The sequence below is a fragment of the Peromyscus californicus genome, unplaced genomic scaffold, assembly GCF_007827085.1.
Source record: "Peromyscus californicus insignis strain IS unplaced genomic scaffold, ASM782708v3 Scaffold_8__1_contigs__length_139910024, whole genome shotgun sequence".
Taxonomy (NCBI): domain Eukaryota; kingdom Metazoa; phylum Chordata; class Mammalia; order Rodentia; family Cricetidae; genus Peromyscus; species Peromyscus californicus.
Genome location: NW_026294606.1, coordinates 75,902,009 through 75,974,097, shown reverse-complemented (window position 1 = coordinate 75,974,097; position 72,089 = coordinate 75,902,009). Strand labels below are relative to the sequence as shown.

Here is a 72,089-nt window from a genome sequence, read left to right as displayed (position 1 = left end):
ATCTACAAAGCGTCAAAATGCACATTAATTCCTATGGGCCAGACAAAGGAGCATATCTTCAAATGGTGCATCTCAAAACGACTCATCCTGTGGGCAGAGACTGAGGAGGGCTGTGGGGTTATAGCAAATAAACTTTCATCCTTAAATAAGACAAGAAGTTGTGATGCATTTTTTTCAAAGTCAGTAATATTCTCTATCCTAATTGATTGCCTAACCAAAGAGTAGGTTCAGCTCTGAATCCCTCCAAACACCCATTCACAGTGGCATTTATCTACATTTCTAGCCTCATTTCAAAGATGAATATATAGTTTGTCATTAGTCAGGCTTGTTTAATTAAATGGGAGACAGGCCTACTAAAGATTAGCTAATTTAAAGGAGTTTGCTGTTTGGCTACAACAGGCTTATTGGGCAATTTCTGAGTATTGTCCATTGGCCGGAAGCCAGCCTCTGAGGAAGCAGCAATGAGAAGACTTAGGTCTGCTCTCCCCTGTGTGTGCTGCTCCTCATCCTTCGGTCATCAAGCTTATCCTCTTTTTATTTCCAGCTCCTGCTTTCTCGAACCTCCAGCTCCTGCTTCCTCGCACCCCTTGCTTGCCTTTACCAGGGCATAGGACCCTTTCATGGAAGTCATTAGAAGATGGTTTTGTCTTCTGGGGCTACTGCAGACTGTCACAACAGTTTGGTATCCCAGTTCCCAATTCAGAAGTCAGTCTGACACTGAAGTGATACAGGTTGCTGTTCAGCTAACGGAGAGCCCACCCTAAAATGTTCCTTGTGTAGCTTGTTCAGCTAGGGTAAGGGACTCAGCTGATGTGAAACATGGCCGCCACTCCTCCGTAAGGCTGTCGGCTAGAAACTCCAAGCAAGAAGGGGGCATAGTAGTAAGTAAGAGCAGGTTGTCTGCATACAAAATTAACCACCCTGTAAAGAAAGAAAAATATCACTCAGTGAACTCTGCTCACTCCACATAATGTTATATACCGGGTGGTTTTTTTTGTTTGTTTGTTTGGTTGGTTGGTTGGTTGGTTTTGGTTTTGGTTTTTTTCTGTGTAGCCCTGGCTGTCCTGGAACTCACTCTGGAGACCAGGCTGCCCTCAAACTCACCAAGATCTGCCTGCTTCTGCCTTCCAAGTGCTGGGATTAAATGCATGCGCCACCACAGCCTGGCTTTGTGTATACAAGTTTATCATTTAAGTGTTTGCCATCATTTAAAATAAATAATGTAACCAAGTGATGATGCAGAACTTTCCAGAGTCCAGGGCCACTTTGTAAGCTATCTGTACTCACAGCAATCTCCAAGGCCCTGTCTTTTTAGTTGGCTAGAGTAACAAAAAGTGCTTGTTGTCTGCTTCCTAAGAAAGATGAGTATTTGGAGTGAATAATCTTCCTGGCTTTTCCCACAGGTGCAGAGTGGGTTTATGAGATACTGAGAGGATGAAGCGCCTGTGCGTCGGTGAGCAGATGAGCTGCCTGCCAGCCTACGTGTAGCAGAGGAGCAAAAATGCACCAGCTTTCCAGTCACTTGTCCCTTCAGGGTTCCATCCTCTGTGTCCCACCCTGTACCACTTAGCCAGATCTCATAAATGCTCAGGAGCATAAAAGACTTCTGTGAAGAAGTCCACACAGTTACCCAACTTCCTTCTCCATCGGGCTCCTTGGGGAGATAATAAAGCCCTTGGTGATAAGCAAACATTCTATCCGACTGGGACTCAGCTCATTGGTAGAGCACTTGCCTCATACAAACAAAGGCCCAAGTTCAATGCTTAGCAGCGCCCTGCCCCCACTCACACATATTTCCACCATCCTTTCTGTTCCTGTTGATGCTTTCACACTCTAATCCTCCACATTTTATCTTGGATGACTTACTGTTGGAGGCTGAATTTTGAACAGAATAGATGTAACTTCTTAAATGAAGAAATAAGTCGAAAGTAGGAAACTGAAGATATGAAGCGGTACATGCTTCACGACTAGGTGTGGTGTGAGGGAGGGCACAAAACAAAAGTCCTTCTCTAGGCCTCAGATTCCTCTCCCTTTAAATGAGGAGGCTAGCGGTGGTAACAGCCCCGCCCCCACCCTGCGATTCCCAATAGTGCGGATTCAGATACTAGTGTATGCTCATGTTATCTGCAAAACCCTATCGAAAGCAAAAGATGTTTTCCTAGAAACAGAGTCTTTGCTCAAAGTGATGTCTAATCATCTGAGGGAATTTATGATGGCTTGGGGACTTCCCAGCTGGCTCTAGGATTTTCTCCTCCCTTGAGCTGAAGATTTGAAGTGTGAACAATGCCACTGCCAATCGGGCCTCCAGCTGGGACAGGGTGATGGTATCTCTAGAGGGCATGAGTCTTGCCAAGGAAGATTTGCTCCCACAGCTGGTAGTGGTCCAAGAATCAGGCAAGACAAATTGGTCAGCTAACTTACCATTGTGCAAGAAGCTTAGCTCTTCACAGGCAGCTGTAATTCATGCCTCTAAACTGGGAAACTCATGAAGGATCTCCCACCTGTGGCAGGAGGCCCTTGGAACACCCACTTCCCATTCTATGACTTTTTTTTTTTTTTTTTTAGAAGCCTCATGTTGCTTATTCACTGTCGGAACATTACACAATAAAGTCACAATTAATTAAGGGCATACTTGCAGGAACATGTCTTGTATTTTTTCTTTCTGAAAAAAAGACGTGGTCTCATGTAGCCCAGGCTGGCTTGAACTCAACATGTAGCCAAAGATGACCTTGAACTTCTCTCCATTCTGCCTCCACTGCTGAGTGGTATTACAAGCTTGTGTTGTTTTACATGGTGTTGGAGATCAAAGCCTCCAGCATGCTAGGCAAGTACTCTACCATTTAAACTCCATGCCCAGCCTCCAGTCATTAAAACTACTGAAGAGAGTCATGCCCTCAAATTGCTTGTAACCCACCTGCCTCATGTTAAGGGACTGCCCAATTTTATTATATTTTAAAATTCTTAGCTATTATTATTATTTGGTGCCATGGGATGATCAAACCCAGGGCATCTCACAGGCTAGGAAGCCTTCTACCATTGAGCTATACTGCCAGCCCCAGACAGCCTAATTTTAAAGCAGGTTTGAATAAAGGGGTGGGAATGAGCTCCTGATATTCTTTTTTTCTTAACCTTCAATCACGAAGGTTAACTATCCAGTTTTTCCTGGAACTAGCCCTGCTAAGTACAAACTACACTAGAGGAAAGGTCTGTGGTTTGGGATATTATCAGAGGTCATGGGTAAAAGTAACCACCAAAGCATTTTCAGATCCCCAATCTTTCCATCACGCAGTTAGAGTCCAGCCTCAGCCAGGACACAGGGAAGGAGATAAAGGTTTGGAGGAGTTAAGAGGGTGAGGAGCACACGTCCAGAGAACTGACTCCAGGTGTCTCTGAGTGTCTCTCTGTCTCTCTCTGTATGAGTGTCTCTGTGTCTGTGCGTGTCTCTCTCTCTCTCTCTTAACTGGTTTCTGTATTGGAATGCAAGAAAGGAACGTGTAGATATTAATTATAAAATAAATGTTTACATGGTGTCCCTCTAAATTTTCATTGAAAATGCAAAAAGTAGCAGCCGCGGCACGTTTAACCCAGTCACCACCCAGTTTACAGACCAACGGACCCCACCATGTCCAAGAAGACGATGGACGGAGGGGCCAGCGAGCAGGGAGACAGATGCTCAGCCTCCAGCAGTGAGCGAGGAAGTGAAGGACTGAGACGTGGCGAGCTCCCTGGGGGAATGCGCACGCTGGAGAGCACCAATTATCATAATTGAAGGTAATGGTGCCGAGGCGCCAAGGAGCGCCGCTCTGTTTTACTTCACTCAGCCCGACCCAGACGCTGGGCTCGGCTCCTCCCCGGCCGAGCACTCGCCTCGGGGGCTTTTCGGGGCTCGGTCTGCCTCGGCTACAACGCCCAGACCCAGTAGCCCTCAAGTTCAGGTGCACACCTCCAGGGCGCTGGCCAGTCCTCCCGCCCGCCCAGCGGCCACCGCCTGCTTCTGTTCCCACTAAAGGAGCAAGCGATCCGGAAAAAACTAGGACAGATGCTTTGGTCAGGACAGATGTTTCCCAACTCATTCAAGAATTTAAGCCATCTCTGTCCAGAACCTATAATAAACAAACAAACAGACAAGGAAACAAGCATTTTGGTCCCAAACGGTACCGATCTCCAGCCCTTCCCCTCCCTAGTCTGAGAAGACTGACATTTTTGACTGGCAGACTGTGGTTCAGCTTTACCCACGCCGGGTTCCCTCATCACCTTAGCTCAGAGATTTACAGTGGGGGAGCCAAACACAGGGTCTCACACAGTCTAGGCTAGCCCCGTACTACACCTCCAACCCTAAGGGATTTGCAAAGAAGGTTTCAAAAACAACTCAGAAGCGCGGGGTGTGAGTATGGTTGGACAGGGAGGGCTCTATTGAACCTTAATTTTTCTCCAAGATGGAATACCTAATATTCTAATTTCAAGGAGTCTGAAGAGACAGAGCAGACATTTTCCTGACATTCTGGGTTCGGAGACAAGCAGCGTGAGCAGTATTTGTTCTTGCTCTTTTTTCTTTTCTTTTCTTTAATTCCAGTTGTTTTTTATTTGCTTGAATGATTGATTGATTGATGACTGACTGATTGACTGATTGATTGGTTGACTGACTGATTTCTAATTACACATCGCTGTAGAAAACTTGGAAAATTCAAACAAATAAATCTGAGAACTCTTCTGTGAGGCTACAGTGGGGCACCAGCTCTTAGACCCGGTCCCGGGGGCCCATCAATCACAGTAAGGAAGTGATGTGATGGTGGGGTGGAGCAGTGTTAGCCTGGGACTCAGCCACAGACACACCTGCGACCCTAGTCAACCATCACCCACCTTCTCTAGACTTCCGCCTGCCTTTGAGGGGAGTGTGTGTGTGTGTGGGTGTTTTGCCTGCATGTGTATGTACACCATATGCATGCCTGGTGCCCACAAAGGCCAGAAAAGGGTGTTGGATACCCTAGAACTGGAGATACAGAGGGCTGTGATTTGAGATCTAGGAGCAGAGAGCTAGTCCCTTGGAAGAACAGTCAATGCTCTTAACTGGCTCGGAGTCATGTCTCCAGTCAGCTCTCTGCTTGTCATCCGTAAAATAGAGTTAACAGATGATGAAAGAGAGAGAGAGAGAGAGACAGAGAGACAGAGAGACAGAGAGAGACAGAGAGAGACAGAGAGAGACAGAGAGAGAGACAGAGAGAGAGACAGAGAGAGATTTTAGATATGATTTTAGAGAGCATTTGCTGCTTTTGCAGAGAATCTGAGTTCGGTTCCATTATCACTGCCTGTAACTCCTGGGGATTGACACCCACTTCTGACCTCTGCAGGCATCACAAGCACATACCTAGAGACATTCAAACATGCACATGAGTAAATACCAAAAATTAAAAAATAAAAAAAAAAGCCTTTCCAGGTCCTGTGAAAGGCAGTCTCAATAAATGAAATGAGAAACCAAAACAAGTGGCACTTACTTCTCTGTCAAATCCAATAAAGCAGAATGACCCGGGGGTTTGCTTGTTTGCTTACTTGCTTTTAAGTTTCAAGAAGGTCTTTTAAAAACAGCCATTGGCTTCCTTGCATCTTTCAGGAACTTCATCCTTTAAAAACAGACCCGAGTAATAATGCAGCAGCTTGGTGTGACTGCCCATTCAAAGTTCAGCCTGAGCTAGGGAGGTGGGCCGGGGGCTGAAGAGGGGGCAGTGGTTAAACCATTTGCCTTGTAAGCAGTGAGAGGGAGCCCTGGAGTATGGATCCCCAGAACATGTGTAAATGCCCGTGATGTGGTGGCCCACCTGTGATTCCAGCACCCAGAGGGGATCCCTGAAGCAAGCTGACTAATTAGACTAGCTGTGTTCAAGAGCTCTGGGTTCACCTGAGAGACTCTGCCTCAATGAACAAAGTAGAGAGGACTCCAGGCAAGATACCTGATGTCAGCCTCAGGCCAACACATGAACTAGCTTGCACATGTGTAAACAGAAAACATGTGAATGCACACAAACACATACACTATACATACTTATCCATTAAAAAAAGACCTCTAGTCCAAAATTATGACTATTGTGCTGGAAACGGCACAGAAAGAACTATTTAGAATGTAAATTTGGCACTGAGTTTGGCCCTTTAAAAGGTCTTTGGTGGGCAGGAAGAATGCCTCAGGGATAAAAACACCTGCCACCAAGGCTGATGACCTGAGCTCTGTGCCCTGGACCCACACAGTAGAAGAAGAGAATGCACTTTTGAAAACTTGTTCTGAGTTCCACACAACTGTGGTATGCACCCACCCACCCATGCACACCTAAGAAGTCAATAAAAATGTAATACAAAAATGTTTAGAAGATCTTTGAGGAAACAGAGTAATCAAATCGGTAAAGGCATTTAGTACTGCATCCAAACAACACACAAGAAGGAAAGGCCTTCAGGAAAAGAAAGAAGTTATTTATATACTGTAAGGGACACAAGCCAGCGGGTACCAGGTAAGAGGAGTTAGGACTAAAGTAAATACTTCCTAAAGTATAGCTCAATGTACATTCTACACTTCAATGAAAATGTCACTGTGTAATGCAATGTCATGTACAATGAATATGCACAATGGGGACAAAAGAGCAGAAAGAACTTCCCAGAAATTAGTGCTGTCTAAGCAGACAGGTGGCTAGGAATCCCAAGTGACCAACAAGTCCAGCAAGGGACACACAGAGTAACTGTAATTTTCCAAGTCCCTTTCAACACCATGGCACAGTGATTGCAACCACAGCATCTAGGAATCATTTCTTTTAATACAGATGACAGTGTTGTGTCGGTTTCTAGAATTACGAACAGTGCTGGGCAGTGAATTCATTGAAGGTGGAGGAACCAAATGTCACTCTCCCGAGCTACTCAAGATCAGACATGGCAGCTGTGTTGGAGAACAGAGTAGTTTTCCACTCAGAAAGGACTGTGCAACCCATGTGGTTGGGGCTGTTAAGGGACACCCCATTTTGTCTAACCCACAAAGAAAGCATGCAAGGGCCTTTCCCAGACTGTGACCCCACCCTTCCTAAAGTATAGCTCATTGGTGGGTAATTACAGGCAGTGCTACAGAGAGCCAAGGTGTCCCTGAAGACAGCTGAGATCCAGGATCTTAAGTAAACTTGGAGACACTGGAAATTGATACAGATTCTCCCAAACCTATATTACCTGGGGCGTGTGCATGCTTGTGCACATCCCCCAGTCAGGGGTCTAAAAGATGCTTCTTCACATCCATTCTTTTCCGAGTTCACTACGGGAATAAAGACAAATTCCTCTTGGCAGGTTCTACCTCCCTGGCTCATGAGTCATTTCACAGCCTAGAATTTCAGTCAAAAACAGCAGAACAAGGAAGACAATCCAATGGGTCTCTTTTATTTTGTTCTAGTGCTGGGGATGGAACCCAGGGCCCTGGGCTTGTGGACACGGGTTTTACTACTGAGTTCCGCCCCCAGGTCGCTTGCTCGCCAGCACAGTGTAGCTCATTCTCTGACTTCTTGGTAACACCCCATCCTTGGAGAAGCACTGTTGAGAGGCCCCTGGAACTAGACCCTTCCGAGGCAGAAACAGAATAACTGTAACAAACACAGTCCAGCGGCTTTTCTCTCCTGAAAACACTGTCTGCCACTGCCCCCCTCCACCCCCCTGAAAGTCCTGAAAGCCACTCAGCCTCGGGACAAAACCGGCAGCTCTGGTAACAGGGGTTTTGTGTCAAGTCATCTGATCCTCTTCTGTTACATCTTTGAATTCTTCCCAGTCCATAATTCAAACTGGGTGTGTGAGCCTGCGGTTCCAGCTCTTGGGAGACAGACAGAAGCAGGAGGACCACGAGTTTTAAGACCAGACTGGACTTACATAGAGAGACCCTGTCACAAGAAAACCAAAGTGGGGGGTGGGGGTCATCTTTCAATTTATTTAAAATAAAATGTTTATCCTCTGAAGACTAATCATACCCTAAGTTCTCTACAAGGTTGGGGAACTACCGCCTGCTAACAACCAATCAAGATCTGGGTATGCTGTGGGACACCTGTGGCCCCAGGTTACTCTAGAAGCTGGGGCAGGAGGATTGCTTGAGCCCGAGTTGAAGGTTGACCGGGGCTACAGCACACCCCCCTTGAGCCCTGCTGTGGTAACTGTTCTTTCTTAAGTCAACACAGGAGCATTGGTATCTGTTACCACTTCTGTTTCCAAAGAATGAAATGATCTCAGGGCAGGCATCCTCCCAGCCAGATGTCCTATTGTGGGTCTCTATCACCCTCTTGTGGTGACAGGGAAGCAGTGCCCAGCTGGAAAACCAGAGCCACTGCTGTTGATCAAAGCTGTGTCTCAACAGCTTTCCTTCAATGACTTCAGTGAAAGAAGAGACCCCGCTAGCAGCTTTTAGAGTTTCAGAAAATAGCAATCGAGATTTCGTGTACGTATTAGGTGGAGAAAGCATTCCTTCTTCATATGCTACAAATGACAATAGTGACCACTGTAAATCAAACCCCTTTTCAAATGTCTGATGGTGAGAATACAATAGCGGACCCAGGAACAGACTACAGAGCCCTAGTCACCTACTTTTCAACAATAGTGTCAAACTATACTTTGGAAATAAGAAAGCCTCTTCAACAAATGGTGCTGGGGTAAGTGGACGTCCACATGTAGAAGAATGAAACCAGATCCCTGCTACTTTGTGCAAAAATCAATTCACAGTGGATCAAAGACCTAAACCTAAGGCTTGGAACTTCCAGAGGAAAACAGTTTAAGATACAGGCATGGGCAGAGAAGTCCTAAAAGCACAGAAGATAAGCCTGAGGAGTGGCCTATGGGATTACATAGGATTAAAATTAGCTGCACAGCGAAGGAGACAATACACAGAGTAAAGCGGCAGTCAGCTACGCATTAGACAGGGCGAATATTGAGAGGCTACACAAAGAAATACAAAACTTAAGCACCAAATAAGAATTTTCTGATCAGTCAACGGACGAATGAACTGCACAGAAAGTTCTCAAAAGAGGAAATACAAAGAAATAAACGCTTGAAAAGATGTCCAACATCCTGAGCCCTCAGAGCAAAAGCAAATTACAGGTAGCTTTGATAGATTCTTGCCCCAGTCAGAATGGTTATCGTCAAGAAAACAGATAACCACTGTGCTGGTAAGGATGGGGGGTAAGGGGACCCACATGTATGGCTGGTAGGAATGTAACTGTTATAGACACAGAAACCAGTATGCGGGTTCTTTTTGGTTTGGTTTTTTTGTTTGTTTTGTTTGGTTTGGTTTTTTTCAATTTTTTGAGACGGGGTTTCTCTGTGTAGTCCTATAACTAGCTCTGTAGACCAGGTCTCAAACTCAGAGATCCTCCCACCTCTGCCTCTCAAGTGTTGAGATTAAACATGTGCACCCCCGCTGCCTGGCTTCAGGATGGAGGTTCTTAAGAAAATAAAAAAGAACTACAATATGACTGAGCTATACCACTCTTGGCAATTTACCCAAAGGACTCCAAGTCACCATATCACAGAGAGGCTTGCACATCCATGGTCGTTGCTGCTCTATTCACAATAGCTAGGGGAAAAAAGCAGCCTAGACATCCATCAACACACGAATGCATAAAGAAAATGTAGTGCACACATACAATGGAGTTTTATTCTACCATAAGGAAAAATGAAATCATGACATTTTCAAGAAAATACGAGAAACCAAGTGGAAATTATGTTAAGTGATATAAGCCAAACATTTCATGGTTTGTCTCACATGTGGAACCTACATATCTAAATTTACATATATGTAAATGTACTTTAAGGGGGTTATGTTGTGAAAGGGCACCATGAAAGGAGAGGAAGAGAGCTTAATGGATGCAGGGGGAGCACAAAAGGATACTAGAAAGCACGTGACTGAAGGCAGAAAAAAGGACTATTTGTGGGGATGAAGGGGAAGGCATGAATTGTAACAAAGGATAACACACATTATGAAACCCAACACTTAGTATGCAACTCCACATTTTTTTAATCTCTGGGAGTATTCATACAGCCTACCAGAATGGGGTGCCTCATATTCTGGGTGACTCTGGCTTGTTCCTTGTTTTCTAATAGTCTTAAATTTTAAAAAAGATTTGTTTAATTTTGCTTATGTGTATGTGCGTATGCCTGGGTGAGTTTTTTGTCCACTGTCTGTGTGTAGGTACCTGCAGAAGAGGACATCAGATCCCCTGGAATCTGAGTTACAGGTGGTTGTGAGCCACTATATGTACTGGGAACTGAACCCAACTCCTCTGCAAGAGTATCGAGTATTCGTAACTGTTGAGTCATCTCTCCAACGCTTTTTTTTCTTTTTTTTCTTCTAATGTTCATAATGGGCATAAGCTAACTGAACCATGGTCTGAAAGTGTGGACTGTTTCTGTAAACGGTCCTGACCAACCTTAACTTTCAAAAGCACACAAGCAAGAGACCCCCACGTACACTGGACAAAGGTCCCCTCCTTTCTGTGCGGTGCCAGAGGATGGGTGATGGAATCTTTTCCTGCAGCTAAGCTGGTCATGCTGCATGGGCCTGAAACCCTGACTCAGACTCACAGGAAAATCCAGCCTCCAAATTTACATCCAGTAGTTGCCAGCCTGGAGTGGTCAAATCCATCAACAAGTCCATCTGGGTACCAAGAGCTTTGGAAGGCCACATCCGGCACTATTTGAATGATGGAAACCATCACGTCTACCTCTGGCTTCACACTGAGGAAACCAGGAGTAGACCGGGTGACCTCCACGAGTTGACGTCAGCTGTCATGAAAACCTGGGCTCTCAGGACACCAGCTTCCATTTCAAGGCCTGGAAAGCTTCAAAGGGCCACAAGACTCACTGGGAAATGCGTTTCTTTCTCCACGAACAATATATGGAATATGTTGGAAGACGGAAGGAGAAGCAAGGGGAGGGGCAAAGAGGAGAGAGAAGGGGGGAGAGAAGGGTAAGGGGGAGGAGGAGACAGAGGCAAGGAGGGAAAGAGAGAAAGGAGACTGTGCTCGGGCTGTTCAATCACTGTCACTCTCAAATTTCTTGTCATTCCTGTGAGTCAGAAGTAAGGATTTCTGAGAATGAGACTTGGGGTATTTCTTAGCTCTCAGCTTTCAGTTGGAGGACCTGCCTGCCAGGGTAGTTGTCAATTTTCCCAGTGTCTGATTTAATGAGCAGGCTCCTGTTCAGACAGTGGCTTTCTCCTGTGGAAAAATGCTGTCCGGGAAACCCCTGACTTGACCTCTCCACTAGATTTTGTTCATAAACAGGAACAAGTAGAAATCAAGCTTCCACTCAACCCTGAGTCTCCCACCAATCAGAAAAGAGGCTTCCATGGAAGGAAAGCTCCATGGTGTCCACATTGGCTTTTTTTATTTTTTTAAGATCAATTTTTATTTTTTATTTTTATTTATTTTTTTTCTTTTGTGTGTGTGTGTGTGTGTGTGTGTGTGTGTGTGTGTGTGTGTGTGTGTGTGTGTTTGTGGGTGTGCCTGAGGAGGCCAGAAGAGCTTGAATTACATGCAGTTTTAAGTCCTTGGTTTTTTTTTTTAAAGATTTATTTATTTATTATGTATACAGCATGTATGACCACAGGTCAGAAGAGGGCGCCAGATCTCATTACAGATGGCTGTGAGCCACCATGTGGTTGCTGGGAATTGAACTCGGGACCTCTGGAAGAGCAGTCAGTGCTCTTAACCTCTGAGCCATCTCTCCAGCCCCCTCAATTTTTATTTTTAATGATGTGTATGGGATGTGGTATGTGCACATGAATGCAGATGCCTGTAGAAGCCAGAAGAAGGTGTCTGGAGTTACAGGCAGTTGTGAGGCACCCAATATGGGTGCTGGAAATTGAACACAATTTCTCTCCAAGAACAGTGCATGTTCCTGCTGAACCATGTCTCCAGGCCCCATATCTGGTTCTTTTTCATGGACCACAAATGAGAAACTCCAGTCAATAGAACTTGAAGACAATTTCAACATCCAGACTGAAAGCAAAGAGGTCGACCACGACATCCTGCGGCCCTTTCCACTAGGCTAAATATGGATCCATCCTATCCCAACTTCTCCACCTGACCTTGCTCTGAAGGCCAGGAAGGCGGTGGGCTCAGCAGAAGAGCCTGGACTGAGAGGTGCCTTGACAGTAGCTCTGACTCTGGGCTTGTCCAGATCTTTCTCAGCCTTCCAGGCTGTAGAATCCTCAGCTATAAGGTGAACTCAGCAGAGAAGCAAACTCTCACACGGCGGCAGTTCCAGAAAGCTGAGCTTCTTCTCTACCACTTGATCATACTGGAGAGGATGAGAGGCTAACTGTAAAGTAAGGCCTTTGTTTCCTCGCAAGAAGTCCAAGACCTAGTTGAGAGGCTCTCCTACTTCACCTGCAGAGATTATTCAAGCAGTTGATGACAGCCTTCTTCCCTAGAGTTTCTGATTTGGCAGGTTTGAAAGACAATCCTCAAATTTGGATTTTGAGTAAGTTCCCAGGGGCTGCTACTGAGTGGAGACCATCCTTTGAAAGCCTTAGGCATAGACCTATATAGAGGCACCAAGTTCCCCAAAAGGGAGTTGTCAACGAGCTAAACAAGCTGTTACAGACATCTGACAGATCCCTCCTGACAGATCCCTCAGCCAAAGGACTCTCGAAGTCCTCTGCCAGATCTCCATGGCTGAGACAAAAATACCTAAGAAACAATTTAAAGGAGGAAGAGTTCACTTGGTCTCATGGTGTCAGAGTCTCCGGCCCATGGTCCTCAATCCAGTTGCACTTGGGCCTGGGGCAAGGCTATATTTTATGGTGAAGCTTATGGTAGATCACAGCTGTTCACCTCCCAGCAGCCAGGAAGCAGAGACAGGAGGCCCTAGGTAGTAACATCCACTTGAGAGCATGCCTCACTAACCTAATTTCCTCCTATGAGTCCCCATCTTCTGAACGTTCTTCCACCTCCTAACAGTGACAGAGGCTGAAGACCAAGTCTCAGTAGGTGACCTTTGGGGGTCATCTAGACTCAAAGTGTAACAGCCCTAGATTAGTTGACAGGAGTTTTAGCAAGCTGAATGAGAGCCACCTGGGGTAGTTAACTGACATTTCTCCTGGTATCTTCCTGGTTTGGACTTTACACTCAGCCTGCCTCTGTAGGGGTTATGCCTCTTCAGTAATTGCATTGGTTTGGATAATGATTACTGGCTCCTGAGTTATAGTCTAATGCTTTTCTGCCTGAAAACCTCCTGGTCCCACACTTACCCAAAGCACCTCTTTTTCTTTTCCTTCTTTCTTTTTTTGTATTTAGTTAGTTAGTCTGTGTGCATGCACGCACACATGCACATATGCTCACACACTTATGGAAATGCCATAGCACTTGTGTGGAGGTCAGAGGACAACTTGTAGGAACTGGCTCTCTCTTTCCACCATGTGGTATTTAGGGACCTAACTCAGGTCATCAGGCTTGATGGCAAACACCTTACCAGCTAAGTATCTCACTGGCCCCCAAACTATTTCTTCTTGGGTACCGTATGGAGGTGATGGACTAGGGTGGTGAATGGCACAAGCTTTACAGCACCACTTACTAGTCTGTGATTCTTGAAGCGATATTCTTTATTTTTTCCTTAATAGAAATGAATTGAATGGTGGAGGGCCAGGAACCACTTCACAGGCTATTTAGAGAGAAAAATTGGCATCACATGAAAGGTTTGAGCACACTACCCATCACACAGTAAACTTCTCAATGTGTGGCAGTAATCTTGGTCACATTTTGTGAGAAAACTATGGCATTTGAGGCTCTTGGGTAGCTATGTATTTTCCAGGTTGTGTGGTTTGAGACACGTGTGTTTTCTCATCTGTTGTCTTAGTTAGGGTTTCTATTGCTGTGAAGAGACACCATGACCACAGCAACTCTTATAACTCTTAATTGGGTGGCTGCCTTACAGTTGAGAGGTTCAGTCCTTTATCATCGTGATGGGTAGCATGGCAGTGTGCGGGCAGATGTGGTGCCAGGGAAGTAGCTGAGAGTCCTACATCTTTGCAGGCAACAGGAAATGATCTGAAGCACTGGGCAGTATCCTGAGCATAGGAAACCTCAAAGCCTGCCCTCACAGTGACACACTTCCTCTAACAAGGCCATACCCACTCCAACAAAGCCACACTTCCTAATAGTGCCCCTTCCTATGAGCTTATGGGGGCCAATCACATTCAAACCACTACATCTGTCAAATGAGATAATGCTGACAAGCCCTGACTCCCAGGCCTGTTATGAGGCTTAAATGAACTATCTCCCCAAAACCATTCCATAAGCTTGTAAGGTTAGTTAGTGTAAGGGACTAATGGTATTGGAGGCAGGGTCAGGAAAATGGAGGAAAGGAAGAACAGCTGGGAAGATGCTGTCTTAGGAAGGATTACTATTGCTGTGAGGAGACACCATGGCCAAGGCAACTTTTCTAAAAGAAAGCATTTAACTGGGGGCTTGCTTAGAGTTCCATAGAGTCAGTCCATTTTCATCATGGTGGGAGCAGACAGTCACGGCACTGGAGTAGTGCTGTACATCCTGATACACAGTCAGCAGGCAGAGAGGGACAGAGACAGAGACAGAGACTGGGCCTGGCATGGGCTTTTGAAACTTCGAAGCCCACTCACAGTGACACATCTCCTCCAACAAGGCCACACCTCCTCATCCTTTCCAAACAGTTCATCAGTTGGGGACTAAGTATGCAAATATATATGAGCTTCTGGGGGCCAGTTTCATTCAAACCACCACAATGCTGATGATTCCTTTTGCTCCTAACTATGCTTAATGGCCTCCATAACGGTTTTCAAAAAGTCTACCTCCCCAAACATAGCTGTATCACTGGCTCTTGGTCTATGTCATAGGCAACATGTTAATGTCACTCACCTCTTTATGGTGAAACACTCCTGACTCTCAGCTCAAGTTCTTGAGGTTGCTAGAGAAAACATTGGCCTAAAGAGCTCCTATTCCAGCCTAGGGATAGCCCATCTTGGCGCATCAGCAGTGGAGAGATGAGGCTGGGGTAGCAATCACATACAGCATCCTTCTATTCTGCCAGGAAGAGGCATACTAAGACAGGGGGGCTTTCTGGAGAAATAGACAGACATTTTCTGTCCTACTGAGAATTGACCTTTGACCACAGAAGAAAATGAATAAACACAAAAGAGTGAGGTTATCATTAGGGTCATTTGCTTTTAAAACAACAAAAGTCACAATGTGTGTGTTGGAGTCAGAAATACTCTCTGTTCCTCCCTCTTGCTCCTCATTAATAATATGAGCTCAGGAAATGTCAACTTGAATGTTAGCATTTGTCGCACAGGGAAAATATTCTTTTGTTGATTGAATGTTCCAGTTTATACTTCCTGAAGCCCCTGAGTTAAATGATGTAATGAATTAAAAACCAGCACACACAAAAAAGTACATTCTTAGTTTCTACTAGCACAAGGTTGACTGGATTTACCTAAAATACTTAAAGCTGTATTAATCGCCTGTAGACTAAGTGAATTCTCTCCTTTCTCGGTGCCCACATATCCAATTAGGAGGCCTCTTGGTCTTCCAGTGGCATGTGAATTCTAAGTTCCAAGAGTAACCAGTCATATCTAGGTTCTTCCAAATCATGAGGCAGATTAAACAGAGGACTAAAGATCTCAGTTTTCTGTATTATTATCTACATCTATATATGCCTATATATAATATATCTATGTCTCTATATGCCTATACATTATTGTTCTATATATTACCTCAGTATGTCTATATTATATGTAACAATAAATTCTGATATTGCAATTTCTACCAGGAGTGTGGAGATAATAACTTACTATGTAGCCAGGTGGTGGTGGCACACACCTTTAATCCCAGCACTTGGGAGGCAAAGGCAGGTGGATCTTGGAGTTTGAGACCAGCCTGGTCTACAGAAGGAATTCCAGGACAGCCAGAGCTAAGCAGAGAAATTCTGTCTTTAAAAACCAGAAAATCTTCCAGTGCTCCTAAAGACTTAAAAGCAGGAAGAGGATGAAGAAGTGGGCACGCGACTTGGCCAGAAAGGAAAGACGGGGTTTGGCAAATAAAACAGGAGAAACCAGGATATGCTGGGAAGTAGAGCCTCGTAGGTGACAGCAGGGAAAAGTGTCAAGGTGTGTCAAACAGCACACAACAGACATCAACAGGACAGGTGCCATACACCAGGAAGTGGACCATAAGCCAACGTGAACTGGTGAATAAGAGTACCTCCTAGAACATACCTTCTAGTGGAGGGAGGCAGACAAAAATGAAGTAGAGGTTCCAGATGGTGACAAGTGGCGAACTGGATAGAACTGGGACAGGATAAGCGTCCTGAACAAATGAAAATAGAGCACTCCTGGATCGATGGGATGGCCCAGGGGATGAAAGTACTTCTCCCAAGCTTGACAACCTGAATTTGACCCCTGAGTCCCACATGGTGGAAGGAGGGAACAGGTTATCCTCTGAACTCCACATGCATGACCTGGCAAGCACAGGTACACACATGCGTGCGCGCGCGCGCACACACACACACACACACACACGCACACACGCACGCACACACGCACACACACGTACACACACGAAGTATAATTAAAGAAAATAGACTGCTCTTTAAAATAGTGACCAGGAGATGTCTCTCTAATAAACTGCTTTGGGAGGCTAGCAGGCAGTGAGAGACTAGGTTCAGATGGTCACAAGAAACGTGTCCTGGAAGAGTGTACAGCAGGTCCCAGTGCTCTGAGGTAGAGCTATGTCTGAAGGTCAGAACATTCTCAGCTGGAAAACACCATTCCACAGAGGTAAAACTCATTCCTGAAGAATAAAAAAGAACGCTTCGTCTTCTGACACGTGTGGCAGAGATACAGATGCAGAATACAGAAACACATCTGTGTTGTTAAACTCTCCTGCCCTGGGAAATGATAAAATAAAATTGGAAACCACAAGAGTGACAGCGAGGAGACCACTAGCTGAATACAGCAAGCAGAGGGAGGACAGGAGACAAGGACGGAAAGCCATGGGTAAGTGTCGCTCATTAGAATAAGCATGTGAGTCCGGTGGCGGTGGTGCACACCTTTAAACCCAGCACTCAGGAGGCAGAGCCAGGCGGATCTGGTCTACAGGAGACTAGCCTGAACTACAGAGCGAGATCCAGGACGGGAACCAAAACTACACGGAGAAACTCTGTCCTGGGGGTAGGGGGAATAAGCACATAGCTTTTCTTTGGAATTCAGTTGGGATGGCTGCTAGGTTTTTATCAGAGGAAGGATGTGAGTTGGCTTTTAGAAGAATCTCTATGTCCACTGTACTGAGTACAAAGAACAGTGAGAGCAGCAGGAGGGTATTGCTACTGTCTGCGCGGGAGACGAAGGTTGAGGATGGTTATGGTGGAAGTGGTAAGAAGTGATGAGTTCTCTATTTACAGTCAGCCCTCTGTAGTGGGTAGCTGTTCCAGCTTTGACCTGGAAGTATTACCCCCAGTGAGGCTTCTAGTAACTGTCACACCTACCTATGACCTGCCCCGGAGGCAGGGCAGAGAGGAGAGCACTTAAGACCCGAGATCCCCATATGCGGGTCTCTTGGTTCCTGGTGATCCTAGATGCTGGATGGTCGACCAAGCGGAGTTCTCCAGAGAACCAAGCTGGACTGCACCTCATCACCCGGATCCTGTAACTAACCCCTTTGCTAGCTATAAGTTACCCACCCCCAAAATAAACCTCCTTTTTAACTACATGGAGTCACCTTAATAAATCCTCCAATAGTTCTGTGTCTGAGTCCTGCATCCATCAACTACACTAAGTGCAGAGCAAAAAACTATTTTAAAAGTTTGCACTTGTAGTGAATGTGTATAGGCTTTTTTTTTCCCTCTCTCCTCCCTCATACAGACTCTCCCCACCCCCCTGGGGCTCTTTTTAAGAGTTACTAATTTTTTTATTTTATGTTTATATGTGTATGTGTACAATGTGTGTGCAGTGCCCTTGGAGGTCAGGAGAGAGCTTCTTATAGGCAGTAAGCTGCCATGAGTTCTGGGAACCAAACCTAGGTTCTCTTCAAGATCAATAAGCACTCTAACTACTGAGCAATCTTTCCAGCACTGTGTACAGACATTTTAAATTGTCATGATGTAGCAACTATATACACAGCATTTCTGTTGTTTAAGCATATAATCAATCTAGAGATGATTTGTGTATACAGGATGGTATGCAAAGGTTGTACATAAATACTTCATCATCGTGTAGAAGATACTTCAGCATCTGCAGATTTTGGATCCACAGGCGTTCTGGATCCAATCCCCCATGAATACCAAGTGGCATTGAAAATGTTACAAGATATGTGTTGTGTGGAAGAGTTGAGCATGATTCAAGTTCTGTCCAGAAAAGTATAAAGATGGAGGTTCCACTGTCTTAGAGGGAGACCAGCAATAAATAAGTAAATAAATAACGTAAGTAGGTTCTAAGTGGTAACAAGTGTTGTGGAGACTAATAGAAATGGGATTGGAGGGTCTGGCTACATGGCTCCGTGGGTAAAGGCACTTGTCACCAAGCCCAGTGACCTAAGTTCCATATCCATAAGCCACATGGCAGCAAGAGAGAACCAACTCCCACAAGTTGCCCTCTGACCCCCATAGCACATGCTTCCATCCCAAAGAAATACATGTAGAATTTCAGAAATGGAAAGGAGGAGAAGGGACCAGAATACATGAAAGGGGAGAATGTCAAAAGCTTGTATTTGGTACAAATGTGGGATGCCCATTTGACAGCCAAATGCAGATGCTGAGTGGGAAGCTGATTATAGGAGGCTGGAGTTCTAGGGAGAGCGCTGGGCTGAAGATGTGAAAGTTGGCTATCAGACATAGCAATAACGTTAAGGGTCTGTGAACAGGAAAAGGGCAGACTGGAAAAAAACAAAACAAAAGCTAGGGAGCCAGGCGGCGGTGGCGCACGCCTTTAATCCCAGCACTCAGAGGCAGAGACGGGCAGATCTGTGTGAGTTCAAGTCCAGCCTGGGCTACAGTGTGAGTTCCAGGAAAGGCAAAACAGAAAAAAAAAAAGAAAAGAAAAAAAACCCTAGAGCTGTAGATGGTTAAGGTCTGAGATGGCACTTCTGGATAGGCATGCCCACAGCAGCAGCAAAGAAGAAATAGCCCAACTTGTGCTGCTTCTGCTTCACTGCATTAGCTGTCCCCAACCTTTGCAGATAGTGCAAGGTTCACAAGACACTAATTTCCAAGGGGTGCTATGATTCCTTCCCCTCTCCCCTGGACTTGCACCAATGCCTAAGCAGAGAAGAGCTCCAGGCCCCTCACCACTACTAAACAGTCAGTATTAGAGAGACTCATTCAAGTAACAGACAGCACCACCTGACGGGGCCACTACCTATAACTAGGGTAACTGCACCCGGTGGACCCACACACACTCCACCACGAGCGGCCTGAGGAGCAGGAGAGATGTTTGGTAGGACACAGGGCACCAGGAAGAGCGCCTCCTCTGCTCCAACCTATCGTGAGAATTCGTTCCGCCAATAGCTTTGGAGTACAAGCCTTGGGGCGTGGCTTCTTGTCTGGGTACATGACCGCTTAAGAGAGAGAAGAGGGTCTGTGCTCTCTTTTGGAGTGAGGAGATCGGGTCAGGCGCAGGAAAGCGGTTTGCCGTTGGTCCCCATAGGCCTTGAGAACGGAGGCTGGATCAGCAGCGGGTTCGCAGCACGTCTACCTTGCTTTGTATTGGCGAGTCTGTTTGCCCATGGCATCCCTTAATAAATTGATACACATTTATACCTCTGTGGGCTCTCGCCTCACGCCAATCCCAAGTCAATCAGAAATGACTCCGAGGAAGCTGACATTTGCCTGTTTGGGACTCTGCCTCTCTACCTGGAAGAGCCTCTGGGCTCTCTGTGTAGGCTGAGTCTATCTAGGCTGGCATTTTGTCATGCACACTGGGCCATGGGTTCAAGTCTCCCTCCCCCAGCACCTGCCACAAAGGTCTGGACTATGCCTGTGATTTTGTTGATTGTTTTCCTCTGGTTGTTTGAAATATTCTTCTGTTGACTCTTCCTCTGATTGGCCCTTGTGGTTTGGCAGTTAACAAGTCATGTTTGATTCTTTGGTTTCTCAGTGTGCCTACTCTTCTAGCAAAACGTATACTTTTATGAGCTGTCATGGCATGAACCATCTTGCTTCCACTTCTGGATATGGCACTCCTTTAAACAAATCTTGTAAGGCTGGCCAAGCTATCATGAATTCTCTTAGCTTATTTTGAAAGTCAGGGATTAGCATTCTAAAGGATGGTCTGGCTGAGTATAGTAATATGGACCTTAGGCCACCCAAAGAGGGACCCACCTGTCCCCATACAAGTACATCCCTTCTCCCTTCCAAGTCATGTGTGCTGGTTGCTCACCATTTACATATCCATCCACAGGTGTGCCTCAGATGGTTTGCTGCAGGCTCCCAGTCATATTGGAAAACTACAGCACGTAGCTTTTGAGGTTCTTTAGAGAAGGGATCCCGAATGTGGCACCAGGGACGGTGTACCTGTCACTGTTAGAGATTACAAACTAAAAGAGTGTGAGAGCCATCGGAATTCCGTTCAGATCACTCTTCACCCTCGGTCTCACAGTCTGGGGTACCAGGCATATTTCACATTGTTTTTCCAGTTCCACCAATCCCGCTACGTATGACGTCAACTTTCTCACCACGAGGCAGGAGTACATATCCTTTCTTGATGCCTTTCTCCAATGGGAACCTCCTGAGGAGGCCATGGTGCAGAGTTGTGAGCACGTGGGAGGATGAGCAGACCAGACACTGAGGAGAAGAGAGCAGAAAAACCCCGGAGCAGCTCAAATACTCCATTCTTCTCCCTTTCTCAGCCCTCAATAGGTCCACTTTTTTTTTTTTTTTTTTTTTTTTGATGAAAACCAAAATGAGCTGAAAAAAATAAGTTGCCCAATTTGCACAGCTAGGAGGCTGCAGAGTCAGGATACAAAGTCAAAGCCTGACTTTATAAGCTCATGTGTGTGGTTTTCACTGGTTGCATTGTTACCGCTACGTGAACCTACTGTATAGTTGATTCTCACAGCAAGCATTTAAAGTTTACTGGAAAAAAAGTATGCATTGCAAATTTGGGGTTTTGGCAAGCAATAAGTGGTCCTTTACAAATTGGTCAACTACCAAGGGATTTTTAATGTTTCTAAAGAATTTAGGCCGCGCGGCAGTGGTTCACACCTTTAATCCCAGCACTCGGGAGGCAGAGGCAGACAGATCTCTGTGAGTTCGAGGCCAACCTGGTCTACAGAGTGAGTTCCAGGATAGACTCCAAAGTTCCACAGAGAAACCGTCTTGAAAAATAAAAAAGAAAGAAAGAGAAAGAGAAAGAGAAAGAAAGAAGAGACAGAACACCAAATACCACGGGAAGGGGACACGGGACATTTGTAGGAAAATCCAGAGAGTTTTCTAGACTGAAAATGGCACTTTTAATCACTGCACCAGCTAGAGGCTGTAGCTCAGTGTACAGCACTTTGCCTAGCATGTGTGGAGCTCTGCAGTGGACCCTAGCACCACACAAAAGCTAAACAACTATCAGAACATATCAGTAACGGTACTGGGACAATGGATTGGAAAAATTAAGGAAGTGAGTCACTTCACATGCCTAAGTCTCTTTAAATACAGGGAAAGTCAGGGAGTCTGGTCACTTTGGAGGAACTTTCCAAACACACTTACAGCCTTGGTGGTTGTGTCTGCTTGCTGTCTCTCTCTGTGACAGGCACGCTGTTGGCACTGTCGACCTGCATTTCTGGCCCGCCAGCATACGGCTCTGTTTTTCACAGGCAGAAGGAGAAGCCAGTGTGCTCTGTTTCTCCTTCCTGGTGGCTCTCTAGAGACTGCTTCTGCAGGACTGTGTCCTGCTGCTAAGGCCCCAGTGGAGGTTCTGTCCTCCTCAGAGGGAGAGAGCCCCACTCTGTGAGAGCCAGGCTTCGCTCTCAGGACCGCTGGGAAAGGTGTGTACCTATGGTGCTTTCCTTTAAAGCAGAGAACTGCTCTTAAAGAAGGCTGGCACGATGGCTCAGCGCTTAAGAGCACTGGCTGCTCTGCTCTTCTAGAGGTCCTGAGTTAACTTCCTAGCACCCACATGGTGATTGACAACCATCTGTAATTGAACCCTAAAATGAACAAGAGGCAAGACAGTCTGTACACAAGAGCACTGAGATTGATAGCTTTGAGAGACCAAAGCATATCCATGCTTCTGTTTGCTGAGAAATATTAAGTCATTTTTTTCAGGGTCAACTTTTGCCAGCTACTAAGTGGAAATGAATCATTCGATACATTGCAATAATCTCTGTTGTACCATGGGCTGGATGCATGAATTATCCAGGCTCTGTAGCATCCATTCTTTCAGCTTGATTTTGCATTGATTACCATGACAACATTGACAAAAATACTATTATTCTAGTTCATATCTGTAGTAAAATTGCCTGTTAGAATTACTCCACTTGCTGCCACCAGAGGGAAACAAAGATCTCTAGCCTGGCAGGCGTGGGTGAAGTGGTAATCGGATTAGGGAGTTGGGTGGGGGTAGTTTAGTTTCCAAATCCAGCTGCTCTGTGAGCCCCAGCCTTTGCTGATCCTCCCTCTCCCGGACACTCTTCTGGGCTGCTGGATGCTTCACACACAATTCTGACTGGAGTTCCAGGCTTGGACCTAACTCAGAGTGGCAGAAACATGGCTTGCCAGCCCTTCAGATTGAGGAGTACTATCAGTAAACCGGTTTGCACAACAGCCAAAAGCTATGATGCTTTAGACCCAAAGGTCACTTTTTCTAACTTTTGTTGTTTTCTGAACAGGGACTGGAAACCAGGCCTTGTTCCACTACTGATCTATGCCCTCAAAGTACTCCTGGAAGAAAAAAATAAATTTGCTTCATTAATTGAGATATAGGAGTGTGTGTGTGTGTGTGTGTGTGTGTGTGTGTGTGTGTGTGTGTATGTATACTAGATTTATTTTTAACTATGTGTGTGTCTAGGTCTATGCAGGGGAGGTTGCAGATTCCCTCAGAATCCAGAAGAGGACATTAGATTTCCTGGCGCTGGAGTTCCAGGCAGTTGTGAAACACCCAGCATGGGTTGTCTGCAAGAGCAATATGCACTCTTAACTTCTCAGCCCTCTCTCCAGCTCTGACTGGTTTTTTTGAAGCAAGGTCTCACACTGTTGCCCAGCCTAGCCTCAAACTCATGGCAATCAATGTGAAAAGAGAAATTTTAGACACTCTTGTAAAGGAGATGGTTGGAAGGAATTGGTTCTAGATTTTTCTGACCTTTGTGTTCCGAGGCACAGAGGCCTCCATTCTAGAGAACAGGTTCCCAGCTGCCTGGACAATGGGAGGCTGGGATGCCTTCAGTCTTCATCCTTCTACAAAAAGGGGGGCAGCATCTGTTGACTGTCACATATTAATTCCTCTGAATTCTGGAAACTCTTTTAAGTGGGCTTAGAGAGGAAAGACTCATATGGGAGTCCAAACTGATTGGTGTATTTTAGCTATACACGCTAGAAAATCCTGTATCGGGCTGATTGTAGCATCAACAACTTGGAAATTGAGATAGGAGCTTTAAAAGTCTGCAGCCAGCTTGTGCTATGTGAGTAGTAGACCAGCCTGGGCCATTTACCGACCCAGAGAGAGATGGGAGAAAGGGAGAGGGTGGAGTAGAGGAAGGGGCACTCGGAAACAAGCTTTTCTGGAATTGGAACCTATGCTAGGCCATAAGTCATAAGCCATGAACCACCTCCCAGCCCAAAGCTGTCTTGGCACAGCCTCTGCCATTGAGTTGTGGATTCTAGTCTTAGAGGCAGTCACGAGTGCTTACTGAGGAAGCTCGAGACAACGGGTTTGTCTCTAACAGCAGGTACTTCCCAGGAGTTTGGTGCTTGCTACAAAAAGTGATTGAGAAGCCGCTGTCAAAAAGGAACACAGTCTACAGACATCAGGCAGCAGGAATCACACATGCGCTCTGTAGCTCCAGAGAACCCAAGTGACCAAATGGTCTTGAGCATGAAGCACCGGGGAAGCAAGGCGCCAAGGAGGTCTGGGGACAATTGGTAGGGTCAAGAACAGAAAGCTATCAGTGTACCTGGAATCCAACTCTAGCAAGGGCTGCAGTCAACTCAGGACCCAGTGTCAGAGGTCAGAGTAAAGTCAGGTCCAGTAAGGAAATTGCTCAGCTAGGAGTCCAGGCATCAGGGACACCAGAAGCTTCCCAAAAAACACAATTGGAGGTAATGGAATGTGGAGAGCAGATGCCCGGGGAGAAGGCACGGCCCTCTTTGCCCATCTCCTTCACATCATGGGCTGTGCACTAGGTTCCAGACTCAGAAGGTAGCTGGACAGCTTGACAGGAACTAGGGGAGTAGAGCCCAGCCTCCAGGACCAACAACTTCAGTGAACTAAAGCAACAGAAATTAAAGAATGGAAAGTTGGCTCAGCAGTTAAGAGCACTTGTTGCTCTTGTAGAGAACCTGGGTTCTATTCCCAGCATCCACATGACAGCTCACAACCAACAGAAACTCCAATCCCAGAAGGACTGACACCCTCTTTTAGCCTCCGTGGACACTAGGCATGGAGGTGGTACATATACACACATGTAAGCATAACACTAGTGCATAAATAAATCTAAAAAACAGAAATTAGCCTAGCATGGTAGTATATACATTAGTGCCAGCACTCAGGAGACATGAGGCAGTTGGATCTGAGTTTGAGACCAGTCTGATCTACATAGTGAGTTCCAAGACAGTCAGGGATACACAGTGAAACTTTGTCTCAAACAAAACAAACAAATTGTCTCACCATTCTGGAGCACAGAAGTCTGACTCAAGTTGCGAGGTGGTCCATGCTATTGTTGAAGGTTCCAGAAGACCTGGTCTTACTTCTTTTTAGCTCTGGTAGTTGTTGGAAAGCCCAGTTATGCAGCCTGTGCCTTCATGTCTCCAGAATGTGTCTTCAGATGTTCTTCAGTGTGTGTCCTCTGTCCTCACATTAGGGCAGGCCTTAATCTAGTATATCCTCAATTCTATCTATAAAACCTGCTTGTCTAATGAGGTCACAGCTGAAGGTTCTAAGTGGACATTAATTTTGGGCTGACACACTTATCACAAGAACAAATTATAATCAATGCATTAAACTTAGATGTTTATTTTTACATGTCACCTTGAGTGGACCAAGGGACACTAAGATGCCTAGCTAAGCATTCTTTCTTAGAATCTGAGGGTGTTCTGGATGGCTTAGCATTTTAATCAGCTAGCTGAACAGCTGCTTCACCCACCCCAACCCCACGCCCCACAGTGAGAGTTATATAGCAATTTCCTAAATGAAACAATCACCTTCAGGGAAGCTGTTTAAGGCAGAATGATCTAAGAAGAGGTAAAACATTCCATCCTGTAAAAACTCATTTTAGACACTAGATGTTCTGAAGCAGCGTTTCTGGATCTGTGGGTCATGACCTCTTTGGAAGGTTGCATATCAGATATCCTGCATATCAGATATTTACATTATAGTTCATAACAATAGCAAAATCACAGTTATGAAGTAGCAAGGAAATATATTTCTGGTTGGGGGTCACCACAACATGAGGAACTGTGTTAAAAGGTCACAGTGTTAGGAAGGTTGAGAACCACTGCTCTAGAGGAAGGTAAAACATTCCACCCTTCAGCGAAGTGTGCTAAGTTGAAGAAGTAAACAACTCAGCAGCTTTAGTAAGTTCCTAAAACCAACTAGATTCACAAGAGGAATCTCACCATCCCCCAAGGACACATAAGCCTCAAGGACTGTTGAGTCTCCAGTGAACTGAGGCAAGCTATGGAAGAGGCTCAGCCCAGAACCCCCCAGAAAAAGCGAGACCAGCAGAGCTGCCAGCAGGTTGTGCAACGCAGGTCTCCAGCTTTTGTAATGCACCTGGGGTGGGCTATAGTGATGGAGCAGTCGCTTCTGTAAGTAACTCCTTAAAACTCAGTGGTTCACCCAGTTGGACTTTGGAGGCATCCTTACTTTGGTCTGTTGCTGGTACCCTATCTGGGCTAAGCAGGCATTCACATCTCCCCCAAAACAGTGTAACATAATAGCATAGTTCAATCTTTTGAAAACCAAAGAAGACAAGAATTCTCTTGGGGTTGGAGAGATGGCTCAGCAGTTAAGAGCACTTGTTGCTCTTGCAGAGGACCTGGGTTAGATTCCAGCACCCATATGGTGGCTCACAACTGCCCGCAACTCCCGTTCCAGGGGCCAGATGCTCTCCTGATTTCTGTGAGCACCAACCACACACATGGTGCACACACATACATGCAGGCAAAACACTCACGTAAAATAATAAATCTAAAATATAATTCTCTTTGGCTGGAGCTCAGTAGTACACCCATTACCCCAATCCTATGTGTCATTTTGACTTGTCTCTTCCCCACTCACCCAACCCAATACACTAATACATGGGAAAGTCACCTACTTTGTCCCTCTGGAGATAATCTCCGTCTCTACCACTAGTGTCCAGGCCTACTTATTTTCACACTACCTAGTCACTCTAATATAGGTAATTCATTAACTTCCTGGAAGGAAGCCAGCCATAATTTATACTGAACATTCTATAAAGACTGATCAACTGATTACAACTTCAATGACAGTGATTGATTGAAATGTTGTGGGCCCAAGGACAAATATCTTATAACTTAATAAACATTTATTGTCCATCTCTGTGTGACTTAACATCATGTGACTCCCCTTGTGCTCTTACATGCACACAGTGTACAGAAACTCAAAGATATGTGTGCTTGTGCCCCTCCCCCTTAAAAAAAATCTACTTGGGGGCTAGAGAGATGGCTCAGAGGTTAAGAAGACTGGCTGCTCTTCCAGAGGTCCTGAGTTCAATTCCCAGCACCCACAATGGTGGCCCACAACCATCTGTAATGAGATCTGGTGCCCTCTTCTGGTGTGCAGGCAAACATGTAGGCAGAACACTGTATACATAATGAATAAGTCTAAAAAACAAAATTAAAAAAAAGTCTATTACCTAACAATTGGTTAAAAAAAAAAAAAATCAGTTTGGTCTTTGTAAGATCCAGGCCAACCTAGTGTATACAGTAAGTACCAGGCTGTCCAGGGCTACATCGTGAAGCCCTATCTCCAAACTATTGACATCACTAGAGCTATAACAAGAATCAGTTTTTTAGTTGAAATGTAATCAATCCATTGCCCTAATTATATACAGTGTACAGAACTCAGCCACACTGGCCTGTTGATCTTGAGTTTCAATGGTTCATCACGGGGTTTTCTTGTTACTTGTGCAGAACATGCCCTTACCCTCCATCTCGATCCTACCAACCTCCTTTCCGAAATCCTCGTGGTCCCTGGGGCTCTCAATCAATCTACCTCTAGAGATTTATAACTGTTACCAGACTAACAGCTCCAAATGAGCAAAGACCATGCCTGTTGCTTACTGATCCAGTATGGTAGACCAGCGTTAAGCAGTGTCTGCCAGATGATCAAAGGCATGACTCGAGACTGTGGGTAGGAGAAAATCGAGAACCCAGGCACTGTATATGAAAAAAAAGCATTCTGTCAGCATGGCTGGGCTCTAACATTTTTAGGTACTCTCTACCTCATCAAGGCTTACATATTGCTTTGGTCTCTGTTTCTTCAGTCAGTTTTAACTTAGCCACAACCTAAGTTCATAAGTTTTTAGCACTTAGTAATTTTCAAGTTCATTTTACTCTGATGGTGCTCAACCAGTAAGTAATCTTCCTTCGAACAAAAAAATCCAGAGCCAAATAATTACATTTGCTATTAAATAGTTCAAAACTTTAAGCTGATAGCTTAAGGATATATACATTATAAAACAAACTTTACAGGTTTTGTTTGTTTGGTTTTTTGAGACAGGGTTTCTCTGTGTAGTTTTGTGCCTTTCCCGGATCTCGCTCTGTAGACCAGGCTGGCCTCGAACTCACAAAGATCCGCCTGCCTCTGCCTCCCGAGTGCTGGGATTAAAGGCGTGCACCACCACAAACTTTACAGTTTTACATTAACAAAATATTAAACTCACAAGCAACTTTTACTGAACCACTGATACATATTTAACATCTTAAGTATAAAAGATCACACGATTTAACTAGAAAACATGTGAAAAGTCAGAAATGTTTCTATACATATGAAATGGAGCTATATTTTTTCTGTTAAGACAGAACTAGAGTAGTTTAAGGCTGACCTTAAACTCAGAGATCTGCCTGCCTCTGCCTTCCAAGTGCAGGACCGCAGGCTTCCACCACCACACCCAGGTGAACTTATTTTATGGACAAGTCCACAGAGACTGCAAGTAGGTCTATGGCTTTAAATGATACTTGATTCAGGTTCAGCTTCTAGTTAGTCTGTTTAATTTCCAGTTCTAGGTAAGCAAGAAACAGCCTACCTGGAGAGATGGCTTAGTGGCTAAGAGCACTGACTGCTCTTCCAGAGGTCCTGAGTTCAATTCCCAGCAACCACATGGTGTCTCACAACCACCCATAATGAAATCTGGTGCCCTCTTCTGGCCTGCAAGGACACATGTAGGCAGAACACTGTATACATAATAAATAAATCTAAAAAAAAAGAAACAGCCTACCTACAAAGGCTGTCTGAAAGTTAAACCAGATAACACGTGGGAACACTTGCTAGTTTATATTCAAAGGTTAGAAGGGCAGACAGAAGTGTCAGAGCATTCTAGTATGTATTGGTTATAAAATAACAGGATTAAACAAAACACTAATAATTTACCAAAGCAAATCATCATACTGCATTAAGTCAGAGAATAACTCACAGTGATCAAAATGTTATTTCAAAGGGAAAGAACAGAATACGGATAAGCTATTTGTAAACTCCTGTAAAAGACATTATATTAATGATTTAAAGTCTTTGTAGTGCATTGATACATGCGAGAGAGACAAGAGAGACAGAGAGAGACAGAGAGACAGAGAGAGAGAGACAGATAGAAAGAGACAACCGTGGGAGTTGGTTCTCTCCCTACAAAACATGGAACTTGGGAACCCAACTTAGCTGCTGAGTCACCTTAGAGTCAGAATTGACTTCTTAAAAATGTTTGAGAATTTGCTTACTTTTTTTTTGGCAATAAAACATAAAATGCACCCTTCCCGCCCCCCTTACCTTCTTGTAGTTGATCCACTTTGCCCCCAAGCACCCGTGGGCAGTGAGACTGATGGGTGACCTCTCTGAGCCACTAAGGCCACACTGGAGTTCTTGCCTGGGGCTCAAGGGAGGAAGGGTGCTGAACAGAACTCAAGGATTCCATTTTCACTTGCTCAGTGGAACCTCAATAGAACTTACCTGAACTTTCTTCCTTTGCTTGTCAGTAAATAAGGAGAAAATATTACAAATACTTGAATTCATCACAAGTATTCTGTCTACTTTTCAATGTAACATTTCTTGACAATTAGTTATCAGGTTCCGACTTAATTTAATATTTATAAATTTGGAAAACTTATCAACAAGTTATCAAAACAAGGGCCTTGTTTTTTGGCCATGAATGTACAACGATATATGCTTTGCCATTATCCTCATGAGGAAGGCAAAATAAAGACAGCAGAAGTCATTAGAAGTCCAGTAGATTTTTTTGAACTTTTTAAGATACAAGAAAAGGTGCAATCAAATCAACTAATCATTAAATAAATTTAAATATGAACCACATGAGAATGTAAATTAAGTAGTTTATTTGTTCAGCATATTATCATTGTGGGTTTAAGGCCTTATCTGTTAGAGATATAAATTGAGTATAAACATGAAAGTATTTGTACTATGTATGTTTTAACTACTCTGGTTTAAAAAAGCAATGTGATATAGGGATGGCAGATGGATAATATGGTAGACCAGAGTATTTTCATGTCCCTGTTGTCTACGATTAACAAATTAATGAGATTTCATGTCCCCATACCAGGTGTCTGGTGTCACGAGCCAGTGCTGAGGGACACTGCTGTCAACTTACAATGGGGAGTCGTCTGCACTGGGGAGGGGGTGGTGACAGGCAGGGAGAGCTAGAAGGAATGCATTGTGACTAGAGTCTCCTACAACTCTTGGAGATCAGCAACAGCCATTATGTCAGAGTTGATGCATCATAAAAAGTGAATCAGGGTGAGCAGTTCCTGCTCTGCCAGGTTCGAAGTCACTACACAGTAGCCACCACTCCGTTTCTTGGTACAACACATCACCAAAACTACTGACAGAATTACATCCTCAATACGCAAAAACTGCTGATGCCATTTAGCTCAAATTCACAAAAGAGCATTTTTTACACCAGATGCAACTTTACGTATTCAAAAACAATAACCTAGAAGTCTTAGCTGAAGGTTAAACAGGAGCCCAAGTGAACTGCATCACCAAGATGAAATGCTGTTGGCTGCTTTCAGACATTTACAAATGTCTTGTTTTCTGTCTAACCTGATATTCCATCCACATAGAAAAAGGCATTCGGTTTCTTTATTTTTTTTATTTGACAAGCAGCAACATCATGTTTGTCATTTGAATGTAGATACAATTATTAGGTTATCTGTCATATTACAATATTTAAGTTTTTATTTTATGTCCTTTAAGATACATTTAAAAAAAAAAAAAACACATCAACTGCAAACGTGAAGGGGAGAAAGCATGGTACCCAACCAAATCCCACATTTCAGCAATACTTCACTCATTCTTTTAATAAAGTTTTAAGAAATGTCATAATGACATGAGCTTGAAATATCTCTAGGCATTTTCTGTGACGCTCATGACGTGGCACTGGTGATGTTGTAAACAGCAGAAAAACAGGGGCTGCCAAATGACCAAAGTATGGAGGCACAGGCCTGCTTTTTCCCACAGGAGCACACCAAATGGTGATGGCAATGACCTCACACCCACACCAGGAGAGGGTGTCACGCGACGTAACTGTATTCATCTGCAGATGCTTGGCTGCGCTCAATATACTGCTTGTCTATCAGAACTTCTATGCACTTCTTAATCATGCTGATACTGGGATTGAACCTGGCTCTTGACTGGCTTATTACCTGTGAGAGAGACAGGGAGTCAAATTATCTCTAGTTAGTAAGCATCAGCATCCACTTCCAGCCCATTAGCTGTAGGGAACTTCACTCTGGAGATTTCAACAGACCTCCCTAAAGGAAAAGGGTGCTTAAATGTTGAACCGAAAAAAGGTTCTGTAACAGACAGACCTGATGTAGCAAATAACACATCATATGCAATACTCACTGACCACAGAACAAGGCAGTGCACAGGGAGACCACTAACCAGAGCTATCAGTGTTTACATGAGGAGAAAAGTAAGTTTGTATGCAAACTAAAGGAAAAACCCAATGCTTGCATTATTGAGGAATTAAAGTGCAGAATATAAGATGCACCAAAATAGTAAAACTTATGCATAAGCAAAATTACCAACGTTGTCATCTACCTACATATTTAACATGCTGCCCAGTCTATTTAATGCTAACTCTACTTTAATTCTGGTATATATTCTTCTACCACAAACCTTTCTTTCAGCAAGTTAGGATCTCTGCACTGCAGAGCAGACTTAGGGTGTTTTGTCCCACACAAATATCTCTGTATAAAGGGAATGAACAAACATTCGAACACTTACTGAAGTGTTCCCTTTTTCCAGATGGACAGGCGATTTCGCAGTTTCGCACAAAATGTGGCAAGTCTAGGATCTCTAAGTTCAAAACAGAGCAATGCTGGCTCCATCACTGAAACGGTGAGAACTCTTTAGAACCGACCTTTCTTTATGCCATTTGGTCAGTACGAGTTGTCTCCACCTTAACAAGGCACACTACAAAACCCCGCGGACCCCCTACCTCTTGAATGAGGGCGTTGTGCCGAAGCACTTTGCGCGCTTTCATGATGCGGACGATAGCAGCTTGGAGATACATTTTCCGGTCCTCGTCTACAGCGCTTCTAGTCTGTTCCAGTTCCTGTTTTTGTGGAAAACGAGGGTGACCCACAAACAGGACACTGTCACAGAGTGTTTTAATTTCTCTAGTGGATTTTTTAAACTCTAGTTACTAGTTAGCACCAGGAGCTAGAGACAGCTCAGCAGTCAAGAGCATTTGCTGCTTTCACAGAAGACCCAGGCTTTCACACAGCATTCACACAAGTCCCTCTCTTCTGAACTCCTCTTGCCTCAGGCATGAATGAGGTGGACATACACTCAGACATACAAAATAAAAAAAGTCTTAAAAAACAAATTATACACTCAGAGAGCTGGGGAATTCGGGCAGTTGGTAAAGTGCTTGTTATACACACTACAGATCATGGAAGAGCTGATTCTATCTTCAGCACCCATGTAAGAAACCAGGTATGGTGGTGTGTGTGTGTGTGTGTGTGTGTGTGTGTGTGTGTGTGTGTGTGCTGCCACTGTAAGTCAGTCAGCCTAGGTATGGTGGTGTGTGTGTGTGTGTGTGTGTGTGTGTGTGTGTGTGTGTGTGTGTGTGTGTGTGTGTGTGTGCTGCCACTGTAAGTCAGTCAGCCTAGACTACTTGGCCATTATAGACCAGTGAGGAAAATGCTCTCTCAGATTAAGAAAGGAAGTCTTGACTCAATACCTATATTCATTCATTCATTCATTCACTCATTCATATACTCTCTCTCCCTTACCCACCCACCACCCTCACCTCATACAGTTAATGTTTGCTAAGAAAGAAGCATTTTGCTCAGTAGTGTAGACACTGATAAGTTGCCCAAGTTCCTTTAAGGAATCCTTATTAAACTTATGGAGTCAATACAAATAAAAACAAAGAGGGCCGATTGGGAAGAGGGTATCTGCAGAGTGATAGGGGATGAGAGAGAAATACATTGTATACACAAATGAAAATATCACAACAAAACCTACCACTATTTATAACTGACATGTGCTAATTAATGAGTAGATAACTCAACTGGAGCTCTCTGAATAAGCTGCCTATTTTTCAAACACTAACATACTTGCAGGCATTTAATTCTAAGGCCAACAAATGCAAGAATAAACCAGAAAAGCTTTATCATAGTATTGACTTTAGAGTGCAAAGGTTTGCTTCGTCTTGGTATACAATGGACTCATTCAATTCCCTGCTGAACTATTTCTAAGAGAACTGACATTCAAACAAGCACTTACTTGTGGTGTGTCCTTCTGCATTGACGTAGTAATTTTAAATTTTGTTCTCTTACTGCTGAAGCTCATATTTAATGAAAATGAAGATTCTGCATCAATATCTTCCTGTATTTAAAACAAAAACTTGTTTCTAATTTCACATTTACCAGAATTTTAATCAGTTTCTATTTAAGCAGTAGCTATTTCCAGGCCCAGCCATTACATATCCTATCTACCTCTGTATACTAAAAAGGCTGCAGTAACCACACTGTTGGCAATTGAGCCAACTCCAGAGGACGCTGTCCTCCCAAGGCTCAGATGCATCCAGCTGACCCCCCAATAGGACTTTGTTCATTTGTGGAAAAGCCAGTGGCCTCTTCTCATGATAAAGTTGCTAAGCTAATTACAGAGTCACATGGATGACACCACAACCTTAAAACTGCCAATATCCCATAAAAGAACTTTCATCTGCTAGAGCTTGACGTCCCCTGGGAACGTTACCTTTTCTGAATCATGGTTAATCATTTTTACATCAAGTAATGATTTAATTGTTTTGGTCAGCTCCTTTTCATTCATCTGAGTGCTGTCTTGAAGTTCTTTGTAGCTGACAGTTTCACTGTTGTTAAAGGCAAGAAGAACTGCCATTTGGTAGGTCGTAACCATAGCTACATATGGTTTTCCCAAATAGTTCATTTTAACTTCACCTACAATTAAAACAAAAATTGACGGCATACTGATCATCCAAACTGTTTTCATTTCAAAGCTGTCATATTAATATTTTGGATTGTTTTTCCCTAAAAAAGTAAACCAAAGACATCTTAAAGCTACCGTAGTGAAGGCATTCCAAAGTTCTTGTTTGTAAGACATGGGGCTGCCATGTGGGAGTACTGAGTATGTAGTATACAGTAAAAGCTGACCTATTACAATGTTGTCAGCACTGAAGCATAAACAGCAACAGGAAAGCTAAGGCAGAACAGAGGGGAGACAGACACAACAGAGTGGAAGATGGAAAGGGAGAGAGAGGGAGAGAGAGGGAGAGAAACACAGAGAGAGAGAGAGAGAGAGAGAGAGAGAGAGAGAGAGAGAGAGAGAGAGAGGAGAGACCACCAGGAACTACCACTAACTGCTTGCGTGTTCTCTAAGTCTGATGGCCCGAGTTCAACCCTGGTATCTACACTGTGGAAGAAGAGAATCGAGTCCCAAAGTTTTCCTCTGATGTCCCCATGCCAGATGTGGCATGCCTGGGTGTACTTCACCAACACAGATACAGACCAAGATGGCCTCAAACTCACAGAGATTCAGTGAATTCTGCCTTCCCAGTTATGGAATTAAAAGTGTCAGCATCCACCACGGGCAATTTTTCAAAAGTTAAAAAAACAAAACAAAAAAACCAAAAAACCCAGACAGGTGGTGGTGGCGCACACCTTTAACCCCAGCACTCGGGAGGCAGAGGCAGGTAGATTGCCAAGTTTGAGGCCAGCCTGGTCTACAGAGTGAGTTCCAGGACAGCCAGGGTTACACAGGAAAACCCTGTCTCAAAAATAAATAAAATAAAATAAAAGGACCTGAGTTGGAATCCCTAGAACCCACAGAAAGCTAGGCCCAGGGCACACATCTGTACTGTCAATGACAAGCACGGGCGAGCTTGCTGGGTAGCTATAACTGAACTAGTGAGCTACAGGTCCAGTAAGAGGTAATGTCTCAAAAAATAAGGGGGAGGAAGTCAGTCAATGTTGACCCTGATCTCCATACGTACCCAGAAGGTGAGCACATTCATGTGTATACCCATGCATAACTTAAACACAAATTAATCAATTAAAATAATTTGAGAATAAGGGACTACCAGTGATCAGCCCTAAATGGACAAGGTTCAAGGGCTCTGTAGCAAAAGGGATAGGAAGAACTGGAGGTTGGGAAAGAGTGCTTCTGGATGTGACATGTACCTCTGACCTCGCAGCAGCTACCTGTTACAGACTTTCAAGGCTGGTCTGATCAGCATCCCCAGTGGATTATGGTAAATAAATGAAGCAGGTCACACACATGCACACTCAGACAAAAAAGGAGAGCTTGTTGGGAATCAGGGTTCAGTGGGAGGGTATAGATAACAGAGAATATGAACAAAGTACATTATGATTTTTGTATTTTATTTTTCATATACATAGGTATGAAATTAAAGATAAAAATGTAGAGATCAAACATATTTCACAAGGAGGAAAAAAATCAGAATAGGTGATTTAGTCAATAAACTTACACAAACAGTGCAGTACTATTAATGTGAACCATACTCTGAGATGTAAACCAGTCAAACAAAAGACAGATTACACTGGTACTGAGATGCAATCTTTGAGGTAACAGGGGGTTCCTAATAAAGGTCACGGCAGTAAGGTATATTTCCTTGTACCTTTTTTTTCTTTTTGTTTGTAGTTTAATTTTATGTGTTTAATTTTATGCATGTTTTGCCTGCATGTATGTTTGCACAACACTCGTGCCTGGCCCCTGTGGAGGCCTGAAGAGGGTGTCAGATCCCCTGGAAGTGGAGTTACAACCGGCTGTGAACTGGCCTGTGGGTGCTGGGTCCCTCCTCATATCATATCTATGAGATAATACCACACCTTTGCTCCTTGTACAGAGGGAAAGCTGACTCACGGCTCTTCCCAAAGCCTAAGAAAAAGAATATGTGACTTTGCTTTGGCTGAACATCTCTAGGGAACCAAGAAGAAAGGCCATCTTAGATAGGTACTTCTATTCTGACACTTCACGACAGCACTGTAAGTAAGTCAATGCACAGAGATAGGGAAACTTAGAATATCTAACCCATCAGCAGTCTGCTTTTCTAAACAAAGTCTCTAATATCTATAAAATGATGGGCTACAAAAATGGACTGTCATAAAACTCAAAGTGTTTTAAAAGGAACATTATCAACAGCATTATAGACACAGTTGAATAAGGAAAATGGATTAAAAACTAGAATTAGGGTACAGAAATTACTGTTCTAAATTAACACAATCAGGTAAATATCATTAAACAAATAGTAATTAAATGTGCTTTACCTGTACAGAGATAATGTAACCACGTCAGTTTCCTTCCACTGAAATGCTGGCTATAAAATAATTCAAACTGTTGAAAGAGAGAGATGGATGTCAAGCTATTTAAGTCCTGTAAATTATTACCATACTGAAAAGGTAAAAGCATCTTAGTCCATCTAATGATATACCTTGTCCAGGGTACCTGCTCAAGATCATGAATAATCCAACTACTACATAGGGGTGCTAGTACTAATCTAAGGTCAATCTGCTGAGTCAGCAGTGACTTGCTGCTCCAGATTCCTGCACATAAAGCATTCTACCCATGCAGAGCGCTAAGAGCTATTTTAGTTTCCCAGGGACGTGAAAGCTAAGACAGACATTCACTTGAGCCCAGAAGTTTGAGGCCACCGTGGAAAACTAAAAAAGGAAGGGCAGAGTAACTCAGACAACTGCCTGCCTATGAAGGGACAGGCAAGTCTATGGAAATAGTTCTCTGCTACAATCTGAGTTCCTACGACAGACATGTCATCATGTATTTAACTATTCCAGCTTGTGTGTGTATGCCTGTGAAGGGTAGGAGTTAACATGGGCCTGTCTTCCTCGATCACTCCTCCACAGTACTTTGAGAAAAGGCTTCACTGAATCTGGAGCTTGCTATCTGGCTGCACTGGTCAGCCAGGAGCTCCCAGTGTCCTTGTGTCTTCTCCCTGGCCAGCACTGGGCATTAGAATCTGAACTCGGGCCCTCCAGGTCCTCGTGAATGAGCAGCAATCACTTCACCCGCTGAGCCGACCCATCAGTCCTATCCCAGCTCTTTATTTACAGCCCATCCAGTTTTCCCAAACCTCAGCCCCTGAAAATTTTACATCTTTGCATAAAACCAGAAATAACATCAATAGCAATTTATCACTGTTATTAATCTGAACTTTATAGATTCTGTTAAAGATCAAATATACCATCACATATATTTCAACATGAAAGTCATACCTACATTTACTAATACAGACTTCCATAAGTGACAGGCTAACCAATGTATATGTGCGGTTAATACAAAACAGGGTCCATTACTTAACATCCATGTCAACAATGACATGAACAAAGCTGTGGGGTTCAAGGTACCTCTCTGTCCACAGTCTTTTGTTGATATTATTACATTTAAATTTATAATTGTTTGGACACTAGTCTAAAGAGATGAACTAGCAGTTAAGAACACATACTGCTCTTGCAAATGCCATTCTGGTTCCCAGCATCCACAAGAAAATTGGCTACTAGCTACACATAACTGCAGTTCTAGGGGTTTCCACCATCTTGTCTCACCTGTGGGTACCTGCACTCACATGTACATACCCAAAGACAGACAAATGATACACGTTAGATACACATATACAATTAAAATAAGAATAAATTTTTGTTTTTTGTTTTTTTTTTGGTTTTTCGAGACAGGGTTTCTCTGTGTAGCTTTGCGCCTTTCCTGGAACCCACTTGGTAGTCCAGGCTGGCCTTGAACTCACAGAGATCCGCCTGGCTCTGCCTCCCGAGTGCTGGGATTAAAGGCGTGCGCCACCACCGCCCGGCTAAGAATAAATTTTTAAAAAATTTTATCAAAGCTTTGAAATTTTAAAAATTCCTTCCCTGGATTGAATGTGTAAAAGGCAATAGTACCAAAATACATTGTTCACATTTTCTTTTTTTTTGGACATGGGGTCTCAGACAGTCCAGGTGGCCTTTAGCTTAATACATAACTGAGGAGGACTTTGATCTTCTGATCCTCCTGCCTCCACCTCCTGTATGCTAGGATTACAGGTGTGTAACACCACACTTGGTTTTGTGATGGAGTGGAACCCAGGGCTTCCTGCATGAGCTATATTTATAGTTCACATTTTATATTTCATTTTATTTTATATTTCATTTTTAATTTAAAAAGTTGCTGGGCATGGTGGCACAAGCCTTTAATCCCAACACTTGGGAGGCAGATGCATGTGGATCTCTGTGAGTTTGAGGCCAGTCTGGTTCCAGTGAGTTCCAGGACAGCCAGGGCTACACAGAGAAACCCTGTCTCGAAAAACAAACAAACAAAATATATACTCATGTATTTACTCATTTGTGTGAGCGTGCATGCGTGCCTACATCCATACACATGGAGTCAGCAAACAATCTATAAAAGGTCAGCCTTTTAGGATTTATGTCCTACTTAACAGAGATTTTCACTTAAATATGTAGCGCGCAAGCACACACGCACACTTTTTTTTTTTGTTTTTCAAGATAGGGTTTCTCTGTGTAACAGCCCTGGCTGTCCTGGAATTCACTCTGTAGCCCAGGCTGGCCTCAAACTCGTAAGAGATCCATCTGCCTCTGCCTCCCGAGTGCTGGGATTTAAGATGTGTATCACCACTGCTTGACTTCATATATATATATATATATGAGGTTCTCACTATATACTTAACATTCGCCTCAATGACAGGAAAATTAAAATGTTACTAGGACTAAATGAAGCATACACGTGACCTCAAAATTCAAATGGAAAGGTAAGACAACACTGAAGCTTTCTCTTTTTTCTAAACTAATGTACATTTATTTGTGTGGGGTGGTGGAGTACTGTCCATGTTATGGGCCACACGTGAAAGTGAGAGGACACTCTGTGGGAGCTGGTTCTCTCCATCAATCATGTGGGGTCTGGAAACTGAAGCCAGATTGTCAGGCTTGGTGGCAAGTGCCATTACCCACTGAGCCATTCATCAAATCAGCCCTAAGCCTTAGTATAAGGCCAAAACCTTCATGAATTACAAGTGCTGAAGAACTGGTAGGGTTACTATGAATCACGCATAGATCCCAAACCGAAACACACACACACACACACACACACACACACACACACACACACACACACACACAGTCATTACAATGCCTTTGTTCACTGGTATCTTTCCTGCACACTTACCATCTGTACACTTTTTTCTAACTCTTGGGGAATCGCAAATGTGGATGAAGGAGCCTGAGTGAGAGGCCATGCACCAGCCTAGAAAGGAACAGTGAAATGAAAAGTTCAGCAGAGAGACATCTACCATGCAAACAAGCAGCTGAGACAGACTTTTCCCTTTCACATAATGCTTACAGTGCTATGGCCTTCACCATCAGGACACAGTTTATTCCCACTCTATAAAGTGTGGCCCACAATTCACCAGCTGACCATGCATTATCATCAAGTCATTTGCTAATCTTTATATCACACTGTGAAATTCATAAATGTGAAGAAGTACTGTTATACCTGAAGGACATATATTTGGAAACTAATCCCCAAATCTATCACTGTGTCTTGGTTTCTGATGAAATTGTTGAACTTGTTGTTGAGATCGGCACTGACACTCATGTCTGTGTACATCCGATGCAGCTTGCTGGTAAACTCGTAACCACAGGCTTGCTGGAAAACAAATCGCAAAGCACATAACCTAAACAGAATAATCAGTCAGGGATGAATATGGAGACCAGAGCTCTGTTTGCTTTCTTTCGTTCTTTTAAATTAGTACTGAACTTGGAGATCAATCTAAATCAATGGACTTCTGGTCTTTTGAGTCACATACTGACATTTATAGCATCGTATGCAAATACACTTATGTCTGACCACTTACATAGCCCACTGTATGCTCCCACATTAAGGACTGGACTGCTGTGAATTATGCAGTCATTACATACAATGAGCTATTTGGCTGTTGGTATAATGATTTCTATGATATTATCACACTAAAGATTTGTGTTACCTTTAATTTATTGATCATGGCTTCTTCAGAATCCATAGACATAGACAACCCGTGAATTAGACGTTTCGCTAGCATTCTTGCATAGAACTGCATGAAAATGTAAATGGTTACTTTCATTATGACTTGAAGTTCAAAATAAAGCAAAGCTGATAACTGCAATCTGAACATTTCATTCAGCTCACCTTCTGAAAAACGTCTTTGTCATCGATGTATTTGAAAACCGTGATGAAGCTGGTGAGCTTGTCCTCCACTTCATTTTCAGTCATGCCCTTTGCTGACTTCTTCAGCAAGTTGTCACAGTACTTAGCAAGCTCAAAAAGAGATTGATAATAATAAATCTTACACAGGGCCCTTGGGATAGACACCTCTAAGGTGCCAACACAAAACATGAACAGGTGGTCACTTAGAACTGATGTAAGGGCCTAACCAGGAGAACAAGCCAGTAAATCGTCACCAGCAACAGCACAAAAGCAAAGCAATGTGCCTCAACAGATGCTGTAAGTTGTCAAGTCCTAAAATTATGCTTTAAAGTTATGAATGTAAAATATGCATGATCAGGTAAGTTTTCAAAACACTAAAACTAAAAAAAAAAAAGAACAATCTAACCAGCAATTAGTGACCATAATAAGCAGTATACTTTTCTTTTTAATAGGGTCATGCTATTTGTGAAATATGTTCTCCTTTGGTTAAGGGCACATGGTCTAATACATTCTGCACATAAATTCAAAACTATATATAATACAATTTTCATCCTCTGAAAAAAGTACACAAAACAAATGAATTTGCCAGTCTACTAACTTTCCTCTACTGACTTTGCATGAGATTACTTTTAAGCAACTAGACTTACCAGTTCAGGTGCTTTACAAACAGACTTGGGTTCTCTGTAATTTACAACCGATGTAAGAGCCTACAAGAAGACAGCCCATGATTAATTACAGAAGCAGGCAAGAGCACAGAGGAGGCTGAGGCTCAGCTGTAATCATGTCTACAGTACCCACGGCTCAGCCAGCTCACTGTCTAGTGTGTGAACGTGTAAGTGTTCTACGTGTGGAGGCAAGGTCTACCTTAGCTATTACTGTTCTTCAGGAGCCGTCCACCATGTGTTTTGAGGCAGTCTGTCACTGAGTGCTAAGCTAACTAACTGGACAGCAAACTCCATGACCCTTAACTTCACCTCCCCAGCACTGGGATTCTACTACCACACCATTGTTTTTTCACTCAGGTGCTAAGACTGAACTATTTCCCCAGCAACTCTTAAGGCTATGTGTCAAAAGGGATATCAACCCTGGGCCCTTCTTTTCTTTCTCTACTTCTTTGGGTCACTATTAGGTGAACAGTTTCATCTACCATTAAAGGCAACACGGTCAATTACCAAGGCAGAAACTTCTGAAATGCTGAGTTAAAAAAAAAAGTATTTCTTTCTAATTAGCTCAGTATTTTGTCATGCTGACAGAAAGCTAACTTACCACACAAACCAAAATACTGTTATAAGAATTACCTGTGCTCTTCATTATAAGATGGTATTTGCTATTCATCACTGAAATATTAGCAGTACTTATTGATATTTTACAACCTGAAGGTGAATTTCCTATGTCAAATACCAATTCAAATTCCTGGTGTCTTTCAAACCAAGAATGAATACAGCCTAAATATGGTAAAAGCTGTAGGAAAATACCAGTCCTACCACTGTCAGGACCATACAAAGGAAGTATCAGCACTAGCAGACAATAGGATTATGCACACCAGTGTACTAATAACAGTAATACTGACATAGGAAACTCTATGGGTGCTCACTGTAACAACTTTAAAACTTAGACTCTCAAATTCAAAGTGGTTATTTAATGAGAATTCAAGTGTCTCAAAGATCTCAAACTTGGATGCCTAACAAAGATGCCTACTTGAAAATTATACATTACAGGTTAAAGAGAATTTCATGTACATATAGCATGTGCACATAGTTGTTTAAAAGTTACCTTATCTAAAGCACTCATAAAATGCTGATCACCATTCAAAACAGTGTTGATAAGTTGAACAAATTTACCATGTACTTCCAAAACTGATTCCACAAATAGTGTTGGCATCTAAAAACATAAAATACAAAGTATAAATCCACATTTTAAGATTGAAGAGTAAATGCTTACACTCTCAAATTATTACACACACACACACCCCGCCCCACACCCCGCCCCACACCCACCATCTCTAGCTACACTGGTCTTAAAAATCTACCTCTTCTACCAAATGGGACCACAAGGTCTAACAAGTCCTCTGCCCCATAAACCCACCCACTCTGATGCTGGAACACCATGCCTTAAGATCACAGGGTGAACCCCTAAATCCTGGGCCTGTCAACACCAGGCGGCTATCTAAAGAACACCTGAATGCTGGGAGAAGAGGATTAGAAAGTCCGTGCCTGTGAGAATGAGACCCTGGAGTTGGGCAGAATTCACTCCCCATAGTTTAGAGGGACAGAACACTTAAGAGTCTCCCTCTGGAAGAAAATGACTGCAAATGCGTATTCTCACATTTTAGCCTTGAAATGAGGCTGTTTTTGTTCAATGTCACTCAATACTCTGAATCTGCAAACCTAGTAGTAAATTTTGAACATGCTTAGTAATAACACCGACAATACATGGTCATTAGCTGGTAGAAGCCTCTTCAGAGATGAGGGTTAGGGAAGCTGAGGGTGAGTGACTATGGCATTTAGAATGGCAAGCACAGAGGCAGAAGAGATTTTAAATCTGCCACCCACAAAGAAACACAATTATAAAGAAACTGCAAATAGTTTCCTGTCAGAAGGTTAACAAATGCTCCATGGCAATCAGCACTGTTAGGGAGTAGCTGCTCTCAACGGTTTCTCACTATTTAATAACCCCAGGAAGAACTCACTAAGTTTGAGTTTTAAAACATCTGAATATAAATGGCTTAGTTTCTTTTGACAAAATACTTGTTTATAAACCATCAACGTCAAAAGAAAAGCTCTCCAAGTCTGGTTAAGAACACATCCTAGCCGGGCGGTGGTGGCGCACGCCTTTAATCCCAGCACTCGGGAGGCAGAGGCAGGCGGATCTTTGTGAGTTCGAGGCCAGTCTGGTCTACAGCGTGAGATCCAGGAAAGGCACCAAAGCTACACAGAGAAACCCTGTCTCGAAAAACCAAAAAAAAAAAAAAAAAAAGAACACATCCTAACTCTTCTGTGCAACTCACATGTTCCTGAGTAAGGTTACTGGTCGCTCTAAGGCCCTCATCGTGGATGTGATTCTGCAGCTCCTGAATCATGTGAGGTAAGCCAGTAGACACGGCACGGAGCAGGACGTACATATTTGCCATGTCTGAGAGAAAAAAAGAGTTTATTAAGCTACAAACAACCTTATTATGCAATACATGCTTTACAATGTAGAAGTTAAAGGAACATGTGGATAAAAGGCATGAACACAAACACACACACTCACTTTCCAGCCTCCTTACCTCCCTTCCCACAAGAAAGCAATGTTGTTGTTGCTTACTATGTAATGATAACGGAGGAACATTCAAGAAAATACATATTCTTCTCTTTTTCTTTTACTCAAGTGCTACTGTGTGTTACGTGTGCTATTGGCAACTTCAGAATATCTTAACTTATAAGTATTTTATACTGGTACATGAAGCAATTCCACATATTTCACAACTTTATTACAATTACTGGGAAATTAAGTTGTACCATGGGGAAGAGTATTTGAAGTATAAACCCCTAAAGATGCTATGGTTGTATCGATCTTGTAGGAGATCCTCTAGGCAGATAATCAAACAGCAGGAAGCGCCTGTGCCAATGAACAGATGATGCCTGTGTATACTGTGTTTATCTTCAACGTCTTATTGAGGTGTTAAAATACACGCAGACAACTGTCCATAGCTTAGTTATATGGCTCTGTGAACTTTTACAAATGAACACACAACACCCTACATATGCACATCCAGGCTTAACAGACAGACATTACCTATACCTAGAAATGCCCAACATCCATCTCCTAACCACTACTGCTCCTCTGCCAATGTAAAGCCAACACAGGCTGAGCTCCCCTGGCCTGAACTATGAACACAAATAATAACACAATGCTTCTGGCTGATTTCTTTTGTTCAACGTGACATTTAAGGCTCATCTGTGTTGTATTTAGCTTTAGTGTGTTCATTTCTCTTCTGTAATAGTCTCTGGTATAAGCATCACTGGACATGTGGGTTGGTTCTAGTCATTACAAATAATGTTGCTATAAAGACCCTTGTACATTTTTGTACACACATGCATCTATGCATAGGGAAGGAGCCTCATGCCTAGGAGACTTGCTGGACCATAAAATATACATGTATATTGCTTTGGTACTCAGTGTTAGCTTTGTAATCCGGCTGCATCAATTTATACTCCCATACCAGGGTACAAGAAATTCCTGGTATTCTACATGCTTCCTATTATGTCCTATTGTTATTCTGACTACACAGCAACTGAACGTTTTCACCATTTATTGCTAGTATTCCAGTATACTTCTGCTTTAAACTGAGTTAGATTGAACACTCCTGTTTTATCCTTCCTGATTCTTATATTTCTTTCTCATAGTCTGATTTTCTACTGTAGATAATGAATTCTCAACATATTAAGCAAAGTAACCCTTGAGATATATAAAAGCATAAACACATTTCCTAATCTTTCTACTTTAGACTATACTTTGAAAACGCTTTTCCAAAAGTAAACTATATTGAGTCAGAAATGAATATATAATATACCAGGGAGTATTAAAGTGGGCTTTAAATCTAAGGTAAGTAGCAAGCGATAGACAACTTGGATGTATCACTTAATTTCCACTCCCATGTCCAATGGGCACTCTTACCATTCTTTCTTTCTTGCCGAATGATGTTGTGGCACTCTGCGTGTAAGAACTGTAAGTGGTCTGCTACCATCCGTTGCTGACACTCGTGAATCACTTTAGTATATGAACTTGGATGCAAGTATTTCCGACATCTAATTTCTTCATCTTTTAATCTACCTAGAACCTACAGAAATATATCCTTATAATCATGAACTATGATACAAACATCAGCCAACTCTTACTGCCTCTAGGGGAATGCAGGTAAGGTTATGGAAAAGCTTTACACAACCAATTTCAACTACAATTTATAAGTCATTTCAGATCTACTTAGGTTACCCCTCACCTACATCCCCCACTACATTCTGAACAAGAACTACCTTCACTCATCAGCCCAAAGCACCTGCTGTATCAGGAGCCCAACACAAAACAGGAGTGAAGTATGAAGATCAACACATGAAGTAGATTTTTTTCCTTGTTTCCATTTTATGAAATGGGAACAAACTACACAAACCATCCTTATCTGTCACATTAAAGACCCCTCCCTCAGACAGGGTTTCTCTGGGTAGCCGTCCTGACTGTCTGGAATTCGATCTGTAGACCAGGCTGGCCTAGAACTCAAGAGATCCGCCTGCCTCTGCCTCCCCAGTGCTGGGATTAAAGGCGTGCGCCACCAATGCCTGGCTTAAAGACTTTTATAGTGAGTCAAATATGTCAACCAAGATCTTTTATTAAAGATTTATGCTATATGGAAAGGAATCAAATGCAAATAAAATGCAGTCCAATACAAAGTTAATCAAAATGGGAGGTAAAGAACCTGAGTAATTCTTTAACAAAACAAAACTACAATATGGTAGCCATTAAGACTATACTAGCAAGGCACATAGAAGTAAGCTGTGTGGACTAGGAAACCACTCTGTGATGTAAAGGTAAGGAAATCAAGTTTATGGACTTAATTGACCCTAAGGAATTATCTAAGTGTGACCTTTGAAAGACTGGTGGTCATTTGTCAGGAAACAAGGAAGGGAAACCATTGGAAATATAATGAAATGTCTCATTAGAACACTCAGTGAGACGCTAGTCTACTGGATACTTACTAGTAATGACAAGGGTTCTGGGTAGTTAGAGAAAACAAGGGTCTCTAGGCTTTAAAAGGTGCTCACTATGTTGTTTTGTTAGTTCTATTACAATATTTTACCGTGCCAGTTAAACCAACTAACAGAAATCATTCAATAACAAAATACTTGAACCTTAACACTGCAAACCAAAAGCTGGTTAAGCCAGACCCAGAGATGCACATCTGTAACCCCAGAATTTAGGAGGTGAAGGCAGAAGGGCTGCTATGACTTGAACACCAGTCTAGGCTATAGAACACGATTTGGTTTCAAAATACCAAGAAACCAAAACTTACAAATAAAATTCTCATGTCTTTATAATGACTCTAGCATTCTTTCTTACTGCCATGGAAATACTAAAAGGTTTAAAGTTCCTTCCAGAGGTTTGACACAATGTTCAGTACTTAGCAGACCAAGAGTTAACCACGGCTCAAATTATTGTATTTGCCCTCCACTTTCTCTTTCCACCTTGTTATTTTTACTTTATTTATATTAGAAACAGAGTCATGTTTCCAGGCAGGGCTAGCCTGAAATTCCTTATACAGCTGAGGATATTGACATCCTGATTTTCCTGCCTCTGTCTGGAGATACTGGGATTACAGGCATGCATCACCATGCCAGGTTATGCAGTGCTGGGTACTGAACCTGGGCCTCACGATGACTGTGAGTCAAGGCATTTACAGACAAGCCTAAGGACCTGAGACTGATTCTCAGAACACACATGAAGGAAGGACTGAATCCACCCCCAAGCTGTTCTCTCATCACCACACCGCAACAGTGGCACAACATCCATTTTATATTAACTTTTTAAAGACTATTTGAAAATATGTGTATATATGTATCTATGTGTGGGTATGTGCACCAGAGTACAGGAGCCCATGGAGTCCAGAAAAGAGCATCATCCAGAGCCTCTGGAACACTAGTTACAAGTGGTTGTTCTGGGAACCAAACGCAGGTCTTCTACAAGAGGTGAATATGCTCTTAATCACTGAGCAATCTATCCAGCCCATATTATATTAATTTTAATAATGTAACTGAAATAGTACTTTTCCCTTAAGAGAAATGATTCAACAAAACCTCTTCCATGAAAGCAGTATTAAATATGTATGCTCTGTTACATAAAATCCTGCAGATGAGTAACAGGTAAATGTACTTGAGATGTTTACCTTTTCCATATACTGTGAGCAATTTGATTCTTGTAATAAATTTGAAGCTTCTTGCTTGTAATATTCTCCTGTTTCAGTCAGAAAGGGAGACACAAAGATTCCCTGATAAAACTGAAAATCAATTAAAATTGTATTAGTAAAACCTGGAACAATTTCAGAAATTAAAGGTCTTATCATGTTTGGAAGTAGACTTTTTACCTTTAAGGGAAATTTTTTCTTATACTGTTCAACATGAACAAAGGAGTTAATAACCCCATGGATTACTTTCTGGTTTGGGTCTTCACCACCACGATCACTGAAACAAAGTATAACACACAATATGCTTGAGAACACAGACATCTGCAGACTTATACCCAAGTATGCCAATACACAGATGCTAACTTAATGCCCTAATAAAAATTACAAGGTCAAAATGCATGCATGAAGCTTGAAACAGTTTTTCATTATTATCATCATTATAGCTAATATACACTAGAAATCATCTCAATAAATGTTATTTGATGGAAAACGATGTGCCGTGATTATCATTGAGGTCATTCTTCAGCTATGACCATCAGACACCTGGACTTCAGTCTGCATCACACTGGACTGAATGGCAGGAGAGAAAAGCCTCCTATCTAAGCCTCAGCAATCAGACAGGAAGAAGAACTAAAGAGCATTCAAATTGGGGGAAAAACAGTAAAAGTATTAGTTGCAGGTGGCGTTGGGAAAAACAGATACCACAAATTTTATACAAAAAACAACAACAACAACAAAAAAAACCCAACTATTAAGGTAACCGATTTCATTTGCAGAATACAGAATGAACATACAGAAATCAGTAGTGTTGCTATTGGCCAATAACAAACTACCTGAATCAGAAATCAAGAAGGCAATCCCATTTTGTATTTGCTATAAGAAATAACCAGGAAAACCTTAATGAAAAAACTAATGAAAGAAACTAAAGTGAACTCAAAATTAGTCAGAATTGACAGAAACAACCAATGCATGCTAATAAAGAACTATGTATCAGATCAGTCAATAAACTAAACATTAAGCACCAAGGAGATAAAAATCCACACTCACTTTTTGATTTCTCTGAGCAGCATCCGGATGAGGACGTTCTGAAGGGGTTCAACCATTAACTTCCTCCACATATCCAATGCTAGCTGCCAGGAAAAATAGAAATCAGCAAGGCTGAATTAGGTAGTTTTTCCCTTAACAGTCATTCTAGAATTTTTTAAACAGAAATACCCATCAACAGACATATTATTGATATTTTAAAGTACAAGTAAAAACTGAAGAAAAACTAACTTCTCATTAAAGTAGTAGTCATCACATCAGAATTAGATTAAAACATATTATTATTGTGTGTATGCATATGTGCTTGCATATTATTTTTATTATTAATATTGTTAGTGTGTGTTTGTGTATGACATGTGTGGGCCTGTGTGCCATGATGCACACAGGAGGTCAGCACAAGCTTCTGGAGTTGATTCTTTCCACCACTAGATAGGCTCCAGGGATCAAACCCAGCTTGTCAGCTTTACACGGTCAGGAGGCAAGTACTTTACCCACAGAGCCATCTTATCTCCTCTATGGCTTAACAGTCACAGAAAATCTTACTAAAATAGCTCTTCTATAAACTCCTTATTGATGGTTAAATTTATATATATATATATATATATATATATATATATATATATATATACATACACACATATACATACACACTATAAAAAGATGGGTTAACCCCTGTAACTCACACACAGGTGGAAGGGGAGAGCTAACATCACAAAGTTGTCCTCTGGCCTCTATCATGCCATGGGGCAGATACACATGGACATCATGCATATATACACACAATAATAAATTTAAACTAAAAAGCAAATTTATGTTTGCAGTCACTTAGAGCATTTCTTACCTCCCCTATTTCCATAAGTGGTTCATTCATATCTACTCCACCATAGCCGTATTGTAAATCGGCTTCCGTCAATTTATTTTTTTTAATATACTGGGTATTGAGATACCTGAAAAATCAAACACAAGTACACGGGATGTAAAGTCGAAATCAGTTAGAAAAATAACTTACAAATCTAGAATAGTAATCTTTTTCTTTTTTTTTTTTCCCCGAGACAGGGTTTCTCTGTGTAGCTTTGAGCCTTTCCTGGAACTCACTTGGTAGTCCAGGCTGGCCTCGAACTCACAGAGATTCACCTGGTTCTGCCTCCCAAGTGCTGGAATGAAAGGCGTGCACCACCACCGCCCGGCTTAGAATAGTAATCTTAGGGTCATAAGTTAGAGACTAATTCAGTGATAACTCCAAAAGAAATGATATACAAGTTAGAAATAAATGAAAACTAATTATTAGCCCTGGACTTTCTATAAGGGTTACTACACCACCAAGGGTCCACTTAGCAGTTTCAGGCAGCAGAAATGAAAACAAAAAGCATTTCTCCTGTATGACTACCAACCCTGGGTTTAAGCCTCAGTACTGGAGAAAGAAAATATGCTTTTGCCTTATTTCTCATTTCTCTTTTCTTTTCATTAATTTATTACAGATGGCCTGGGGGCGGGGAATATATATACCACAAAAAATGCTCATTTCTCTTTTCATTTATTTATTGGTTTTTCAAGGCAGGGCTTCCCTGTGTGGCCTTGGCTGTCCTAGAACTCCATCTGTAAACCAGGTTGGCCTCAAACTCAAGAGATCCACCTGCTCCTGCTTCCGGAGTGCTGGGATTAAAGGCTTGCACCACACCCGGCCCTTCAAATTGTATTTCTAACGATGCCTTTCAGCTAAGGAAAGGATTGAGAGACGGGAATAAAAGATATCAAAAGGCCAATCTACAGCCTGCAATGTCCTGTAGCTAGGATAATAACATCTGGCCTCTCTCATTCAGGTCTCACACCTTTCAGGTCTGCCTTGATCCCTTCTGAATTAACTTTACCTTCCCACATCAAATAAAATCATATTTTACTAGTTATACAGTACTTGCTACTACATATATAATCCTTTTCTCTTATTGATAAATCTTTTTTGTATTCTCAGTTCTCTGGAATATAAGGGTGGAGAAGGACCTTTTCTTACATCAATCAAAAAATAGCAGCAGGCAAATATCAAGTTCTGAAAAAAAAAATCCTCTTTAATGTATTTTAAAAGAATGGTAACAGTCTGAACAACAGGGCCATAAACAGTTAACACTAGAACACTAATTTCGACAGGCAGCCTAAGCCAGATTGTAAAAGCCATGAATGACAGATTAGCAATTAATTGCTAAAGTCAGTGTAAGCGTACACATCTACAGCCAGGTGGTGGTAGTGTACACCTTTAGTCTCAGCACTCAGGAAGCAGGGGCAGGCGGATCTCTGAGTTCGAGGCCAGTCTGGTGGTCTACAGAGTGAGTTCCAGGACAGCCAGGGCTGTTACACAGAGAAACCCTGTCTCTGTGTAACATAAATAAAAATGAATGAATGAATAAATGAATGAATGAATGAATGAATGAACAAATAAATAAATAAGAAAGTGCACATCTGTAACCACAGCACTTGGGAGATTGGTGATGGAGGATCACCAAGTTCAAGGCCAGGCAGATAGCAAGACCCTGTTTCAAAACAATAATAATTTTAAAGTGGATTATTTAAATAATGTTATATAATTTTTAAATAATTATGTACCTGGCGAGGCTAAAACAATAAAGAAGCTTGTGTCCAAAGAATTCCAGATCAGCCTGGTGAACACAGTGAGACAGATTCCCATCTTAAAACAAAAACTCTTTACATATATTACATTATACATTTTCTTACCAACTCTGACTTGAAACAAGGAATGGCCTAGACAACATGACCAGTCTACCACCCAAGAAAAACACTATTTATGTGTTTTCATCTAATTATTGTCAACTATTAATGGTGTCATTTATTTATGTTAATTATTTATGTGTCTGTGAAAAGATCTCATTACTACTCATAACCGTTAGTTATATGATACCAATAATACAGAGGGCAATTAACTGATTCTCATAGCCATCAGCTCTATGATTGTGTTATAGACAGTGGAAAGTTAATGATTTTAGACAGTAATCAAGGACACTTTTAATAAGATAACATAAACCAGGCATGGTGGCATACACCTACCATCCTAGTGCTTGGGAGGTAATCAACTACAAACTGAGTTCAAGGTCAACCTGGGCTCATAAGACCTTGTCTCAAAAATTAAAAAAAAAAATGCATGTAGAAAGACTACAATATAGTAAAATGAATGAGCTCTGAAGTCTGACTGATAAGGGGTTTAATTAAATTCTGCCTCAATTACCAACTGGCTGATCTCAAAGTTACTACCAACCTCATACGGTTTTCCATGTGCAGGTGCTCATAACTAGCACTAGCATAATAGTATTAATTTAAATAGTACTAAATTATCAATCCATCTTGATGAATAAGACAACAAAGCAAACTACACCCAAGGAAATAAGGAGAAAAGCAGCTCTTCACCAAACCACTACACTAAAAGCCCATGCATATACATGCACAACGTACTCAACTCTTCAAAATCCAACAATACTACAATTCAGCTAGGGATTACCTTAATAAAGTCTCATGATGTCTAATGTACAGGACAAAGTGTTTCATAGAAGTTAACACCACAATAAACCTGCACTTCAGCCAGGCGGTGGTGGCACACACCTTTAATACCAGCACTCTGGAGGCGGATCTCTGTGAGTTCAAGGCCAGCCTGGTCTACAAAGTGAGTTCCAGGAAAGGCGCAAAACTACAGAGAAATTCTGTCTCGAAAAACCTAAAAAAAAAAAAAAAAAAACTACCAAAAAAAACAAACAAACAAAAACCCTGTACTTCATAGTAACTGATTTTTTAAATTATGTTTTTGCTCTTCTAAAAGCCACTGTGACATTGGGAAGCCCAGTTTCTACACTGGCAGCTTAGGTTAACTAGACTATACTTCTGTTGACCCAGCAAGACAAAGGAGTACCAACAAGTCAGGAGAACCGAGAGCTGTTTTGGCAATATGGTAGGTACTGCCAGAGCAGGGGAGATTATGCCTGGAGAGCTACCTCAAGGGTTCAGCTTCTCCACAGTGGATACTGAAACTTGGGCCCATCTGTGGCCCACACCACAAAACACAGGACAAAATTATCACTGCATCCATCTCAGGCCATGATCATTCTAAGAGTGGACTCTCTAGATCCAAGAATAAGAGAAAAATGTACTTCAAGTCAGTTTGGTATTTATTTACTATCTCTCAATAAATGTAGTTGTTTTAGAATGGTAATGTATACCCTGTGCCATTATATGTTGGAAGTATAGGATCTGTTTTTTTTAATTTTGATTTTATAGAGGATTACAATTAAGGAATTGCATGAATCTCAGTTGAGACTTTGAACATGGGACTTTTAAACGTGGGACTTTTAAACATTGTTGAGACCGTGATAGACAATGGGGACTTTTGAGGTTGGCCTAAATACATTTTGCATTATGGTATTACAAGCTTATGGGGGCCAGAGAGTGGAATACGGTAGTTTGAATGTAATTTGCCCCCATAATCTCATAGGGAGTGGCATTATTAGGAGGTGTGGCATTGTTGAAATAGGTGTGGTCTTGTTGGAGGAAGTGTGTGTCACTGTGGAGGTGGGCTTTGAGGTCTCATATATGTTCAAGATACTGCCTAGTGTCTCAGACCACTTCCTGTTGCCTGCAAGATGTACAATTCTCAGCTACTTCTCCAGCACCATGTCTGCCCACACTCCACCACACTCCCAGTTGCCATGCTCCCTGCCATGATGATAATGGACTAAACCTCTAATACTGTAAGCCACCACCTCAATTAAATGTTTTCCTTCATAAGAGATGCTATTGTCATGGTGTCTTTTCATGGCAATAGAAACCCTAACTAAGACAATAAACAAATGTCTGTTTTACTCAGCAATAGTTATGGACAGACATATTCAAATGTGGACTACTTACACAAGGATCCCTAAGATTATAGTGCTTAGTTATGGCACAGCTACATTAGCTTATGAATGTACAAACTTTGATGTAGAAACAATCAATGACATTCCTTGGAATTTAAGTTCTGTCATTATGCAATAGACAATTGTTCTTATTTCTACTGTCTAAGAGACTGAATCAAATAGGAGCAGCACAGAGAACCATGGAAATACAAGACCTAAGCTGGAGATGATGCAGAAAAGAGGAAAATTTAGAAAGGGGAATATAAGAAGAACGTGTCAGAATTAGTCATCCAGAGAAGGAGTGCGGCCAGATGGAGCAGTGGGGAAAGACAGGAAGAAAGGAGCAGGGAGCAGGGAGCACGACTATGGCAAAATCAACATGCCCAGAGGACCTTGAAGAAAACTGCCAAGTACTTACCAGTGGCCTCAAAGCCTGAAATGCACCTTAGTCTTACAGAAATGTATGCAGGACTGTGGCTTAGGTTTACCCCACTAAGCTTCATCCAACCTGAGCTTTTACACCCATCTCTGTTGGAATTTAACACATATTCCAGACAGTCTGAAGAAACAGAGCTACAACGTTTATTTCTTTTCTTTTCCACAGGGTTAACTGCCTACATATCTGCCTGTCTCAGATACACACCTTGCTCTGACTGTGGACCTATTAACAAAGTCCCTATCAGTAATCCATATTCCAATGAGAAATAATATAAATTACTCTTTCATAATTAAACCCATTAGTATAATTTACACTAATTAAAAATAAATTACTGGGGTAGAGAGACAGCCCAGTGGTTAAGAGCACTGGCTGCTCTTCCAGTCCTAATACCTACAACCAAACAGATCTGATGCCCTTCTGGCTCCAGGACACCAGGCATGCAAATGCTGCAGAGATACACAGGGAAACCCACACACACATAAAACAGGACTGAATTAGGAACGCAGGCAGCACCGCTAAGTGGCCAAGATTCTGCAGCACTCACCTATATAAGCAGTCCATGTAGTCGGCACCCTTGCTGTACTCTTCCCAGTACCTATGATACATAACAAGCACTTGTTCTTCGGACTCCAGAACTCTCTAGACAGAAAAAACAGTTTTGCTTTCAAAGTACTAATCATTTTTGTTACAATGAAATTATAAAATATGGAATCAAGCTCCTAAAGATAACATAAATCAAGCATTATCACCCGTATTTATAAATTATATTTTGACTACATTTAGTACAAATGAAACTGGGGGGAAAAATGGGAGCCTTAGAATAGAAAGTGACTATCCAAAGATTTCTCCAAAATAAAAAGACAAATGATCATAGCTAGATTTTCTCTCTAAGATAGAGAAAATGGGCTGAGATTGTAGCTCAGTGGTAGCATGCCCACCTAGCATGAGCAAAGCCCTGTGTTCAATTTGTAGCACCACAAAAATAAAACAGAAAACAATTCTATTAGACTCATGAATTTCTGCATAAAAGTTACTTTAGAAACTGTTTTTGAGACAGGACCTCTTGCAGTTTAGATTGGCCTGTAACTGTAATAACGTTCCCCTAAGCCGGGGTTACAGGTGTGCAATGGCACAACCAGTGTGTACCCTGCTGGGGGTCAAAGCTGGTTTCCTGTTAGATAAGCAGTCCACCAACTGAGTAAGCCAGTCTTCAACGCCTCTTTAAGATCACGTGACTTAGGAGGCTTGGCTGATTCAGAACACTCTTGGTAGCCTAGGATTACCTTGTACTCACAACAACCTTTCTAGCTCAGCCTCCCCAGTGATGGGATTACAGGCTTGAGCCATAAACAGCTTCGATCCTAATTCTCAAAAGACTTGTGCTGGGCATGGTGACATGCATCTATAATCCAGAGCTCTGTGATTTCCAGGCTAACCAAGGCTATGGAGTGAGACCCTGTCTCTCAAAAGAAACAAAGCAAACAAAGAAGCAAACAAAAGCCCCACATATTCTCAACAGTCCATTTCTATCGTCCCAGTACTTGGGAGACAAGGCTGGTCAGGAAGGAGTTCAAGACCAAACAGCTTGGACTACTCGGCAGTTTGAGGCCATCTTGGATAACATGATACCTCGTCTCAAAACAAAACAAGGGTTGGGGATTTAGCTCAGTAGTAGAGCGTTTGCCTAGCAAGCGCAAGGCCCTGGGTTCAGTCCTCAGCTCCAGAAAATAAAAACAAACAAAAAACAACCAGAGTCTAACTTAATAAATTTCAACATTAATAAATATCTTACATGGTTATGAACTATGTATAACCAAGTTCACTAGCTTATGATAGTCAAACTTTGGTCCAATATAACATATTACACACTGAAACAATCTTAAAGTACTTGCTCTCAAAAGTACTGCCATGAGCTGACAGATGCACACTCAAACAACAAACAGTACATGCAATAGACAAACATGCATTAAATGCAGTATATTTCCTCCACGTGTCTTAAGGGAAATATTAATTGTTCAGCTCTCTCGGTCAACAGGGTATCTATTCCTTGTCAAGACAGAAGCTGTATTGTTTGACCATTAAGTGAGATCTGATGGCTGCCCCCAACTACTAATTAAGGAAAAGGACAAGATTCCAGCTTAGGCTGTAAATTTCTCTCCTCCAGTTCCAATGGTCTGCAGAGACCATGTAGGGGATACAGAAGTTCATTTCAATGAGATTATGTAGCAGGTATAAACCCCAAGGACCCAAACGGATTTCCACTGTGAACCAAATAACACTGTTTAATTTCTAGAGCTTAAATACAACTAGGAAGACACTGTTTAAGAAATTTAGCCGGGCGGTGGTGGCGCTCGCCTTTAATCCCAGCACTCGGGAGGCAGAGCCAGGCGGATCTCTGTGAGTTCAAGGCCAGCATGGGCTACAAAGTGAGTTCCAGGATAGGCTCCAAAACTACACAGAGAAACCCTGTCTGGGGAAAAAAAAAAAAAAAAAAAAAAAAAAAGGAAATTTAGGTCAGCTGGGCAGTGGTGGGGCACACCTTTAATCCCAGCACTCAAGAGTCAGAGGCAGGCTATAAGTTCAAAGCCAGCTTGGTCTACAGAGTGAATTTGAGGACTACACAGAGAAATCTCATTTTGAAAAATCAAAAAAAAAAAAGAAAAGAAAAAGAAAGAAAAAGAAATTTAGGTCTGGCTAATTTCATGTGTGTTCTTTTAAATTTGCATCTTTTTTAATAATAAAGTTTAAAATTAAAAAAAAAAAATCCAAAGCCCCGAATTTGATGCCTATTTTCCTCTGGAAGTCAGTGAGCTAGTTAAATAACTGCAGCTGTAAGCAGATGCATATCCCAACTATACTATCCCTTACCTTGTGCAAATGCCGAACGTGATTTTCCAAAAAAACCTTTGTTTCCGCATAAAGTCTTTCTCCAAGTGGTTCAGGATAGGCCACACATAAAGCATAGATATCTCTAGATAGCTTATTAAGGTTCTCATAGTCAAAACATGAGACTTAGGTTTGGCATCAAAAAAGGAAACATCAAGCTGGGGGTTGTGGTAACCTGTAACCTTGAACTTCTTTCTGAATCTACCTCACTAGTGCTGGGAATATAGGTTGTATACCATCAAGACCAAAGATGCAAAAAGAAACTGAAAATATAGGGCTATTTAGGGTGGAATCATGCTTTTATACTTTAAATACAAAGAACAGGAAAACACAGGAACATAGAATGGGCTAGAGAGACATTTGCTGCTGTCAGAGGACCAGAGCTCAGTTCCTAGCACCCACATAATAGCTCACAACTGTCTATTAACTCCAGCTCCAGACAGGCTTTTCTGGGCATGTCACATGTTATGTGCAACAAATACACAGGCAAAGTAATATCACCTATACACTCATATTACCTGTGGTATAATAGCCTTATAAACTAAATGACCTGATTAAGAGAACACAGTAGGGGAACAGAAGAGACGGCTCAGCTGTTCCGAGAATGTACTGCTCCAGCAGAGACTCAAAGTGCAGCTCCAGCACTCACTCTGGGCAGCTAGCTCATAACTGCTTTAAACTCCAGGGATTCAATGCTTTGGCCTCAGAAAGCAACCACACATTGTGTGCAAAATCCACACACATATACATAATAATAATGTTGGAACTATTTACCATCAACAACTTCAAACTTTATCCAATATTATAAAGAAAGCAGTGATGTGAATACCTATCAGCTAAGAATTTAAACTTTCTCTATAGAAAATTGAAAATGGTTTGGTAAAGGGGACAGGAATCAGGGTACTGATTGGGAAAGCACTTCAAAACATGCTGAGCCTCTGAAAATAGCTTGCAGTCCCTCTAATTTTCAACTCTAAATACTTTTATTTATTTAAATCAGGGTCTTACTATGTAGCCCTGGCTGGCCTAGAGCTTGATTTGTGACCAGGCAGGCCTGCATTTGCTTCTAGAGAACAGGACGAAAGGTGTGAGGCACAATGTCCAGACCCCCGCCCCCACAAAAAAATTTAAATCAAAGTAGACAACTTGAAAAATGAAAACTGAGAATTGACTCCTGGTCTCCATAGGATGCACACACCTGTACATACACATGTATTTTATATATATATGAGCACACATGAAAATATGATAAAATGAAGTAATAGTTACTTAAGGAGTAATTTTCCAGGGAAGTATTCTATTTCAAAACTACTTATAAGCCAATCAGCTAGTCTGTAAAATACAGAACAATTTCTATTTTGTCCTTTAGATTCCTGGCCCCAAATAATTTAAAATGTTTCACAGAAAATTATTTAAGAGATGAATTCAGCAGAATCCATATAATAATGTAGATATACTGAGCTGCAAAAGAAACTGGATATTAAAATTTTTGCCATTAAGTCTATGCTCTAATTATCACTGTGACCCTGGCAAGTTACTCTGCCTCTGAGATCAGATTCCTTGTGTTGCATAAAGACAGTAATTAGGGTTGGAGAGATGGCTCAGTGGACCTGAATTTAATTCCCAGGACCCACATAGTAGCTCATAACCATCCGTAACTCCTGTTCCAAGTGATCTGATGCTCTCTTCTGGCCTATGTTAAAGATTTTATGTTTATTGTCTATAGTTTGGTTTGTTTGCTACATCCCCAAAGACCAGACTAGTGCCAGACACACACACTCAGGATTTGTGCTCGGGATTTGTTGAATGGAAGGTTGCCACAAAATTAACATAAATATATCCTAAAACAGTTAGGCTTAAGACTCTAAACCTGTTTTCATTTAACAAGCTTTGATTTAGTGTTTCTTGTGGCTTCTATTATAGGATACGAGAAGCGGTCGTTCCACGTTGCTCTCTCAACATATTCCAACATAACAACAGCTTTGATTGTAGTTAGGAGTTTGTTCCATGTCTCATCAAAATCCACTACTCTTGGTTTTAAAGACATTGTGCAAGTTTAGTGTTGAAACCTGTTAAATAAAAACAACAATCGTGTTAGCATGAATCCTACAACAGTGGTTATGTTTTTAAAATAGCACTTAATTTGGGCTTGGGAGGTGGTTCAGAGGTTAAGATCACATACTACTCTTGGAAAGACTAGAGCTGGATTCCCAGCACCCATGACAGCTCACACTGCCTGCTACTCCAGTTCCAGGGGGACCCCATGCCTCTGGCATCCACAGGCACCTGCACATACTCACATACACATAATGAAAAATAATAAAAATATTTAAAGTACCACATAATTGAATCGCATGATATGTAAAAGGAGTAGGAATATAAATGAACTCAGGAACACAATCAACATTAGCTACCACTGTTTCATAACCAAATTGTTTATGAACAGTAAACAGTGGTTTAGCTTCATTTAGTATGTTGCAGAAAAAAATTAGGTAAACAAGACCAACTCTCAGCATAAAAAATATGCAAAGACATTGACCACAAATCCTGTTGTCTGTATCCTTCATCTGGAGAAAGATTTATATACAGGGAATATAAAATATCAAAAAGTGAAAGGGTTTATTTTCCTAGAACACACATTTTAGAAAAAGATTATCTACACTTATATAAACAAGCAGGAGCAGCTGGAGAGAAGGCTCAGCAGTTAAGAGCTCTGCCTCCTCTTGCATAGAACCCTGGTTTCCAGTACCCACATGGCTGTTCACAACCATATGTAACTCCAATTCAAAGGGATGTGACACCTTCTCGTATCCATGGGCAGCAAGCATACATATATCCAAGCAAACATATAATAAAAAATTTAAAGATTAAAAAAATAAGCATGGAAGAGTTTTAGAGTAGAATGCAAAGTTCACATGAACTTTTACGATTTTGAAATGTCAAGTTTGCTCAACAGAAAGTTTGAACCTCCTCAGGTTCTCAGGTTTTGTATAGCAAAACTATTGGAAGAAGTATGGCTTCAGCATATGGGATCAAGTGGGGCTAGAAGATGCTCTATGTCTGGCAGACAGACTGCATTTATGAGTTACTTGCAATGTTACAGAAAATTGGCAGAAGCTAAATCTTAAACAGAGAAGCAAAAAAAAAAAAAAAAAAAAAAAAGCCAGTATAGTATACAACACACCAGTAATCCCAGGACCCAGGAATCAATGCTCACAGGTTGTTCTGACCTCCACATGTGTGCCCTTACACACACACACACACACACACACACACAAACACACACACACCCCTTGAGAAAGCGAGCTGAGCACAAGCATCCCTAGTTCTCAGCTTGACTGGATACAATGTGACAGCTTGCCTTAAGGCCCTGCCACCACCACGACTTCCCAACCATGATGGACTGTGTCATGGAACTGTGAGCCAAATAAACACTTGCTCCCTTACAGTACTTTTGTGAGGGCATTTTATTATAGCAACAAGAACAGTAACTAAGACAACATCCTAGCCAACTACAATGCTCCCAGTATTTTCTGAACCCCTCTATTCTAGTGTCATGTACAAATGCTGTAGCCTCCAGCTCTCAGCAGAAACACTTGGTGAATCTGTACAGCACTTGTAGAAGTCCCACACTAGCCTAACTCTGCGCTCCTCTTCTGTTTTTCTGAAGCAGGATCTCATTCTGTAGCCCAAGCTAGACTCAAGCTCACATTGCCTCAGTCCGTTTGTTGGGATTACAAACAAACTACCACATTCCTTTAATCCTACCAATAAACCAAGTAGATCATATTGCTCTTGCCACTTGCTAGATAAGAAAGAGTCATAGGAAGATTGAGAAACATCAGGTGGCATCAGGAGCCAATACCTAGATCAGGTACTTTCTTTCAGCTCTTTCCCCTTTTTAGAGAATACCTACCTTCCCAACTCACCATTCTAGGTTCTGTGGATGTATTGTAAAAACTCAAGCTCTGAGCTGGGGCCAACAAAATGCTTGCCTACCATGATTAAGGTATCAAAATGATGATGATGATGACGAAAATAGATGAGTCCAAAATTTTAACATTAGAATTTCAGATCTTGGGGGATGGAGAGAGTTAGTAGTTTGGAATGCACACTGTTTTTGAAGAGGACTCAAGTTCAGCTCTCCTCACCCATGTTCAGCTTACAACCACCTATCTAGTTCTGGGGGATTCAAGGCACTCTTCTAGACCCTGTGAGCAGCAGCACTCAGATGTTCACACTCCTAAACTCATAATCGTTATGTTCTTCTTTTTGAAAAGAATCTCAGCTCTTGCTCTAATCAAAGATAAAATAACCTCAGCAAAAAGCTGACCAACTCACTCCTGGACCTGGTCATTGCCTGACACGTCCCACTATAGGAAGCACAGTTCAGACTCGTTTACAACCTGATACTCCAAGCTTCCGTGAAAAGGCCCTAGATAAGGCACTTTACAGCTTCCTCTGGCAGGAGCTCTCTCTTGACACAGTAATCCAGTCACCACTTCTTAGAGGTCATTTGACTGACTCACTAACCTAGCTCATAAACCCTGCCTTTATCCTTCCCGATTACCTAAAATGCTCTTTTTTTAACACTCTCCTCCACACACATTCACCTGACTCCTATGAAATACAGCCTGGATCCATGTCCAACTGCTTTCAAGAAACTCTGGGTCCATACTCACATTCCAGTGTCCTACTTTCTTCTTATCACCTTTCTTTTAACCTCCTGTTTAAGCCATATGAAAATGCTTTTAATAAAATTTCCACCATAAAAACAATAAAACTTTCTTGGTAAGGGAGATATATGCCAGGCATGTAAATTATTCTTAATATGTAGTTTTAACGGCTGCAGTCTGCATTTATGTCTACAGAATCAGACTGATGCCTCCCTGCTGAGACTAAGCTGAGAATGGGTAGACATGATACAGTGATAATCCATGCTTGGAGGGGAAACAGTTCTAGAAGCAAAGGGAAAAGAACCACCAGCGGTTTTCACCAACCTAGTGAAACACCAAACATTAAACCAATACAGAACGTGCAAAAATAATCTGTTAGACTGTTTATCCTCTAAACACCTCAAAGAAAACCTTCTTAAACTGCTTCATTTTCTCCAAATCCTTTAAATAACTTACTCATGGAAAACTTACACAAGGATGGGGAGACAGGGCAAAGAAACAGACCAGAATCAGAACCACAAAACTATTTCCCACCTCCTAGACTACTGAAAAGCTCATATAAATATGGCTTGTGTACTTTCCTAGTGTGTAAAAGGCCGTGGGTTCAACCTCCAAAGATATACCATCATGTATCACTTAACAGGAATATACTCCAAAATATTTTAGACTATTCCATAGTGTGAATATCATAAGGCATACTCACACAAACTAAGAAGGCTATGATGTCACGGGGCAATATAATCTCCACGGGACCACCATTGCATATCAATCCATCACTGGCTGAAACACAGTTTAAGTACATGTCTGTGTGAATTCTCCATTCTTGTTCTTTAATAGGGACCACAATACACTTCTCATTTTCAATCAGATTGTGTCCCACTGAATGCCTGCAAAAATTCAATTTTTAGCTTTCTTCTGAATTTCATTCTCCATTTGATGAAGTGATTTGTTTGTTTGTTTTAACACATATAACCCAAGGCCACATGAGCACCAGGGGCCCTAAAAAACCCTCCAGAACCAGACGTGGTGGCACATGCCTGTATGTAATCCCAGTATTTGAGGCTGAGACAATATAGACAGTTTAGGCTATACAATGAGTTTCAAGCCAGCTTTAGTTACAGTGTGAGATCCATCTTAAAAAATAAAATCATGGGCTCCAAATATTTCCAAACTATTAAGTTTGGTGTGATAGCATATGCCTGGGACATATCTATAACCACAGCACTGAGGAAGGTGAAAAGGAGCATTGTGAGTTCTAAGCCAGCCTTGGTCACATAGCATGGCCCTCAAAAAAAAAAAAAGAAAGAAGCTACAAAGATATTTAATTGCTAAAAAAAAGTGTCAACCCTAATCATAACATGAAAATTTTATATTACATTTGATAACACTTCTATACCAAATTTCCATTTACAGCACTATTTAAATATACATGATGAATTAACAATATACAAAAGTAGATCACTGGGGCTGGAGAGATGGCTCAGTGGTTAAGAGCACTGACTGTTCTTCCAGAGGTCCTGAGTTCAACTCCCAGCAACTACATGGTGGCTCTCAACCATCTCTGGCACTTATAATAAATAGCTAAATTAAAAAAAAAAAAAAGGCCGGGCGGTGGTGGCGCACGCCTTTAATCCCAGCACTCGGGAGGCAGAGGCAGGCGGATCTCTGTGAGTTTGAGGCCAGCCTGGTCTCCAAAGCGAGTTCCAGGAAAAGCGCAAAGCTACACAGAGAAACCCTGTCTTGAAAAAAAAAAAAAAAAGTATAAATTAGGGGTTGAGGATTTAGCTCAGCGGTAGAGCACTTGCCTAGCAAGCGCAAGGCCCTGGGTTCGGTCCTCAGCTCTGAAAAATAAAATACAAAAAAAAAAAAAAAAAAGTAGATCACAGCCAGGTGTTGGTGGCGCACGCCTTTAATGCCAGCACTTAGGAGGTAGAGGTAGGTGGATCTCTGAGTTCAAGGCCAGCCTGGTCTACGAGTGAGTTCCAGAATAGCCATAGCTACACAGAGAAACTGTCTTGAAAAAACAAAAAATGCTAAAAACCACTGAATTAGTAAAGTATAATTCAATAAAGCTTTCATACATTAAGTGGATTATGCAAGTCTTACCAACCATGTTTGCACCATTTACTAGGGTTAGGTGGGGAAAGAGTCCATTAGAACATCACATAGCAGATAGTTCTGAAAGGTGTCTCCCTTGTCCTCCCATGTTCTAGTTAGTGGTTGAGAACACTTGCTCTCACGGTTTCAGTTCTCAGAACCCACACAGCAATTTACAACAGCCATTGCTCCAGTTTCAGGGAATCTACCACCCTCTTCTGGCCTCTGTGGGTACCAGGAATACACACAGTACACATGCATACATGCAGGCAAAATACTCATGCATATAACATATAAATAAATCTTTAAAAACAAAACTTCCTGCTAGAGCTCCTAGTATGCCTGTAATTCCAGCATCAGAGGCTAATAAGGATGGTAAGTTTGACTGTAGCCTGGGCTACAAAATGAGGCTCTCCCTCACAAAAAATCAAAGGAGGAAGGTGCTCCTTACAGAAATGGTTTATCATTTGCTGCTCTTCCAGGACCTGAGTTCAGTTCCCAGTGCCCAGGCCAGGCAGCTCACAACCACCTAAAATTTCAGCTCCAGGGCATCTGATGCCCCCACAGGAACCTACACAAACATACACATACCACCCCCAACACACACATCTACACATAACTAAAAGTGATAAAAATATAGAATGGAAACAGACAAGCTCAGCAGTTACTGGCTGCTCTTTAATAGCTGTGAGTTCAATTCCCAGAACCCACTTAGGGCTACAACCACCTGTAAATTGAGTTCCAGGGGATCCAACACCTTCTGGCCTCTGCATGCACATAGTACACAGACTTATTGAGGCAAAACATTCATACACATAAAATAAATCTTTTTTAAAATTAAAAATAATAGTGCTAGGTGTAGTGGCACACTCCTTTAAGCTCAACACCTGAGAGATGGAGGCAGGCAGATCTCCATGAGTTCCATGACAGCCAGAGCTACATAGTAAGCCCGTCTTGGAAAACAAACAAACAAAACAAAAACCAGAAAATAAATACTAATAATAATATTAATGACTCCTGAAACTTTTCAATAAAAATAATAAAGAATAAAAGCAATCTAACATAGCAAGTTATAAAAAGAAATCTGACGAGCTAAGGATGTAGTTCTGTAGTAGAGTACTTCTCTACCAAGCCCGAGGTCCTTGGTGCCATCCTCAGTCATGCACACGCACGCGTGCGTGCACACACACACTTTCCTACCAGAGGGACACTGAGCAGTTTAACCATTACAGAACCATTAATAATAGTAACAACCTTATCAACTATATTTCAGAAACTGTTACTATGTGTGTGTGTATATGTATATATGTATGTATATGTGTATATATATATACATACACACATATGTATATATACACACATATATAATATTTCTTAATTATATATATTACCTCTTAATTCCTCATATAAGTGTTATGTGGATACTATTATTCTTTCCATTTTAAAGGATAAAAATTCTGGCTGGCCAGTCTGTCTGCAATCTCGGCACTTGGAAAGAATTTTAGACCATCCTTAGTTACAGTGTGAGTTTGAAGACAGCCATGAGACCATGTCGTCAAACACCATCAGAAATAATTATTCTGAGCCCCACACTCTCCATACTCAAGAGTTCTTTCTCACTTTTCCTTAAAAAAAAGAAAAGAAAGAAAGAAAGAACCTACATGTGCTATGCAAAAAAAAAAAAAAAAAGTAATACTAATAAGTAAAAATAACAGACAGGCTTGGCTGGGCATTTATTCTCAGTGGTAAAGCACTGGTCTGGCATAGGCAAGGCCTGTTGAACTCAATCCAAGACTGTTTAATAAATAGAGACTAGCATTTACACAGAATCAGCAGACAGAATTTGGACCTACATCTAACTGGCTTCCACAAAGCCCTCACTTGTTCCCAGCCCTCTCCACTTATGGAACTGTAAATGGTGGTGCACACCTGAAATCTTAGCTCTTGGGAGCAGAGGGAGGAGGACTGCCAGGAGTTCGAGGTCAGACTGGTCACACAGTGAATTCCAGACAGGGCTCTAGAGTAAAACCCATCTTTTCACTCAGAACGAGACAGAGGATCCCTCTCTCTGTAGGCCAACAGGAAGAATCTCAGTCTGGCCAAGAAAGGGTCTATGAAATGTCAAAGGAAGAAAAACAGATCTCGGGCTGGTGAGATGGGTCAGGGATAAGGTTGCTTTCTCCAAGCCCAACAACCTGAGTTCAATGCCTAGATTGCCACACGGTGGAAAGAAGTGACTCAAGTTGTCCTCTCACTTCTACAAAGGTAGTCTGACACTTACTTATGCACACACATGCAATGCACATAAATAATTGCAATTGTTAAAAAAAAAAAAAGAAAAGAAAAGGAGGGGTTGGGGATTTAGCTCAGTGGTAGAGGCAAGCAAGGTCCTGGGTTCGGTTCTCAGCTGGGCTTGGGGGTGGAGAAAAGGAAAAGTATTAGTCTCAGAAATGAGCTAAGTGGGGACTGTATAAGTATACTCTCAACAGGCTGCCAGTCCCACTGCTGGCTGCTCCCACATTTTCTCCACTTCACAGCATAAAAATAATACAAAAGCAGTATTTACAAGTACACACCAAATGTATTGTTCAAAGAAGAGGTGGTGTTTTCTGCAACCTTATTTTCTATCCACACATTCATCTTTAAAAAGACAAACACTGTACGGGCATGGTGGAACATGTCTTTATCCAAAGACTCAGTGGGAAGAGGCAGGCAGATCTCTGAGTTTGATGCGAGTCTGGTCTGCGTAGTGAGTTTCAGGACAGTCAGGGTTACACAGGGAAACCCTGTCTCAAAAAAACAAGCATCAATCTCAGCAGTGGTAATTGCCCTAAAACTTTAAGACTCATAATATTCTAATATCCCAATTAAAAGCTAAATATAAGGTAGTGACATCAGATGTATCTAATGCTTATATTCTTTCTTTGAGTTAAGGTCTTATGTAGCTCAGGCCCTTGAACTTAGATCTGGTCTCCCCAGTGCTGGGATTACAGACAGGCTTGCTCAGCAGTGTTAGGGATCCAACCCAGGTCTTCATGAACACTAGGCAAATATGCTACCATCCACATCTCCAGCCTGGTTGTTTCAAACTCTTAGATACAGTAACACAAGACTTATGCTAACTTCTGCAATTTAACATAATATATTACTAAGATTTAAATCTATGAAGATCACTCCGACCAGGTCATTTGACTAATAAAAATGAATTCAAGCCCAGGTGTGGTGGCACACATCCTTTAATCCTAGAACTAGGCAGGCTGAGGTAGGTAGATCCTTAAGAGTTCCAGGCCAGCCGGGCGGTGGTGGCGCACGCCTTTAATCCCAGCACTCGGGAGGCAGAGGCAGGCGGATCTCTGTGAGTTCGAGGCCAGCCTGGTCTACATCGCGAGATCCAGGAAAGGCGCAAAGCTACACAGAGAAACCCTGTCTCGAAAAACCAAAAAAAAAAAAAAAAAGAGTTCCAGGCCATCAGGTCTACATGGTGAGAGCTTGCCTGGAAAAAAAAAAGAAAGAAAGAAAAGAAAAAGAAAGGAAGGAAGGAAGGAGGGAAGGGGAAAAAAAAACTCAAAAAACAATCAGCCAGCCAGGCAGTAGTGGCACAAGCCTTTAATCCCAGCACTCGGGAGGCAGAGGCAGGTGGATCTCTGAGAGTTTCAGGCCAGCCTGGGCTAAGAGAGTGAGTTCCAGGACAGGCTCCAAACAGAGAGCTCTTACACAGAGAGACTGTCTCAAAAAACCAAACCAAAACAAAACAAAACAAAAAAACCAATCAGCCATACACACCTCAAACAGCAGTCACCTGCTATCACCTAATTCCCTTTCTTTTTCTGACACTGGTGATTGAACAGGCCTAGTAGGTGTACCACTGAATCAATTCCCAACTTCCAACATTCCAAATTTCTGCTTTTATCTTTCCTTGCTTTTGTCCAGTACTAGGGATTGAACCCAGGGCCTTAGGCATGCTAAACAACCACTTTAGCAATGACCTATATCCTGGCCCATTTTTACTATTTATTTAATAGGATTTTTCAAGACAGGGTTTCTCTGTGTAGCCCTGGCTGTCCTGGAACTTGCTCTATAGACCAGGCTGGCCTCAAATTTACAGAGATCCACCTGCCTCTGCCTCCAGAGTGCTGGGATTAAAGGCTCTTGCCAACATCACCTGGATTTTTATTTTAAACAGAGTCTGTTAAATTCAAACTGACCTTGAACTTATTCTGTACCCTGGCAGGTCCTGAACCTGTCCTCCTACTTCACTCCCAGAGGCTGGAAGGAATCAAAGGCCTGAGCCCCACCCCCACCCCCAGGCCTGGCATTTTCCTCATTTTTACCTTACCAGTTTTAAGTCTTTCTGATACTAAGCTCCAGGGGCTGATCCTGTGGTGGACTTACTGTATAGCAGGTAGTTAGTGTATGTAAAGAAAATGTTCCTTTTAATCGATACCAAACATTTTCTGGCACATCTAAAGAAATAGCAGACAAGGTAGAAAAGTACAAGTTTCTTGTAAATAAAGCAATGTTCTCCAAAGAACACACATCTGAGCCAGCAACACGACTACACTAGTAATCCCTGTGCTTCTGGAAAGGGGCTGATGCAGGAAACACCCAAGAAGAAAGTCCAGCCCGAGCTACAAAGCACATGTGGCCGGCCTGGGTTAACTAAGCACACGCCTCCTCCCAGAATTCCCATCTCTAAGTCAAACACTCAACAGCAGCAAAGAGCAGGTCAGAAAACGGTGCCATTGCCTGCAGTTTTCTCCATTTCCTCCTAGGCTTCCTTTGGGTATCCTTAACCTAGTTGTAACTTTTAAAGTACTATTTAATTCTCCGAAAAATACAAAGTGTCAGAGTAAGGTGTGCTACCATTTTTGCAAAGAATATATACACACCTTCTTAAAGACACAAAAATATATCTTTGGAAACATGTAAGAAAGTTAAAGTTGTTTGCTCCAGGGGAAACAGAGGGAGACAAGAGGGTTTCAATTCTGTGCCCTACTGAACCTTTCCAATTTTGAATCTAAGTATTATTTTTATTAAATGGACCACCAGTTAAAGACTAATGAAACTCTCTACCCATCTTTCTCCACTTTTCATGAAGGCAGAGCTCTTTCTTCTTTTTCACCATCCCAGTTGCCAGGTCCACAGCTTGTGCTCGAAAAACATCCTCAAATCAATGAACCAAATGTATGACTCCTTAACTTCCGCGCTGAATTTCATACTTGTATAACACTTGAACTGAGTCAACTCAAGACATCCAATCCAACTTTATCCTATATAAACTCAAGTTTCCTCACCTTTTCCCCATCCCTGTACATGGTACCATCATCCTCCAGTTGAGCTCTAAAACCCAAGAGACCCTTTCTCCACCAACTTCACTCTTGTCCAAGCTATAATAACATGTTCAACAAGTATCTTCAACATAGCTGGAAACCTTGTTACTTGTCTTTTAATGTTCCAAGGCCACAACTCTGACCCCGGGTGGGGGTGTCTTCTGATATCTACTCTCCAATCTATAGATGTAAATCAGATGATTATTCCTTGGCTTTCAAATTCCAAAACCTACAATGTTTTAAAAACCAAACCCTGGCCCCTGGCTTCGGCTCAACCTCTCTTACAGGGTCTACCTTCCTCGAGCTGCTTCCAGTGGGCTGGACTCTAGTTCCACTCTACCATGGGGCTTTTCCATTTGTATTTCTTCCAGAAAGTTTCTTCAGAACTTCCAAAGACCTGTTCTTTCTGGCTTTTTCAAGTATGTCAAAGGTCACCTGTGACAGGCCTTTCCTAACCACAGAATCTGAAACAACTCCCAATCACTACAATTCCTTATTTCCTTCAGAGCACCATTCTATTTATCTACTATGTCTCTCCATCTCGGGCAGAACTGAAGCCTGAAAGAAAGCAGAATTCAGAGCCATATCCCTAACTCCTGTAACACTGCTTAGCACAGGAACCAGATCCTCCTAAGGGAAAACTAACTTTAAAAAGGTTCATACACTTACGGCTCAATTACTAAGGATGAAGGATGAAAAGATATAGATAAGCAATCTTATACATTAACATATTGATAAAATACAGAAAAACTAAAGAAAGCAGGGCCTGGTGGCACACATCTGTAATCCCAGCACCTGCTGAGGTAGGACCCCCAGAATGTGAGGTCAGCTGAGCTACACAGTGAGTTCCAGACCAGTCAGGGCTATACAACAAGACCCTCAAAAGAGAACTGGGTGCGATGCTACATGCTTTTAATCCCAGCACTGGGGAGGCAGAGGCAGGTGAGGCTACTCTGGTCTACATAGTGAGTCCCATACAGCCAGAGCTGCACTATAGAGAGACCCTGTATCAAAAAAACAAAATAAACAAGCAAACAAAAAACAACCCCTCCTCTCAAAACAGAAAACAGTCCCACAATTCATAAATAGCATGGGGGAGAGAGGAAAGTAAAAAAAAAAACAAAAATACTGTGCACTACTGTTAAATTCATCTGTGACTCTTTGGGAAGGGACTTCCACATACTGAATATGGACAAAAAAAAGCCAAAGTTTAGCTAATTAGATCACTTTTATGGCTGGGCGTTAGTGGCACACGCCTTTAATCCCAGCACATCTATGGGAGTTCAAGGCCAGCCTGGTTCACATACAGAGCGAGATACAGGACAGGCACCAAAACTACACAGAAAAATCCTGTCTCAAAAAAAAACCAAACCAAAAAAAAATCACTTTTATATCATGGAATGATACATGAGATAAAAAAAGAGAATAAAGTGATCTCCCATATTGTGTGTGAATGTGGGTTTGAGGTAAAGTTCTAGGGCAAGGATCTTTTCCATTGAAGTAGGTAAAATACACACACACTTTTTTTCTTTTTCTTTTCTTTTCTTTTTTTTTTTTTTTTGCAGAAGGCAGTGCTGGAATTAAACCCAGGGCTTCTTGCCTGCAAGGCAAGTGTGGAAGCACTGAGCTACTGCTCCAACTTAGTAGTTTACATCTTATCTTCAAATTGAAACTTGGAGGGTACTGCCATCCAGCCAGTAATAGTAACCAAGGAGGACGGGGGTAACATAATAACAATAGAAATTCAAAGATGTTCTACTTGCATGCACGTAATGGTAGGAAAGGGTCTAGACTCTAGTATGTAAACAAGTGCTGCAGTGAGTCTAAGGCTCTTATTTCACCAGCCCATAAGTGTTGAGGCAGGAGGTGTAGCATGCACGTACAATACTCCTCCCCAAAGCTATCAATCTTCACTGTCTGCAGAAACAAAAGTGAAATACTCGTGGCTAGGATGTATGAGATTGATGCCACCCTCTTCAACAGAGACTTTGGTCTCCGCGCGCGCACGTAAATAAGCCTGAGAGCACACTCTTCACCTTCCCTCCTTAGGAGGAAAATGAGGCCGAGGGAGGGGCGGCCGGCAGCAGATCGGGGAGGCCCGGGATCCGGTCCAGGGGTTGCCTGGCTTAAGGGTCAGCAGTCTGGGGAGCCGAGGTCACTCACAGGACACCATCTTGCCGGGCCTCCAGCTCCCAGCCCGCTCCCCTCCGCCAGGTCGCCCCTAACTCCGTTCCTCCGCCCCATCCCCGCCACCCATTCGCCGGGAAGGGAAGTTTCCCTGCGCCCGCAGCCCGGCTCCCCAGCTTCTAGCGGGGTTACCTTCTGCGGAAGCAAGGAGAGGACGGGGGCCCGGGGAGGGAGGCAACCCGCAGGCGTGAAGGACGAAGCCCCCGGCTCTGAGGGTGGGCGGCGGCGGCTGTCAGCTCGCGTTCCCCGGCTCACAGCGCTGCCATTACTGTGCGCCGAGGCCGCCTCCCCGGCCGGCCACCGCCACCACCCCGGAGCCACGGGGGTGCCCGGAGCAAGGCGCTGCCACTCACCTGCTGCCGAGGGAGCCGTACAGACAAGGCCGCTGCCGCGGGTCGGGATAGAGCCAGGGGAGGAGGACGGGCAGGTGGCGGGCTCGGGGAGCCAGTCGTCCTCCAGGACTCCGGGCTTTGCCCGACACACGCCCTCCGCTCTGCTCTCTCAGCCTCTTGCACTCACACACCCGCAGGATGCAATGGTCCAGTCCAGGTTACGGCAAGCCCAGGGAGCCACGCTTCGAGAATCGCGAAGCCCTTGTAATCAATTGTCAAAGTAATTCATCGCCCAGCACACTTGTCAATGAGGCAATCGCAGTTCCCTGAGCTCAAGGGATGCAGTGCCCACCAAATTTGGGGGATGTTGATATCCAAATCACAATGGGGGCGTGAAGTTCTCTTTGTTTTATTTGTATGTGATTTTTGTATGTGATTTTGTGTTTTTGAGACTGGGTCTGGCTAAGTGACTCTTGCAGGCCCGGCACTCCTTTTACAGCCTGAGCTGGCACTGAACTAGCAATCTTCCTGTCTCAGCCTCCCCATTAAGCCACCACTCCCGGCTCTTGTTTTTACCTTCAAACAAAGTCAAAGACCTAAATATCTCTTTGCAAGAGTGATGGCTCAACTCCCCCTTTGAAATACAGTGTAGGGGGTGGGGGAGGGGGAGAAGAGGGTGAACCTCACCTTTGTTATTAATTGCCTTTCCCATAGCGAAGATGTCAGTGGCTGGGGATGTGGAAGAGTTATCTCCATTTCTACCTTTGAATAAACTTTTTCTTTCCAACCTCTTCCAATCTGTGCCACTTCTTTAAAGTTCATTTAAAATCCTACCCTTGCCAGGCGTGGTAGCACATGCCTTTAATTCCAGCACTCAGGAGGCAGATCTCCGAGTTTGAGGCCAGCCTGGTCTACAGAGTGAGATCCAGGACAGGCACCAAAACTACATGAAGAAACCTTGTCTCAAAACAAACAAACAAACTTGGGAGCTAGGTATTGGGGTAAATTCTGAAAGATCAGAGAAACAGAACAAGCCACAGCCACCTCACCTCGCCAACTTCTCATCCGATCCTGTTTCCTCAGACTGGAAGCCTCTGAGTCCTCAACCCAGAATGGATGTCAGCTGAACAGCTGCTAAAAAGCCTCTAGTTCCTGGTCCTCATGCCTTATATA

General features: G+C 42.4%; 1 protein-coding gene across 3 annotated transcripts; it reads right to left on the bottom strand.

Moving 5' to 3' along the window:
• Positions 1-29,707: 29,707 nt before the first annotated feature.
• Cul2 (cullin 2) lies at positions 29,708-71,097 on the bottom strand. 3 transcript variants are annotated; one of them, XM_052729525.1, is made up of 22 exons: positions 70,717-70,877; positions 61,674-61,750; positions 58,223-58,363; positions 56,277-56,379; positions 53,953-54,047; positions 48,925-49,030; positions 48,087-48,169; positions 47,220-47,316; positions 47,022-47,132; positions 44,765-44,927; positions 43,113-43,237; positions 41,879-41,986; positions 40,753-40,812; positions 40,088-40,216; positions 39,906-39,992; positions 39,416-39,568; positions 39,089-39,166; positions 36,175-36,241; positions 33,626-33,828; positions 33,149-33,250; positions 31,854-31,970; positions 29,708-31,053 (listed from the first exon to the last, which is right to left on the bottom strand). In XM_052729525.1, exons 3-22 carry the CDS (start codon positions 58,339-58,341, stop codon positions 30,922-30,924), a joined length of 2,238 nt encoding a protein of 745 aa, XP_052585485.1. In that variant the 5' UTR covers positions 58,342-58,363; positions 61,674-61,750; positions 70,717-70,877; the 3' UTR covers positions 29,708-30,921. The 3 variants fall into 3 exon arrangements, with proteins under 3 accessions (XP_052585485.1, XP_052585484.1, XP_052585483.1); XM_052729524.1 differs by lacking the exons at positions 61,674-61,750; positions 70,717-70,877 and adding an exon at positions 70,938-71,097; XM_052729523.1 differs by lacking the exon at positions 61,674-61,750 and having other exon boundaries at positions 70,717-70,876.
• Between the last annotated feature and the right edge of the window lie 992 nt (positions 71,098-72,089).

Bases quoted from the DNA above. Each gene is read 5' to 3' on its own strand.
- Cul2 (XM_052729524.1), bottom strand. From the start codon at position 58,341: ATGTCTTTAAAACCAAGAGTAGTGGATTTTGATGAGACATGGAACAAA. The intron at 56,380-58,222 runs GTATCCTATAAT...TAAGCTATCTAG, and splicing joins ACGTGGAACGACCGCTTCTC to AGATATCTATGCTTTATGTG. The intron at 33,251-33,625 runs GTAACGTTCCCA...TTTTAAATACAG, and splicing joins TTAACCATGATTCAGAAAAG to GAAGATATTGATGCAGAATC.